The 72,089-nt window shown below is 40.0% G+C and overlaps 1 pseudogene; it reads right to left on the bottom strand.

Annotated features, from left to right (window-relative positions):
- Positions 1-47,818: 47,818 nt before the first annotated feature.
- On the bottom strand, positions 47,819-48,679 carry LOC129688418 (60S ribosomal protein L34-like; annotated as a pseudogene).
- Between the last annotated feature and the right edge of the window lie 23,410 nt (positions 48,680-72,089).

A 72,089-nucleotide genomic window follows, 5' to 3' on the forward strand; every position in this document is an offset into this window, starting at 1 on the left:
GCCAGCCACTGAGTTCATGTCAGAGAACTTCCCTTCTCCCCTTCATAGGGACCCCACTTGGAGACTGAGTCTATGGGCTACACCTGACCTGGGGTTTTAGGTCCTCTCCATGCATTGACTTTGGTTGGGGTATCATTCTCTTCAGAGCCCCCAGGGCTCAGTTTTTATGCCTCTGTTGGTCTCTTTTTGGAGCTCCTATCCCCTCCAGGTCTTTCTATCTCCCCCTTCATTCATAAGATTCCCTGAATTGTGCCCAAAGTTTGGCTATGAATCTCAGCCTATGATTTGATACCTCGATCAGTAGAGTCTTTCACAGGCCCTCTGTGGTAAGCTCCTGTCCTATTCCTTGTCTTCTCCTGCTTCCAATGTCTATCGCATTTGTCCGTCTGAATGAGAATTGAGCATCTTGCTTAGGGTCTTCCTTGTTGTTTAGCTTCTTTGGGCATAAAAAGTAAAACTATAATGTAAGTTCCCTGTCCCTGCTTTTTCTCATCTTAGAGACAACCACTTGAGTGAATTTTTTCCATAATTTTAATTATCTTTTTAATTGTTTTTACAAATTACAGTTTATTCATTTTGTATCTAGTTGTAGCATCCTCCTTCATCCCCTCCCAATCCCACTCTCCCTCCTTCATCTCCTCCTATGTCCCTCTCCAAGTCCACTGATAGGGGAGGACCTCCTCCACTTCCCTCTGATCCCTAGCAGCTTATCAGGTCTCATCAGGACGGGCTGATTGTCTTCCTCTGTGGTCTGGTAAGGCTGCTCACCCATCAGGGGGAAGTGATCAAAGAGCCAGTCACTGAGTTGGTATCAGAGACAGTCCCTGTTCCCATTACCAGGGAACCTACTTGGAGACTGAGCTGCCATGGTCTACATCAGTGGCTATTAGACATATAATATAGGATAAACATACTAAAATCTGTACAACTAAAGAAGCTAAGCAAGAAGAAGGACCTTGGGTAAGATGATTGATCCTCACCCAGAAAAGCAAACAGGAAGGACATTGGAATAGGGAGAAAACAGGCAACAGGACAGAAGCCTATCACAGAGGTCCCTTGAAAGGCTCTACCCAGCATGGTACCAAAGCAGATGCTGAGACTCATAGCCAAACTTTGGGCAGACTGCAGGGAATCTCATGAAAGAAGGGGGAAATAGAAAGACCTGGAAGGGACAGGAGCTCCACAAGGAGAGAAATAGAACCAAAAAATCTGGGCACACAGTATTTTCTGAGATTAATACTCCAACCAAGGACCAGGCATGGAGATAACCTAGTTTTAACTATCTTCACACAAACTAGAGACACTTTGAAAGAGGTAATCTTTTTTAAATTTAAATATTTTGTTTAATTTTTTATTAACAATTATTAATTACAATTTATTCACTTTGTATCTGGCTTTGTATAAATTTGTACAATTTATTCACTTTGTATCCCTCATCTCCTCCCAATCCTACCCACCCTCCCTCTTCTCCCTCTATGCCCCTCTCCTAGTCAACTGATAGGGGAGGTCCTCCTTCCCTTCTATTTGACCCTAGCCTATCAGGTCTCATCAGGATAACTTTTTCTCTAGTTCCATTTGCCAGCAAATATCATGATGTTATTTTTTTTTATTAAGTACAGTTTATATGCTTTGTGTCCCACCTGTAGCTCCCTCCCTCTTCCTTTCCCAATCCCACTCTCCCTCCCTCTTCTCTACCCATGCCCCTCCCCCAGTCCACTGACAGGAGAGGTCCTCCTCACCTTCCTTCTGATCCTCATCTATCAGGTCTCATCAGGAGTGGCAATGCAGCCACTCCTGAAAGAAGAAATCTTAAATGGGGAACTGCCTCCATCAGATTGGCCTGTAGGGATATAGGTGAGGCATATTCTTGACTGATGATTGATGTGGAAGGTCCCAGCCTACTCTGGGCAAGGCCACCCCTGGCAAGATGGTCCTGGGCCATGTAAAAAAGGAGACTGAGCAAGCCATTGAGAGCAAGTCAGAAAACAGCACCGCTGAATGGTCTCTGCTTCAGTTTCTGCCTCAATGTTCATGTATTGAGTTCTTGCCCCGGCTTCAATAGATGATGGGCTTTATTCTTTAAGACAGAGTAAATCCTTTGCTCTCCAAGTTGCTTTTGATTATGGCGTTTATCACAACAACGTAAAGTAAGCTAAAAATTGTGACCAGAGAGTGGTGTATTTCCCTAACAGACCTGACCTGAGAATTGCAGAAGATTTTGGAACTTTGGTCTGGAAAAGTCACTGAATGCTCAGGCTTAATGGGCTGTTCTGTGGGAGCTTGGAACAGAAGAGTATTTAGAGAAATACAGGTGATAGAGGTCTAGCTTATAAAGTTTCAGAGGGAAGCAAAGGCTATCTGGAAATTTTGTATCCTATATGTGAATTAGTAATGTATAGATTCTTATCTGCTGGGACTGAAGCACCAACTGTAATTACTTCACCGCTGAAGAAAACTTTGCTTTACTGAGACAGCTGATACGACTTGGACAATTGATGCTGCTTGTCCATGTCTGAAGAATCAGCTGTAGGAATAAACTAGTATCACTGAGGTGAAATCTCTTGGGAAGTATTTCCTGGGGCCAGCACATTGAAGCTGTGATCCAGAGAGAGAGCCACAGCTGCCTCCTAAAGCTGACCATCAAACTTGGTAAGAACCTCCCGTGTGATACTGATTTTGGTAGAGTGAAAGCCTCAAGATTGCAGGGATCACACAGAGCAACTGAGTCTTGGAACGTCAGAGACGAGGAGAAGCCATTGTTAAAGGTGCATCATTGGTTGCAGTGGAGCCTGCAACATACTAGAAATGCCAGGGCCATGGGAATGCCATCACAGTGGACATCCTGATACATAGCCGCCTGTACAATTGAGTGAAGATCCCTTTCCAGTATGTTCGTAGAGTCTTTGAATACAAGAATCTTTCTCTTCACGTACATTGACAGGCTCTTTGGAACTGTCTAACAATTTTGTATCTGTACCTCCAAACAGATGCATTTCCTTATGTTCTTGACAATATTTTCAATTACCAGACATTATAGTGAGGAAAAGCACTGCTAGGGATGAGAGGATGGTTTCGTAGGTAAAACGTCTGATACACAAACATGTGAGTTCAGATTTCCAGCACCCATATGAGAGAGCCAGGTGTTCTGATACACATGTTTATCCCCAGACTGGGTAAGAACAAGAGAGACCTGGACCACAATCTCCAGAGCCTGTATGACAGCAATTCTAGGCAATAGGCAAGCACAAGTTTTAGTGAGATTCACTGCCTCAAAGGATGGGATGGAGAAGACCCAAGAATATAAATAATATGATTTCTGGAGTTTACACACACACACACACACACACACACACACACACACACCAGGTGGGAGGGGAGAGATGCACAATTGTTTTAATTTAAAAACAGAAAGATTCTAATCGATACAATTATGAAAAAACATATAGAGAAATTTGGATGATTTACAGAACCATCTATCACAAGAACTATGAAACTGGATTCAGGTTTGATTAGCTAACTATAGGATCCAAAAAGCAGTCTTTGAGAAAACAATTACCACGTATCATCCACTCTAAGTACTGATGACTGTGTCTATACCAACTAGCCCTCATTACACTGGCTGAATCATCATGACCAGGGTGGAGCACTCTGTGTTCTCACCACCATGGCTACCTCTTGAAAGAGTTCCTTTGAGCAGAATATAATCTGTAGAGCCCAAGTCATATGTTCAGAGTATAGCTGTAAGGGTACCTAAGGCAAGAATCATCTAGCATTGGAGAGTTCTTATTGCTCTTATTTTTACCTTCATCTCTGTGTGTGTACTCTGTGTGTGTGTGTGTGCTTATGTGTGTGTTTTCATGTGTGTGTGGAGGCCAGAGGACAACCTTAGGTGTTGTGCCTTACGTTCTGCATTGTCTAGTATAGCAGTCTTTTTTTGCTGTTTACCATTGTGAGTAACAGGCTAGCTGGACCACAAATTTCTAAAGCTTCGTTCTGTACCACACATCTCACCTTTTGAGCACTGGGAGTGCAGGTACATGTGACTGCACCTGGCTTTATGTGGGTTCTGGAGATTTGAACCCAGTTCTTCATGTTTGTGTGGGCAATGCTTTGCTCATTGAACCATCTCCCCAGACCCATTTGGTTCTTAGAGGAAGTCAAAGTCTATGGCTCAGAGTTGGATATTCCTTATCATAAAAAACAGATATAGATAACAAATGAATAAGACTGATGAACATCTAGCCAGCTGACACTCTACTGAATATGAGAAAGATAGTTATGCTGGGCTGGTTTACTTTTTCTTATTACTATGAAAGTTAAAACTCTTTTTTAAATTCATATTGCCCTTTTGGGCTTTCTCTTATGGAAAACATTGCTCATTCATTTTGTCCATATTTGTCACTGAGATGATTGCTATTTCCCATGGTTTATATATTTTTATACTCTAGATAATTATCATTTGTCAGTTATATATATGAAAAATATATAAATGTTGTGTTGCATGAATTTTAGTATCTTTGCTATGCAGAAGTTTTAAATTTTAGTGTTCCTGAATTTACTAGTAAATTCACATTTTGATTTGGGGGCATTTTGCTTAAGAGACTTTTGTTTAAGACAGTATCACCCATCTTCTCTCATATTTTCCCTAAAGTTGTACTAACATTCACTTTAAAAATTTAAATCTCTAATTCATCTGGGATTTATCTGTGCACATGTGTAACACCGGGCACTTGAATTAGTATAGATATATATTCTTCCTTTGCACAGCCAACTTTTACTCCCCTCTGACTTATTAGAGCACCTCACCATGATACTGTGGTACCACTGTGTTTGTTTTGTCAAAGTACTGGACCACTATGACACATCTGTGTTGCCAAAAAAAAAAAAAAAAATGGTAGCCATGAATCACAGGTGATGACTTGAAGTTAAATTGATTAAAGTCAGGCTGTAGAGGTAGCTCAGTACTAAAACACTGGCCTAAATTAAAGTACAGGTAACCATCACCTAGGCAGCGTTCCAAGTACTCAGAAGCTGCACATGACCAGTTGTTCCCATGTTAAAAAGCGTAAGAATGAATATTTCCATCACCACAGGACATTCTTTTGGGGGAATCTATGGTATTGGTCAGTTTATTCAACTCTGGCCCTACAATTCACTGAGAAATTTTATTATAGCTTTTTAAGTATTGAGACTGTAAAAGAAAAATCCCTTTAAAATTGTTCCAACTTTTCATACTTCACAATTGCCTTGGCAAATGTTAAACTTAATATAGCTCAAAATGAACTCCAAATCACTTTAATTGTTTCTATGAACAGTCCTATGTGAATTTTGTTTAGAATTTAGCAGAATTTATGAACTACTTAAAGAATTCACAACTGTATGAACTTGTGTCTTTCCATTCATGACCATGGTATATCTCTGAGCTTATATGAGTTTTCAGTGCTATTTAATACAGGTTTATAATTTTCTTTGTATCTCTTTACATATATTTTATTATAATTCTCCTTATTACCTTACAGTTGTGGTAGTTATTCTGATATGCATTATCTACTTGGTGTAGAACCATTTATTATCTGTTGGTATTATAGACTTAGTTTTATACCATAACTTTCACTGCATTCTCACACTTTATATATATATAGGCATTCATACACTTGCAAATAATAAAGTATTAATTTCTTCCTAGTCCTGATATCCTATTTCTTCATACTGTCTTTGATATGTGTCTTAGCATGCATGGGATAATTATCATAGACTTGTCTCTGAGGCTCATCAGTTTATTTCAAAGTTTTAATACGAAAAAATATTTTAGGTTTTAGTTAAGAAACTTTCTTCAATGTTTAAAAAAAATCTCCTTTCTTGGTTTGCTATATTTTATTCACACACACACACATATATGTGTGTGTGAATATATATATATATATATATATATATATATATATATATATATATATATATATATATATTTCTCTCCTCCCCACTTCTCTCTCTCTCTGTGTGTATGTCTGTGTGTGTACCTGTAGGAGTATGAACATGTTTGGGGATTTACAGGAATGCATGGCCATGTGTGTCCTGTGTGGAAGGAAGACATCAATGTCAGCTACTGTTCTTCCTCAGGAGCTGGCCTTCTTGGGTTTTTTGTACAGAATCACCCACAGTGTCCTGGAACTCTCTGGTACGCTACTGGCTGCCCACCATGCATTGGGATCTCCCTGCCTCCACGGAGATTAGAAATGTGCTTGTGCCTGACTTTTTGCCTAGCTTTAGGCGCTGGAACTCAGCTTCTTATGCTTGCAAGGCAAGCACTTGCCATGATGAAAAGATTTTTTTTTTTGGTTTATTTTTGAGATAATAATTTAATTACAACATTTCTCCCTTTCACTTACTTTCTCCAATGCTTTCCATGGCCCTTGCTTCTCTCCTTCAAATATTTTCTTTTGAATTAATTGTTAAGCATAACAAAAGGTCAGTACTAAAAGGTCAGCCCTGAAAGTACACATACAAATAACATCATATGAATTCGACAGGTTATATTTAGGAATACATATTCAATTACATATGGACGAAAAAGAACTTCAACGAACTTTTAGGTTTTAGGGGCTAAGGCACTATTTTGGGCAAATGCCTGCCATGTGCGCAGAGGCCTCATTCTTTTCTCTCCTCTCCAGGGACATAGTGAGTCCCCTCTTCTGGAGGTCTTCACCCTGATGGGGGAATTTGCACAGTGAGGTATATTGTATCTTAGAGTCTCTACATTTTTTTTAACTCTAATGACAAGGCCAGGGATCACTTTTGCTTTAAGGGTTGTTTTGGCTTTGGTTTTGGTTTTTTGCTAACTTGTCTTAGAAAACAAAGCAGGGAAGGAAATAAGGCCCTAAACTCTTCTAAAGTTGATATAAATCTAGACTTTTCATCAACTGTGGTAACCAGTGACCCTGTTCGTATACTGATAGTCACTGTTATTCTAGGGGGAAACCGTCATGCAATGTCTGTTCTCCATTCACAAAGTCTTCTTTCTCGCTGATAGAAACAAAAATGGCATCAGGAAGCAGCTATAGGTATCCAGGGTGCTTAGGATAGGAATGTGCCTTTGAGTCCTCCAACTTGAATCACCAGTTGTCTCTGGCCTTCTACACATTTTGTACATTTTTATATATGTCTGGCACATTAAACATTTTTTTTTTCTTGCCAGCTCTTTCATGGAAGATAGTAAGCCAGCCATATGGAATGAAACTCAAAAAATCATCCAACATTGAAATAAAGGAAGACTGTTGCTGCTCTTGTCTCTAAGCCACATGACTCTGCCCTGTCCCTCTAGCCACTAGGGTTAGAGGGTGCTATCGGGAGGTACCTCATGGAAACACCGAGTAGCTACCTAGTTTCTGAGGAGCTTTACTCAGTCAATCATTAAATCTACAAATTGTTAAACAATGTATGTTTTTGTAACAACTTTTATTCTTGACAAGAAAGTGTTGGAATCTCCAGTGCTGAAGTGTCACCTCTGGGGCTTTGTCACTGTGAGACTGTGACTGTCTGGCTGGAATGTGGGATCCCACCAAAGTGCCTTCCCAGAGAAGTGCAAATTAGAACCAGACATGAGCCTTGGGCTCTTCGCATTTCCAAAGATGGTTTGAGTTTGTCCTTGGACTCCAAATGGCTTTCTGGTTTCAAACTAAACTTGTTTTAGGTCTTCAACTTCGATTCCTCCTGTCTAACACCATTTTCTAGATTATCTTGGTCTGAACCCCAAAGGTCAAGAATGTCTATCATTTGACATATCCACTTGGAAAGTGCTCTCCTGGGCACAGACTGCACACAAACTTAGTCTTTCTCACAGAATAGATGGGTGGAAGGGACAGCTTTGTTCTCCCCAGAGTTAATTTTGAAGGATGCATAAATCACTCAGCTCTGCAGGAAATGTGCTAAGGTTCTAAAAATCCCTCGCTGGCCCTATTATTTTAAGTACTAAAAACAACCTCAACTGCCTCTTGAGAGATGTAGATACTTGACTAAATGGCAATGAATGAAGCAGCCCTTGTGCCTGGTGTCTGGTGAGCTTATCTGGGAAGATATGATCCTCCATTTGGAAAACACCCATCCACAGTGGAGGGAGAAATAAAAATAAAGGGCCTCTTATAAAATTATTACCTTGTCATTTAAGTCAACAGCAGCGATGCCATGATAGAAACCAGCAGTTGTACCGCATTGTTTTATCACTCTAATTACATCAAGAACACAGTAACTGTCTGGCAGAGATAAGATTAAAGGAGGCAGAGCCGTTCTGAAATTTCCAATAGACAGCACCTGGATTTATGGACTGGATTTGTGTTTGGACATTAAGTTCAATTACTTTGCTTCAGCACTGAAGAGTTCTGTCACCAGGAAAATATCACGTAGTTGATCCTTCATCATTGTAGCCCTGTCCCACCTCCCACCCTGCAGGCATCGATCTGTCCACACCAGACAGATCTCACTGTCCAGAGTAGAAACTGTTTTCTTTCCTTCTCTATCCACTCCTCTTTTTTTTTTTTAATCTCCCTCAGAGTCTGAGAGACACAGACCTCTTTGCTGAGTGAGCAGTGTGGGATCAACAAGTAACATAGTCACAGAATGTCCGTGGTAAAAGGGCCATTTAAAGTCGTCTGATTCAGCTCTTTCTCTCTACAGTGGTAGCAAGTGAGGCTGAATAAAGGGTTTACCACTGGAACATAATGCAGACCGGAGAGTTCCAGCCCCCTGGGGAAATACGAAACTCACTTCCATCTCAAGCTAAACCTGGGTCTCCCTTTGCTGAGGTCAGCCAACCGTACACCAGAATGTGTCTGTGGTTAAACAGCAGGTGCATAGAATGTATGGGATTTTAACTTCCTTCTCTTATCCCCTTCAGGATAGCTTTCTTTATTTTCTTTATTTCCCTCTTCACTTCCACGAAGTGCAGAATGGATGGTAATAGAGAGGGGCTACAACTGTTGTTTTCTGCCTCCTTTAGAATGTTGGAAAGAGCAAAATCACCCTGGGGACTTTCCGCATGTCCCTGTGTAGGGTTTACCCAACCTGTGTATACATCTGAATTATCTGGAGGATCGTTTGTTTTCTTATTGTAGATAACTCAGTTGTATCTCAAGCATTTCTTAAAACACAGGTTCTTGGTTCCCCTTTGCCTAATAATCAGAAGCCATACAACAACAGTTAGCATTTAAGTCTAATAGAATTCTTACTGCCCAGCGTAGCAGTGAGTAACAGACCACATATTCGAAACTGGCATTTGAGATAGATAGAAGTTTTCCACAGAAAATAAATATAATTTTAAAAGAATCCAAAGGCTGGGAAGATAGTTCAATTGGTAACATATTTCCTTTGCAAGCCTGAGAACCTGGGATTGATCCCAAGAATCCACATATGAAAACCACGCACAGTGGCATGTGCTTGTAATCCCAGCTCTGATTAGGAAGAGACAGGTAATTCCCTGGGGCTCATGGCTATCCAGACTGTTTGCGGAGCCCAAAGCTAGTAAGAAACACAACCTCAAAAATAAGGGGAATTCTCCTCAGGTAACCACACTTGAGTTTATTTTCTGGGGCTCCATACGTAGGGACATACACATTCACGTGGTCCCTGTCCCATACTCAAGTACTTTAACACACATGAACATACATACACAACGTGCCCATAAACATATACATATGCTTATACATGCACATGAATCCATAAAAAAAAAATGCCCAGACTTAGCTCAAGCACCTCAATGATTTCTACAAAGTTTCTTAGCCTCTCTTGGACTTGGTTACTCTGCACTAAAAGTGTTCTTTTTTATGTACATACAATTATTACATAATGTGTTTATCCTTCATATCTGCGCAAAACCCACATGCAACACATGTTCAACATCTGGCAACAGCATGATTGCAGGGGGCCATAGATCTTAAGCTCACACCACACAGCTGCTCCCCTGATTCCTTTCTGTAAACTTACAGCTCACACCCTTCCGTCACCTTTGTGTGGGCACTGAATAGGAAGAGCCCATCTCTCTAGGGGAGTCTGCTGTTAGCGAAATCATAAACCGAAAGGGTGTTATGATTCTGACCTCAAAAGTGGAATCATCTGGGAGGTACCTGTAATTTCCTGTCCTGTTCTGTAAGCACTTAAGCTACTGTAAACAACCAGGACCCCAGACAGCATGGCTGGATTCTGCTGTGGTCTGGCCTTGGAGCAGAGGTAGTTCAGTTGAGATTTTGTTTATTTGGCAGATTGGGAAAAAAGAAAAGGAAGCTAGAAGTGAAGAGCAAGCGAGCTTTGGTCCCAGCAGGAGAAGCTCTGTGGGAGCCTCTCTGTCTTCTTGGCAATTTAACATCTTCTAACCTCCCAGCTATTCTTTTCCCTACCTACTTTCTATGTAGAATGTGTGAAAGGAGCCTCTAATTACTCACAGTTCTGTCCTTAATTTATTGCAGTTTGCCTCTTGCAATCACTAGGGTCCCCAACAGCCTTCTAATCACAAATCCAATGGCTTTACTATGATTTCCTCAACACAATTGTGTTTCCCAATCCTTGCAAGAAAGGGTACATTCCTTTTCTAAATCAATTTAGATTTAGAAATCATAAACAAACCATTCTATTGGGCTTAATGTGTCAGGCAATATCCCAAGTGGTTTCTAAATGTTAACTTATTTTTTTTTTCCCCACATCGTAGCCCTCTGAGTAATCCCACTTAAATGAGGATGCAAAGAATCCGAGAGATTAAATAACTTCCTCACGGCTACATGCCTTGTGAAGTGGCAGAGCTGAAAGTCAACCCTACATATTAAATAGTGGTGCACTGATCAAGATGGTACAGTCAACTCTGAACTCACATTTGACAGGCTCGGGGAGAGCAGCTGGCTAGCTAACTATTGAATCCTTGTATCATTTTTCCTCTTCCACTGTACCGTGGAAGAATTCCTGAACCTGGGTAGCTAAGGAATGGGACTGACATCAAGCACTTACTTCACAACTTTCACTGTCACTTGTCTGCTTTGTGGCTCTACAATGCCGTTAGCAACCTGCTTATCCAACATAAACAGGGTGCAAGAAATTACTATTTTATTCCAGTTTCAAAAGTGCTCTTTACAACTCTCCGCAGGCTTTAAGGTTCCAGCTTTGTCACAGAGTCATCACAAGCACAATCGAAACATATCGCCTCGCTGGCACCACAGGTAACCAGGCATATGGTCACTGCCACTCACTGACTCCTCCTCCTCCTCTGACCCTTCAATTGCAAAGTACCCAAGAACGCTGAGGAGGATGATGGCCTTTCCGGGTTCTACTAAAGCGTGACAAACACCAAAGGCAACCTGAGACTTGGTTCTCCTTCAAGGAATACAGGTGGCCTCACTAATGCACAGGGTCACTTCCTGCTTGCTAAAATCTATCTATTTGAAGGTGGCACCAGCCATACTGAGCCATACGGAGGCAGACCTTTATTTCAGTGTCAGTCTACCTTATCACTGCCACTAAGCTCCTCCAATTAGGTTCTTGTTCACTTACTACTCAACCTCCAGATCCTCTTCTTCTCCCCACCATGTCGATCTTTCCCTGATTGCCAAATGTAAACAACACACACACACACACACACACACACACACACACACACACGAATGACACATGGTCTCACCATGGAGTCAGACTGGCCTTGAGTTCACAACTCCTTTACCTCAGCTTCCTGAGTTCCGGGATTAGAGGTGTGCACCAACACACCTAGCTTGGTAATTTTCTCAAGCCCTGCTTCCCTCAATGTGTCAAAAGGGCAAGCTTAAGAGGATACTGTGAGAACCGATCAATGTAAAGAACGTGATAATTTTAACAATGCTAACAACAAATCATGGACCATTGTTTTCAAAGAACTGAAAAATAAAACAGAGAGAAAGGCGAGGAGAAAAAAGGGGTGAGTAGAAGGGTTGCAAAGGGGAGCTTTCCATGCTTATCACCTCTCTCAGCTAGAGCATGAAGTAGGTCTTCAGTAAACCTTCTCTCTGCTGTGGGGCTGCGTGTGAGGAGGGCTGACTTGCTGCTGTACTCCCTCAGTCAATCAATACCTGAATTGATGAATACTTGACTTCGAATTAAGTCATTCTATTTCGGGCTGTTTTCTGAGTAAGCAAATCTAAGCTCCTTTTGGTCTCCCACAACTTTTCCTCTAGTTGTTTGTTGACCTTTTGACCTTATTTCATGAAACCAGAAGACTCAAGATTTCCAGTGTTCTCCCTTGAGACCTCCGTGAAAGCTTTGCTTTTTGACACTTTGGGTTAAAGCATTAGTAAGCGATGCTGGTGTCTGTCACTGACAAATACGAGAGGATTCTCTAGACAGCATCTTCCCAAGCTTCAGGGTCACTCCAATGCCATAGGCACAAATATTCAGGAGGAATAACATGATTTAACCAAGTTCTTAGGGGATTAATACTGAAAGAAAAAGGCAACCCATGAAGCTTGACACTTATGATTCTTAAGAATTAAATGGGGAGGTAGAGGTGGCCATTCTGTGCATATGCACCTGAGAGGAGGGATTTCTGCCCAACAGTTGGGCCCTAAAGTCCCCTTTTCACTGTAGATTCAATGCATACTTAGAGGGTCCTCTAGCTGCTTCTACATTAGCAAGCCGTAACTACTGATCACTCCCTGGCCTCAGCACTACACTGCTTCTCACCTCACATCCTTTAAACTTTTTTCTTTTGAGATAACATTTGAATAACAAAATGTTCCTCAACTAATATAGGTAATTTATATAGTCCTGACACAAACTCTCTACATTTTAATTTTTGCTGTATTTATCATAATCTCTCTTTCTATGTATACCTACACACATTCTAAAGCATTTTAATTTGAAAAAAATAAGGTCCTCTATGTCTAAATAGTTCTTTTTGTGGGCCATAAAAGCAAGAGTATTTTCATCTATAACTTCAGTATGATCCTCAAAACAGCAAATGAGCATTAATGGAGTGTTATTATCTAATTTACAGATGTTAGTCAGATCTTACCCATTGTGCAGCTCCTATATTTTGAAGCAAAAGAAAGAATAGAGAATCTAATAGACTCTTTCCCAACCCCCTCACGTAGCTTTTATTGTTATGTGCCCCCTTTTAAATCTGCTTTGATCTGAAATTGTCCCTTAAGGAATATCCTTTTGACTAATACTTCCTTGTGCTTTGGTTGAAGTCCTAAATTTCTGGTGAAATAACTCAGATATGATATAACTCAGTCCAACATATCTGGACACAACTGAAAACTATTTATTCCCAATCTGTGATATTAATTTGGTTTTACTGGACTAAGACAGCATCTGCTACTTTCCCTGATATGAAGGTATTTTTTGTAATATTTAAGCACTTTATGAGTATTATAATTTATAATTGCTTCCTGAAGAGGTACTCTGAGACTATGTTGATATCCTGTTTTTCATCAAAGTTCTCCTCATTAAATTTAGCATTCATTAATGTCCCAGAGTAAGACTTTGACAGTAGTTGTCAAATGATAATTTCCTATTTTAATCACTATCTCTTTATTTAGGTTAGAATTATAACATGGGATTTACAAACATTACAAACATGACATTCTTTGTTCTCTCTCTCTCTCTGTGTGTGTGTGTGTGTGTGTGTGTGTGTGTGTGTGTGCTTGTGTGTGTATTTGTGTATATGGGGTTATGAGTGCATGTATCTGTATTTACAGTCATCTGAATGGCTTTCTTTTCACTGTTATAAAAATTTGCCAAACTTGATGGCTTGAAACAATAGTTGTAGGTGATCTGAAAGTTCTAGAGGTCCAAAGTATACAAGAGGTCTTGGAGAGCTCAAATCAAAAAAGCAGTAGACTATTCCCTCCAGAGACAATGAGGAAAGGATCCATTCATTGCATGTTAAACTCCCAGAGCCTATTGATATTCTTTGGCTGGTGGCTCCTTCCCATCTCTCAAATTGTTCCAGCCTCTGTTTTCATCTTTGACTCTCAAAGTCCTGGTTCCCTCTTTCATTCATAACGGGCCTTATGATAAGACCAAGACCACTCTACAAACCAAGAAAAGCTATCCACTGAGACTCCTCAACTTAATCCACACAAAGCCCTTTGTTATTGGTAACATAATCATAGAGTTTAAGAATTAGGACAATGATAATTGTGGAGAGCCATTTTTTCCTGTAGCAATTTGCAACCTTTTATTTGATTCTATAGATTGTAGTCTGTTTCATGAATGATTTTACCTTTCAAATTGAAAAATATATATATAACTAGTAGGAAATTCCTAAGTTTGGCTTTTGTTTCTATGTCCCTTTTTTAAAAAAATTATACTTTTTTACTTTGTATCCCCCCTCTAGTTCCCTCCTTTCCTCCCCCTTCTCCACACACTCCCCTCCCCAAGTCCACTAGTAGGGGAGGGTTTCTTTTTCTTCCTTCTGATCCTAGTCTGTTAGGTCTCATCAGGAGTGGCTGCGTTGTCTTCCTCTGTGGCCTGGTAAGGCTGCTCCCCCCTCAGGGAGAGGTGATCAAAGAGCAGGCCAACTGTGTCCCTTTTGATCTCTCCTAAAATAGGACATTTCCTGAGAATCTTTGGTTGGGAGTTTGTCAGTCTTTTCTCTTTTCTCTTTTTCTTTCTTTCTTTCTTTTTTTCATCTGTCTCTCTCTCTCTTTCTCTCTCTCTCTTTTGATGCAGAGTCCCAACCTGTAGCCCAAGATGGCTGCAGACTTGAACTGTCGTTCCTCTTGCTTCCAAGCTCTGAGATGAAAGGTTTGCAATGCCATATCATATGGCTGTATTAAATAATATTGCTTAGAGGCTAAATTTATGTCCTTTATTTGTTCAGTGATATACTGTTGTCCTAGATAAAGCTATATATGTAGCTTTATCCATCTATAACTTTATCTATCTATATATATATAGATATATGTATCTTAAAATATATATATATCTTAGCTTTATATATATACATACATACATACTTACATATATGTTAATATATGTACTAACTTTCACTAAACTGCATACTTATCATCTGTCTACCAACTTTCTCAGTGTGTACCTTACATAAGACAGAATCCTTGATATTCAATCAAACAAGTTGGAATTCTAGCCTTCTTCATGGTCTCATAGGTAACTCATTGCTCTGATACTGGGAGCTTTACTTCTCATTGTGATCAGTAGATTCTACATATTTGTAAGTTCCCCAAGCACATTTAAAGTCTTTCTTTTTTTTAATTGTAAGCTCTGTGTAAACAAATCAACTAACTTCATTTCCTGTTTATATTTCTTTTTGTCTTTAGCCTGGGAATATACAGTCAAAATACAGCAACAAAAGTTCCTTCTCCGCTTCTGCGTTCTATGTCCTATGCCTTTTAAATCTTATTTATCCCAATAAAAAATGACCCTTTCATGTCACTAGAAACTGTTGACCAAACACTGAGCATCAGCTGTGAGCACTTCTGCTGAAGTCACTCTGTGTGACAACTCCCTTGCAGCAATTTCCATTTTGCCTCCAGCTGTTTCCTTTTCTCTGGATTTCCCTAGCAGAATGAGAGTAAGGAAGGTGTAAGGTATCTTACCATTCTAATCTTCCATTGAGCCTTCCAGACAAAGAATATAAATCTTTGTGAAATCAATGAAAACAGGCTTCTGTTTAGAAAGGAAAAAAAAGTGTCCTAGGTGATTAAAGGGATGAGGAAAAAGAAGCTGAAGCAATAAAGCCATATTCTTTACAATTCTACCTCTTTTGTTTTCAATAACAGTGATATTTGATTTATGTGTCTATAATGTATAGGGTTTGTATTTACTCTTCACAACATCCATTGAGAAGAAGGGCACTACTGTGCTTATCTTTAGAAAGGAGAAAATTGAGATCCAGAGATATTACATAACAGGCTGGGATAGCCGGCTTACAATGAGAACAGAATAAGAATCTCTTATTTAAAAAAAAAAAAAATCATTTTAATTTAAGACATGCTTATTATAAAAGAACTGAATAATCCAGTGATCCACAAATAATTAATCATCTCCCTTTCACACATACTAACAATGTAAGCAGTACACTGTGTTCCTCTGCCTTCAGAATACCATCACTGCAGAGGGGAAGGGTTTATTCCTACAAAGTCCTCATGGCTCCTCAGGAACTGCGAGAACTTAAAAGCCCGGCTGAGTGGACCACGAGGGTACCTAGTGTGTCTGTGGGGCATATGCAGCTGAGGTCAGCACTGAATCAGTGGACATGGTAAAGCAGATTTCTGTCTTCAGTAGGGATGGGTATCATTCGATCCTCTGAGATCCTGAACAGAATAAAGGAAAAGATGGAAGAAGTCTCAGCCACTCTTGTCTCTCCAGTGCAGATGAGACATTCCATTCTGTCTTTCCTGGCCCTCAGACTAGGTTTTGATTCTTAGCTCTTCTGATTCTAATGTTTTGGATGGACTTAGTTTGAATTATATTGAATTACAGTAACTTTCTTGAGACTCCAGAAAATTGGGACTTGTCAGAACTCATAATTATTTAAAACCCATTCATAATCTTTCTCCTCTCCCACCCCCTCTGTCTAACACAAAATCATCAATAATAGTTTCTCGGTTACTTCTAAGTTTCATTTCTTCTATTGGTAAAATGGAAATCATGGCCCAATCACACTGTAAAATCCCTTTAGCTGGATAAATTGGTGATAAATCACCTACTTTCTTTTTTATCCTCCACAAGCAATATTTACATGCTCAGACTATCCTGATGCAGGAGGTGAGCATAAACAATTGGGTGCAAGAGAAAACAGAAGGATTTTTTATCCTTTCTTTTGGGGAACATTACCTTTATTTGGAGTGGTGAATAGTATTTTCAACATTATGTGATTAATAATTTGTCACTGGGCCTTTGAGTTCCCACCTTCTCCAAGGAAATCTTGGCTGTTAATATTTTCTAGAGGAGAGAGAATCATTTTCTTCAGTGGTATGGCCACTGATAAGTTGTCTTTGCTCCAGTAAATAATCTTTCACCCATGCAAGCAGCTATAATTAAACTCAGTGGGACATATACACAAAAAGAATTCATGGAAATAAGCAAGAGATTTGCTGAGAAGGAGGGTTCCATGGAGGTTCAGAGAGGAGAATGGGGCATGAAAATGACTAAAATTAATTATATGAATATATTCAATTGTTGAACAATACTAAAAGAAAATAACCTGGGAATGACCCAAATAGCCATTGGCAGATTACTAAAGATTAGGTACACATACATACACAATAAAAGAAATTCTTATTTTGATTTCTGATAATTCTAGCAGTCAGAAACGCTTGGGGGGGGGGGAAGAAAGAAAGAACTGGTCACATCTAGTTCTGGTCCAAGATAACTGCTAAGTAGCCATGATAGATAGTTTCATGTCCAAAAAGGTCCAAGTCCAGGTCGTAGAGTTTTGCCTGCTTTGCCTTTGTCTTCCTGAATTTGAAGTCTATAGCTTGAAACAGATTACTTTCATTTTCCCTTGGTCTGCATGCAAACTCAAGGGTCCCAATCTCAGCCCCTAGTTTCTTACCCATTAGTAGTAGCAATAACCAAATCTCCAACCATTTCACTTTGCTCTGATGACTCATTTCCCCCTATACGTGGACAATACCCAAAGACAGAATCTTCACAGACTGTGGTAGATAAATCCCCATTAATTGCAGAAAATGTAAACCTTATAGGAAAAATCCAATACATATTTCTCGGCTGACTCAATTACATCCCAGAGGGCACATAGGTTCTAAAATTAATCCTACCTTTTTATTCTCTCTTATCCCTATTCCTGTTTGACACTGTTACTGACCCTGGAAAGGTAGTCAAAGCTGTAGTTCAGCAGTTCCCCCAATGGGGTCTCTAGCGCTGTCGAGACCCAGAAAGTGAATCACGAAGGACTTTGAGCTTTTTTCAATATTTCCAAAAGCTTGACAGAAATTGTATATTTTCTGAGATAAGGCACATAGGCTAACTAAAGTGTCAAGTTGCTTGTCTTTTTAGCTGTGTCCCATCAGCTCGTCGTGCTGCTTTGTTATCGTGTGTTGATCTAAAAGGTAGTCTGAGGGTCACGAGTACCTTTGATGAATAAGAAGGGGCAAACCACTATTATTAGTTTTACATGCCGGCTACTCATTAAACAACACATGCTAAGGCTTGAGGTCTCTGTGGGAAAAAAAATAATAACGGAATCCATTGGCAGTTAAAGCACTTGGAACCCTGGTCTAGATGTCCATGGGTTTAACCCACACATCTGCTTCACATTGGCATTTTGACTTCACTTTAGGGAGATGCAAAAATGGAGTTGTCAACTGCAGTAATTCCTTTCCTGTGTCATCTTTTGTGCAGCAAAGCCAGGCATCTTTTTAGGCAAACACATTCCAATTCAAAGAACATTTAAAGGAATTAGTGGGGGCATGGCAGTAAGAAATAAGTGTTCTGATGAGGAGAAACTGTGGGCTCATAAAAATGACTTCTATGAGATGGTTTACAACCAAGTGTTTCTGGGTAAATGAATATGTGTATTGTGGGGCAAGTAGGGTACACAGAATCTAACTCTCTCTCTCTCTCTCTCTCTCTCTCTCTCTCTCTGTGTGTGTGTGTGTGTATGTGTTGTATTTTTATGAGTAAAGGTATGGGTATGAATTACATGAGAGAGTAATTAGGGTATTCAGATAGATAATGGAGCTCTGGAGACTCCTTTAAAGCTAAACATTCAGGAAAACTCTTCCCTAGACATCTTGTGAGCACTGTTACAATAGACAGAGTTTTGATTTCATAGATTCTAAATAAATGGAGGGTCAAATTAAGTTTGCCCAAAGCAGAACAGTCTGGTGAAACAGACTTTGGTAGAGGTTGCTGACTTTATCTTCAAAGACCTACCTGCACAGATTGATTGCTTTCTCGTGCCAAACATCAAGAGAAAAAAAAAAAAAGTCCTGGGTAAGTGCTGGTAGAAGGAAAGAAGGAAATCTGACCTGGCCAGTGGCCCACAGAAATAGTAAACAGAGGTGCACATGGAATACGGAGACTTACCTTATAGGGATGTACAATCAAGAGTTGGGAGACCCTCCCTCCCACTGCTCTCCAGAAAAGACAAGGTGGGGTTGATTGCTACTGTACAAAATATCATGTGGCTGGAAGCTTGAGAATATGTGGTTCTGTGAAGGTGGGCCTATGAAGAGGGGAAATGCCAGGCCCCTCTTTTTAGCTGGAAGTCTAAATCTCTCTTAGACTCTTGCACTGTAGAGTTCTCAGATTCCTCAATCCACTCCCACCACTCAACAACGCAGATTCCCCTGAACTGGGGGCTGATGCCCAAAAGGGTCTCAGCTATCAGCTCCGGAAGCTTTGAAGTCTCCTGAAGATTTTGATTTGATTTTTCCCCTATTAAATCCATCCCACATTTAAGGGCTTTCTTTTGCTACTGCCTATTTGCCCAATCAGCAATTTCTCAATGCTGCTTCTCGAACTCAGAAGAGTTAGCTGAAGCAGGAATGTCCAAAGACAGAAAATATGAGTGGTTTGGAATTACTGGTGTGAAACTGTTCTGTTCTTGGTGATTTCATCAGGACAAGCTTGCAATTCCTGGCAGTTGAATGCCTCCTCTTTCAGTTCTCCATTTCCTGTCACTAATCTACTCTCTGAGTCATGTAGCAAATGACAGGTACTATCTGCTTCCAGACCGTGGTCCTTCTAATCTTACCCCTCAAAATGACCAGATAGTTGTGGTTTCAAGCCTGGACATGATCATGATGATCTTTAACTCAAAATATTTTGCCTGCAGCAAAAGCTTGAACATGCCTTCCTTCCCTGACGTGCGAAATTTTAGTTTTGCAGTTGAACTCCCATTTTCTTCCTTGCTAATGTTGATGATTCTAATTGCATTTATAATAGCTCCCTTTGCACTGTCAAAACAAGTTTCTCCCTAAGGTTGTTAAGGATCAGCTAAGGAAAGAGAAATTATACACAGATAATTTTGTTAGGAACATCTCCTTTTAATATTTTAATTGTCCTGTTTAAATTTCATCAGTCTAAAATTTACCTTTATGGATAGTTATTCTTCAAAAATTACAAATCATCTCTATCTAATTGAAGCATTTACCCTTTTCCCATTAATCTGAAAAATGCTAAATCTCTTATGAAAAATAATCTACATAGTCTTTAAGGGGTCTGACTGTCTTACTCTACTTGATATCTATTTTTATGACAGGTAAATTATAGCTACAGTGAAAATCCGTACTAGCACCTGTTTTTGAATAGGCTATGGGGTAAGATTTAAATTTTTAAAAAAGAATCAGAAGAAATATATTTCCTGATATATAAAAATATCTGAAATTTAACTTTTTGTATTTGTTAATAAAGTTTCCTGGAACACAGCCCACCTTCATTGGTTACATGTTATGTATGACAGCTTTGCTTTGGCAGAATGGAATAAACAAAACAGAAACCAGATGACCCACAAAGTTGAAAATATTTACCATCTTTTCAGAAACCAAAAGTCCTTGTGCCTTTTCTATTCCAAAACCAACATCGTAGGTCTTAAGGTGATCTGGCTTTGTAAATTTTTGGATACTTATAAAGTGGGGAAGATTACCGTTTGTGAAACTGAACCTGATGTAAGTAGAAAGGTCTTCTTTTTAAACATAGTTTTTAATTCTTTGAGAATTTTATACATGCCTGAAATGTGTTTTTATTGTATTCAGCCTCAGTCCTCTCCCAACTGACTCCAGAGTTAGTCCCACTCTTCCTGCTTTCCTAACATCATTACGTTATATCCTTTTAGCTTTAACACATATGACACCGAGTCCAAATTGTGATATGAATATATATGAATGTATACATATGGAGCCATCCACAGGAAAATGAATGGCCTATCAGGGACTTAATCCGCAAAGAAAACTGGCTCTCCATCCCATAGCAGCCATCACCTCTCAGTCGATCCGCAGCTAGAAGTGAATGCTTGTGAGACCCTCCCATTCCATGGTGTCATGATGATGGGCTTAATCCTATGCAGGGCTCATGTAGTCAAGCACAGTTGCTGTGAGTTCATGTGGGCTTCAGTCCTATGGTCTTGTCATGTCCAGAAGACTCTGTCTTGCCCTGGTCCTCCCTAACTTCTGGCTCTGGTAATGAGAAAGACTTGTGGAGAAGTGGTATGATATGGTTGTAGCATGTGTGGCTGGACACTTCAGTAGTGAGTTTCCTCATTAACCACCATGATGGATTAGAAGCTTCCTTTATAAGGACTGAGAGCTATACTAACCTATATGTAGAGAAACACATATTCAGAAGTCAGTTTAACGTATCATTTAGCAAGTTGACCATTGCCGGTTCACCTGTGGGGCCTATGAGATTCCTAGTCACAGCTTCTTGACAAGATTTACAATACTAGGTATTAAATCCAGCAAGAGAACAGTTGGTTACTCTCATAGCGTTCATGCCATTATTGCATGCATTATTATTAATGTAGCGCACAGGCTTCACAGCTACATAGACTGTAGATGACCTTTCCCTCAGCGGCCTGTGTAGCGCCTTCAATATTATGAAAGCCAGCCAGTGTTCACGAAGTTTTAAATTCTATACCAGCTTGATCATGTCTTCTGAGAAAAGTATATGGTATGTTCAGCAATACAGACTTACCTTCAGACTCTGGTAGGCAACCCAAGATTCATGACAATAGCTTGCATTGTTTGAAGAACCAATATGATGACTCTGACCAACAACTAAAGAAATGTTATCCCACACCTGGCTTTAGGATTTTTATTTGGCAGACATAGCTTCTGGAATAAGCATAATCTTCTTTGTAGAGTAAAACCAACTAAGCTCATTAAACTCTCACCCATCTTCTGCTCTAGTATTTCTTCACCTACCCCCCTTAAACCTGTTACTTCTCATTTACACTTCTTGTAACCCATGTCTATTATCCCCCACTCTTCTAAGATTTTTCTCTACCCCTTCCAAGATCCTTTCAAAAAAAAATAATTGCTAGGGAAATATATAAAAGTGGAAGAGCAATGTGAATGAGGAACTCACACAACAAATTATACATTTGAAAGAGTTTGCTAATATTAAGAACATCACAAAATTCAGAGAAAATAAGACCCCACCTATATAAATTAACTGATACAGCCCCATGTTTTTTCTCCTCCACACTGGTACCACACATGCTTATCACTGTCTTCACATGACAGCACCTTGCTAATGTTTTCTTTCAGAGAGAAGAAATAAGTTGTTCAGACTTTCCTGCAGCACAGATAATTAAAATTTAGATTTTTCTTATTGATAGCTTTGCAAACCATCTTTCAGCAGCACCATACCTCATTACTGGAAATGTCAAGCAAAGGTCTGAGATTTGGAAAATCCTCTCACCAAGTTCACTCATCCCTGAGCAGTGGGTCTCAAAACCCTTCCAGTTTCCTCATGCCTGTGTAACTCTGTGACCTTTTGAACTGGTAACACCTGTCAATCAGTTAATGTCAATATTCTCATTGTGATGACAAATTTGGAGGTTGTCTTTCTACTGTTACCAGCATATTGTGTCAAATGTGAATAGATACAAGTATTTCCAGTATATTCTTTTGATTTTCTTACGTGCATCATTTGGATTATCCATCTATGAGCTTATTCATAACTTCTGCTTAAAATACATCACTTCCTTTTCATAATTAAAATGTTTGATCTTAAATGTCTAGTAATTTCTAAAATTAATTTAAATTCTGTTTTGATTTTCTTTTCAAGGGCTACACAAACTGAATTATTTTTATTATGTATTTTTTCCTTATTGCTGTCTTTTTTTTTTTTTAACCTTGACATGTCAACTAGTATTGTCATCTTTTAGGTCTCATTTAGGCAACTACATTGTTGAGATCTCGTCGCAGGAAAGCTGCACTGTTTTTATTTTTGCTGAACTTCAACTGACTCCTGGCTTTTCCAGTGTTTTGTGAATGTTCACATTGTTATCTTCATAACTTCTGCTACAGGCTTGCATGGAAATGGTAAACAATTCACCATTTGAAAGTCTTTACAATATTTATTTATTTATTTATTTATTTATTTATTTATTTATTTATTTATTTCTCCTTTCTTTCACAATATATCCCAATTGAAAACCCCTCCCTCAACTCTTCCCAGTCCCAAATTCCCACTCTCTTCCCCTCATCCCCTTCTCCTAGTACACTGAAAGTCGGAGTTCTCTTCTGTCCATAGCAGGACTGCCTGGATCCTTTTCCTCTGTGGCCTAGAAAGACTGCATTGCCATGGGCAAGTGATCAAAGAGCAGGCAATTGAATTCCAGTAAGTAAAAATAAATAAATCCCGTCATTTGGGAAGAGACAAAAGGATCCTAACAAATTCAAGAACAGCTTTCAATACATAGAGAGTACAGGGACAATCTGGATTGATTGTCTCAAAAAAATCTAGATAAATAGATACAAAAAGAAGAAGAAAGAAAAGAAAGAGGATAAGATTAGATAGATAGATAGATAGATAGATAGATAGATAGATAGATAGATAGAGTCAAATGCTATCAAAGAATCTACCTTTTGGAGCCATCCATATCAAGAGCTTATAGTTTCTAATTTTTATTAAATGATTCCCCGAAAACACTTTTCCAAATTATAGCTTTAAGAAAATGGCTTCAAGTTTTATCAACTTAACAAACATATTTTGTATTGCATTTGCCTAGTGGATTCTGTAATTAGTGAATTTTGTGACTAGGACTGGGGAATAAGCCCAGAGAGGGAAGTGCCTCTCAGACACCATAGTTTAAGTGCTGAGTTCACATCCCTTCATTTCCAGTACTCACATGCAAAAGCAAATGCCAGGCTGAGGTGTATATCTGTAAGTCCAACATTATATGTGTTGGGGTTTGTTGAGAAAGGTACTTTGAATCTACAAGGGGATGAGCTCCAGGTTCAATGAGAAATCTTTAAAAAAAATACAGATGAAGAGCCATCCAGAAAAGATGACAATATTGATCTATAACTTCTACACACAGGCAGGTTCACAAAGGTGCATGCATATAGCTCACACCTATGTACACATCCATAAGTATCTACACTACACACAACACAACATTAAGACACACACTCTCTTTCTCACATACACACACACACACACACACACACACACATACACACAGAGAGACAGAGAGAAAGAGAAGGAGAGGATGAATATCCTAGAAATATCAACAGTAGAACTATATGGTAAAACTTTAACAGTGTGCCTTTGTTTTCTAGCTAAGGAAATAGTGGACAAGATGAATGGACTCACAATCATTTCTTTCTAAGATTATGGGGTCTCTCAGCTTCAAGCATTGAACACTGGACCCTCTGTACCCCTATGATCTCTCCAACAACATTGGACAAAAGTCAAAGATAGAACAGAAAGAGACAGCACCTCGGAATTCCAACTTAGATCATTTGCGCAAAGCCGTACGACCATTTCTGTACAGAGTTAGATCAGTTCAGAGCCTGGGAAAGGGAGTGCTGAGATTGGGGCTTCCATGGATTCATAAGCGATCTGAGTCTGCTCAAGGCCCACATTTCTCCTTGACATCAGATTTTATGAAGTGGCCTTGGTTCTTTATTTCCTCTTGCGCCTGTCTTTGAGAATGAGTATGTCAAGTTCCCTTTAGGACTGTTCCCTTAACATCCTGCAGTTCTCACAATGAACCTTTTTTTTTTTTTTTTTAGCTCAGCTATCTGTGTATGCCTGTTGATTTTGAATCATTTTACTAACTGCTCTTAGTTAGTTTAAATATCTGTTAGTAGTCTAGGTAAATTACATAGTTTCCAATGGATAAGATAATCTTGTCTCTGCTTTGCCTGCATTGAAACCCTTCCTTTATTTTCATTGTTTTAAATTACAGTGTTGGTGCTTCCAGCAGGTACCTTCATGTCCTATGAAAATAGCTCTAGGTTTCTGGTTATCTAAGAGGGTTGTGTAGATTAGAAGGATTTTCATTTGTTTGTAATGGATGAGGAATTAGAATAAGTACTATAATTTGTTTGAATTTGGATTGACAAATAATTGTTTTCTTCTGCATAACAGTATAGTGACTTACATAGATAATTTCTTTACATGTTCATTCCATTTTTAGTAAATATAGATTATCCCTTTTTATTGGTCGGAAGATATTCGTTAATGTATTGTTGAGTATGTTTGCATCATTTTCACAAATGAGACTGAACTGCCTTCTCCTGTTACTTTTTTTCCTTTTTCATAGGCTATCCTTATGACATTTTAGTGTTAAAATAAAACTGAATCTTAAATGTGCCATCTGGCTTTTACATTTTTTGAGCCTCTGGGAGAATTTATATACTTTAGAAATTACCTTTCTTTTTAATGTTTTCAATACAATATCTTCAAAGCTGTTTTATGTCCTACATTACTTGTTATGGATAAATATTATCTTTTACCTATATTTGCTGGTCTGTTTATGTTTCATATTTCATAAGACAATTGTGGTAATGTGTATTTACTTGAAAAATCATATATAATATTTGTATTTACAGCACAGTTTTACTCACCTGCAAGTTTTCAGTTTCTTCATAGCTGTAATCCCACAACAAGCATCTAAATACTTATTTCTACCTGATTTCAAAACTTATCTTAAAATTTCCATAACTTTGTTTTGTGGCACAAATAACCAATGTCTTTATAGGCCAAGGACAAAGATATAAAGTACACAAATTGTGTACATACATGCATATTAGCTGCTTTTGGCATATATACTGTCTAAGCAATTCACTAATTAGAAAATCCTTTTAATAAAAAGTGATAGAGTATCTGAGCTTCTATATAAAAAGAAAAAATATGAACATTTTTATACCTTGCAAAGAGAAAAGACTAAAGAGCTCAGCATTGACATTTTACTCAACTGTTACTTGAGAGTTGACAAAGGTATCAGAATAATTTAATGGGAAAGAAAAGTCACTTAAATAAACAATGCCAGGACAACTAGATACCCATGAGGAAAACAATGAACCACGATTTTTAATCCATGTCAAATACAAACATTCATTCAAGATTCATCGTAGACATAAACAAGAAGATAAAATTATTATACTTTTGAAGAAAACTATAAAAGAAAAGACACACAGGTAGAGTTTCTTAGCAGTCAGCAACTGTCATTCACAAAAAAATGATAATAATAATTGGAATTTTATCAAAATTAAAACTTTGCCTTGTTATAGATGACATTTTAGAAGTTCCTAAGCATGATACAGCTTAAAAATGTATATATTTCTAAATCATATGAGAGTCTATAGACTGTCATTCTGAAAACAAAGGCCTCTGCAACAGATAATGAGGTAAACAAGTCATTAGTGTGGGAAAGGGATTTGAATAGATACTTTACAAGATACGATGTATATATAAGAAAAAAAAAGCAAGCTGAAAAAGTCATTGACCATTAGAAAAAAAATGCAAATTTAAAGTAAAATTAGTTTTTTTCTATATACATAAAAATAATTACAGTTAGGATGAGGAACAGACAAACATTGGCAAGACTGTAATTGTAAGTCTCAAGCCATCTTTGTGAAACTATAAGGTGGCTCATGCATGGAGAAGTCTACCAGTTCCATATATATATGTATATTTAGGTGCATGTGTATAAATATATATGTATATATATATATATATATTTACATATATATGACTCAGTGTATTATCCTACTAGGTATTTACCTAAGACTTATGGAGATATTTGTACATAACTGACTTATACAGTAATAGCTTGTACAGTTATTCTAATAACCCTCAAGTAGAAGTAGTCTAAGATTCCATCAACAGAAGAGTAGATAAGCACATGGAGACATGGTCACACAATGGAGGAAAATTCTGCAATCAAAAGGAGCAAATAAGGCTTCCCCTGCCTCAGGGGGAGGTGATCAAAGAGCCAGCCACTGAGTTCATGTCAGAGACAGTCCCTGTTCCCACTACCAGGCTGCAGAGGAAGACAATGCAGACAGTCCTAATGATACCTGATAGGCTAGGGTCAAATGGAAGGGGAGGAGGACCTCTTTTATCAGTGGACTGGAGGAGAGGAATGAGGGGAGAAGAAGGAGGAAGGGAGGGATTGGGATGAGACGAGGAAGGAGGCTACACCTAGAATACAACGTGAATAAATTGTAGTAAATAAAAATAAATAAATTACTTTTCCATATAAAAAGGAGCAGCTAATCCATAGTATCATTAATGAAACTTGAAGGCATTATTCTAAATTATGAAAAATCTTATATAAGTGTTGTTATATGGGGCATCATTTGTTTGTATTCTAAGAATGAGAAAAATTAATGCAGAATGTGAAAATATCTAAAGCCATCTATTTCCATAGAAAATCAAATAAAATTGCTACTTGTGGAGGATAGGAAAGTGGCAGACAGAACAAGAACTTTCTAAGTGATGGCTAAATTCAGTATTGTTATAGGAATTTGTGTTTGACAAGGGCTCTCAATACCAGTGCATTTCATTGTAGGCAAATTTGATTTTAGAGGAGAAAAATACTGAAAACAAATATTGGACTAGAGATCATGACACAAATGCTGAAATATTTATGAGTGTATACTAATATTGCACTTGACTTTGCATTGAACCACAAATGAAATAGATTCATAGACAGAGGGATGGATAAGTAGAAACTTGATAAAGTAAACATCAAACTGTTAGTAGTATAAACTGAATGCAGCGAAGAAGGATATTCTTTCAAAATTGAAATTTAATCAACATTGCTACATGATTGAAACTTTTCGTTATAAAATGGTAGGGGGAAAAATGTCCCTAAATCCTCATACTCCTTACATTTGAATCTTGTAGAGTCCTAACTGCATCAATCTAGCTAGAACCTTCCCTAAAAATGAGGGCATAGATTCCTGCTACCTACCAAAACATAATAAATTCAAACAAAATGGTCTCTTCCTTTCCATGCTTTTTGTAAGGTGAGTTTGAATATACTTGTTTGTTCTATGTTTAAGCATTAACTTATACCTCCAAATTCATACAAAGAATGGTAGTGGAACGCCAAGAATCAGATATATTTGGAACTTGAAAAATGTCTCTCTGTCAACAATAAAAAGGAGAACGTAGAGCTTGGGATATTTCATGCTTTGACAGAACCAGTCAATTATAGTTCTCAGAAGTAATAAACTGTAGTCAGGTTGAAAAAAATCAGCTGTACATGGAGAGCCCGAGTTTACCTCCAATCTATCTGTTAATGCTCCCTGGCTGAGCAATTCGCTCCTGGGAGATAAAAGTCTTTGTAAAAGGGATTCTCTACAGTTAGGATCCAGAGATGCTGAAAGGAAGGCTGCAGGTAGAAACCAGAGTTAGAGAAACGCTGTACTGAATGAGGTGTAGAGAGCCAATGGGATTTAGGTCAAAGATTCTCTATCAAAAATCTTTTGTTGCCATTGCTTTGAGTCCATGTGTCCCAGGTGTCCTTGTTCAGTTTCCAGGGTCAGGCACATGGGTGCTTCGATAAAAAGCAGACAGCTAAGCATATTAAACTAGTGTTTCTCTGAATGAGTTTGCCAAATCTTTCATACTAATAAATTTACAGGTCACAATAAGACAGAATTTTGAGCAAACCCTATGGCATTTTTTTTTTCTTGTGTAAAAAGCAGTCGCTGAAGCCATAACGACCCTGTTAAGAATTTCTGTTTGTAAGGTCCCTACTATGCAGAGCACAGTGTGTCACCTGCTAGAATGGCAAGTCTTGACTGGATTGAGAAATGCCTAAGAGATTAGTAAAGCTCACGTCTGCATGAATCTGTGCGGACAGTTCCGGAGATACTGAGCATGTGGCACAGCTGGGCCCAGATGGAAGAAACTAGAAGCAGGAGGACAAGCAATGTGTATAAACTTGATCCCTCTTGAGTAAGTGTGAATATTGCTACTGCCTTGGACTGAGGCTGCATTATGGGTCCCTCATAGCCTCGGGCAGCCCTCTTCTTAGGCTGAATGGCTATTGAGTCCTCTGATTCTCTAACATGCAGAGAATCACCATTTGGCTATCCAGCCCCCAGCTGTATAAATCAGTGTAATGAAAACCTTTTATGATTATACGTGTATGTTAACATATTATATACATGTATGGACCTATTCTGTTTCAGTTCTTCTAGCAACCCTGATACACTTCCTACATCTGCAATATATGCCTCAAACCATGGTGCAAGTTGGCAACACAGAGAGGCTCCTATTCACAGAGGATCAGCGGGTCACCTTACCCAGCTAGCAGCTAATGGGGTCAATACTTTCAGTGCATCTGCCTATCTTCTAAATCCATATTCTTCTGCTCCATCCTCTCCATGCACTCTGGAGTTTTCTGCCTCCACATGGTACTCCTTGTCCAACCATGTGAAATCTCGGGACTTAATCTCACTGTTTAGCACAATACCACCAGCCAACTATTTCACAGTTGCCATGTAAAAACCCACCCAAATACCAAAATAGACGAGGCTCATTCCCAAAACACAAATGAATTCTCAAAACCCAGCCCAAAACATGGTCACCTAGAGATACAAAACAGCTCCATTGCCTATCCCTAGACAATGCAAGCTATGTTTTCCCTCTTGAAGATCTGAGGAAGTCCTGGCCCAGGAGATTCTAGATTTTTTTAATGACTTATTTATTTTTATTTTATGTGCATCAGTGTTTTGCCTGCATATGTCTGTGTGAGGGTGTTGGAGCCTCTGGAACTGGAGTTACAGACAGTTATGAGCTTTCATGTGTTAGGGTGTTGGAGCCTCCAGATCTGCAGTTACAAACAGTTGTGAGCAGTTGTGTGGTTGCTGGGAATTGAAACCAGGTCCTTGGAAGAGCAGACAGTGCCCTTAACTACTGAGCCATCTTTCTAGCCGTAAATAAAGAATATAATATATATACATATATATTTATATATACATATATACATTATATATATAATATATAAAATCTACATTATATATACATATATACATATATATCTACATTATATATACATATGTATATAATGTAGATTTTATATAAACATATATTTATATGTATATGTATAAATATATATATTCATATATAATTTTTTCTTTCCTTTTTATTATTATCACTTATTACAATTTTTTCAATTTTTATCCCTGCTGTGGCACCCTCCCTCCCTCCTTCTTCTTCCCCTATGCCCTTCCCCTAGTCCATCGATAGGGATGGTCTTCCTCCCCTTCTATTTGACCCTAGCCTATCAGGCCTCATCTGGACAGGTTTCATTGCCTTCCTCTCTAGCCTGGCAAAGCTGCACCCTTCAGGGAAGGTGATCAGAGAGTCTGCCACTGAGTTCATGTCAGAGAATGTCCCTTCTCCCCTTCATAGAGACCCCACTTGGAGACTGAATCTATGGGCTATATCTGAGGCAGGGTTTTAGGTCTTCTCCATGCATTGTCCTAAGTTGGGGTATCATTCTCCTCAGGGGCCCCATGGCTCAGTTTTTTATGACTCTGTTAGTCTTCTTTTGGAGCTCCTGTCTCCTCCAGGTCTTTCTATCTACCCTTACTTTCATAAGATTCCTTGCACTGTGCCAAATGTTTGGCAATGTGTCTCAGCCTCTGATTCAAGATCTCAATCAGTAGAGTCTTTCAGAGACCCTCTGGGGTAGGCTCCTGTCCTGTTTCCTGTCTTCTCCTGCTTCCAATGTCTATTGTGTTTGTCCATCTGAATGAGGATGATCCAGCTATACCACTCCTAGGCATACGTCCAAAATATGCTCAAGTATACAACAAGGACATTTACTTAACCATGTTCATAGAAGCATTATATGTAATAACCAGAAGCTGGAAACAACCTAGTAGATGAGCCTCAGTTGAGGAATAGATACAGAAATCGTGATATATTTACCTAATGGAATACTACTCAGCTGTTAAAAACAGCAGGCATATGGTGGGAACTAGAAAAGATCATCTTGAGTGAGGTAACCCAGAAGCAGAAAGACACACATGGTATATCCTCACTCATAAGTGGTTATTAGCCAAATAATATAGAAAAACCATATGAAAATCCATACTTCTAAAGAAGGTAAACAACAAAGAAGACCCCAGGGAAGATGTTCAATCTTCATTCAATATATATTATTTATATGTACATTATACATAAAGAATGTATATAATAAAAATTCTTTATTTATATTCTTTGTTTAGCACTGGCTGAGAACTAAGTCTGTAGACCAGGCTGGCCTCAAACTCACAGCGATCTGCCTGCCTCTGACTCCAAGAGCTGGAACTGAAGGCATGTGTCATCATCACCCAGCTAACTTCCTGGGTTTAATGGACATATTGCAAATGATTTCCCTCATGATGTAAACGACCTTCACACTACCTTCAGTTTCATTGTTAAAATGTGCAGGTCAAAGCATTGACACTTCCTAGGATTCAATGTTGCATTTGAGTCTGATCATCATTTGTTCACCTTGGGGAGTCTCCTACATCATACAATGTAATTCAATGTAGCCAACTAATTTTTCTGAGCTTCCTTCCATGATTAAAACCCCATGACACTACAATTTTCAAGTCCATTTTAAAACACATTTTTAGAAAAATAATTCAAATTGACCACTTTAGCATTTTTTTTCAAAATCATAGTCTTCACAGAAGGTTCATCTTGCCCAGTACCATAGACAAAGAAGGCAGCAGACAACGCAGTCAAGCGAACCCAGTTCTAAGTGCTTCTCACTCCAGCACTCGCTCTGCATAAGGCTTGATCTTTATCTATACAATTTTCTTTAAGCTTCACAGCAGATCTTCAAAGCCAACGCTATTATATTTTATAGTGAGGGCAGTTGGAACAGAGAGAATTTTGCCTGTCTAATTAATAATACATAGAGTTCAAACCAAAGGCAAGTTTCACTCCAAGTGCAGTGTTCTTTCCAAGGTACCATGATGCTTCAAACTTACACCTGAAAACTCTAGAAATCTGAAGCTTTTGTTTAAAGGGTTTAGGTCTCGGGACTTAAATATGGCACATTACTATGATGGTTGTGGTTCATTTGCTACAGATGATTTTGATTCTCAGGCAGCATTTGGCAATTAATAGAAACACTTGGTTACTGCGAAGATGCTGTAGGTATATAGTGGGTTATACCAAGCACACTACAGCATCCTTCAGTACAAGAAAATCTCCTAACACACACACACACACACACACACACACACACACACATACACACACACACACACACAGTGCCAAAAGTCAGAAATCGTGAAGCTCAGTACAGAAAGATAGAAGATGAGAGAAGGAGGGAATGGGAGTGCATTGGATTGCTGTAGAGTGAGATATGGTCTCTTTTTTTATGTTATTTCTTATCCAAATTCAGAAGAATTAACATTTGATAACAATCATATTCCATCAGTGTTATGATTATTAACAACACAGACAAGTCATTTGATTTGTGGATCCTACAGCCCAAATTCATTAGGGAAGGTAAGAGAGGCAACATTTCCACGCTGAAACCTATGAGGGTATTCTCAACCTTCAGGTTATGCAGTTCCCGAGCAAACAAAGACAGAAGATGACCAGATAAAACTCGTCACCAGGGAGCTTGCTTGCCCAGAGATGTGTGCTGTGGTCTTGCAAAGGTTTGTTGTTGGCATTTTGATGTAAAAGACAAAAATTCACTTCAAACCACCACAGAAAGTATTGAGGTTTTTAAAAATATCTTTTAAATACACAAATTGAAGAATTGAACTATGGTGGAAAAATGGAGGCAGAGGGGTACTTACCTAAGTGTGTTTTGTAGATATGCATAACCAGCAGAGAACCTTGGGATTTCACTCCACCCAGTGTAGAAGCCATTATCATCCTCAACAAACTGTTAGCTATGTCAGTTCCATGAGAGAAAGCACAAAGTTGATTTTAGTTGTTTGAGCAATTTTTCTGTTTTTTTCTTCCACTATTAACTTAGACTTTGGCATGATATGTGGGTCTGGGCATTCTCAGTGGTGCTCCTTCCAGATCCCCAATTGAAATCCAGCAGGCCCAGCCCACTAGGCTCAACCCTAGACTTCCACCAACACACATAATTTCCCCTCCAACACCCCACAGAAAAAAATAACCCTCCTGTCTGTTTCTTGGCAGAGCTGTTTTTTTCATAGAAATTAAACACTCTGCCTTATAACTGTACGAAGCTGAGAATTTAATCAACAGAATAAAGGGGAAAAAAAGGAAACTGGACTGAGAAATAATTCTTTCACCTAAACGTCATAGCAAGATTAATGTGATTTTCCCACAAACACCTGCAACTTAATAACCTCATTTGAAGTGCGTCTGAAGTCAGTGCTAACAACAGTCTGCCAACCATGAACACGGTTTGGAGACTCACCACCATGTGGAAGCTGGCATCCAGGCGATTGCTCAAAATGAATGTCTGCCTGGAGCCCCATTTGTGGGCACAGAAATGCTTCCCCAGTGCCTGAAGAACTTTGTGTAGTAGTGGACAACTCCAGCTTGCAGCCAGCTCGGTCAGAGATAAATCCCAGCTCTGACTCAGCCTCCTCTATGATCCTCTACCCAGTTCAGCGCTATAAACCTCAGGGTTTTTGCCCTTGTAAAATGAGGCGAATAGACCTATTCACAAGATTTTTGTAAGGATAATAAACAGTGTCATCAAGTTCTTCAACATTCAGAAGCTACTATTTTCATTTACACACACACACACACACACACACACACACACACACTAAGTATCCTGAGCCTATCTACCATACAGAAAAGGAAAGTCCAGTGCAATTTCATGGTTCTGAAAGTTCAAGGAGCCAAAGAAACCACCTAAGTTGTGCAATCATCTCTTATACTATGTCTGCATTTCTAATCCTTCTATTTCCTCTGGCTGTGTGGATATCCATAGTTCAAGCTGTGGCTGTTCTCCTCCTCTCACAGAGTAGCCCTGTCTTCTTCCTTCTTTTTATCTTTTATTTTTTTATATTACAGTATAATTAGTTCAGTTTTTCCTTTTCCTCCCTTCAAATATCCTCATATAGCACTCCTTGCTCTCTTTAAAATTCATTGCCTCTTTATTCATTAATTGTTACACACACACACACACACACACACACACACACAACATACACACAAACACACACTAACTTTCTGTATAATATGCTTGACAGGTATAATGTTATTTGTTTGCATGTTTTCAGGGCTGACCATTTGGTATTAGATAACCAATTGGTGATTTCTTCCTTGGGGAAGATTTTTTTTTCCCACTGCCAGCATTTTCTTAGCTGGTGTTTATGTAGGGTTAAGGCTTCATGGGATTTCTTCTACTCCCTTGGGCTAGTCTATTACTGTTATTGTTCAGCTAATGTTTAAGCAGCCATGTTGGGATGACATTGTGGATATAGCTTCTGCCATTACTAGGAGACACAATCTCACAGAAAATTTCCTGATGACTCTTACAGTCTTTCTTCTCCACTTGTCTACAGTCTTTCCTGCCCCCTGATCCCCAGATGTGAGAGTAGATTTGTGGATATATCCACTAGGACTGAACTCAACTCTGTGTTTTGATTGGTTATGGTTTTCTGTAATGGTCTCCATATGCTACAAAGACCAGTTTCCTTGGTAAGGGGTGAGGACTGCATTTATCCATGGAGATAAGGACAAATGTTCAGAATCTAGTGGGGGACTATGCTGTTTTAGTAAAGGGGTGGTTGTAGGTTCTCTTCTAAGATCCAGGAGTTTACAAGCCTTTGGTAGTTGGCTAGATTTTCAGCACCACGCATTACTTTTCTCTTGTTGGTTAAGTCTTTAGGTCCAATTAGAGAGCTGTTGATGACTGTCACCCTTAGAGTAATCATTCCATACTTATCATTGTGATATTTTAGATATGCAGCTTCCCTAAGGTCTATCATGATGTGGAAACATGACTATTACATTGGGGACACTAATATTTCTTTTTCCGGGGGGGGGGGGGCTGTTCTAGACAATGTAGGGCTTTATCCCACTCTGACCTCTACTCACAGACTTAGTAGTACTCCTAACCCTAGTTATGACAACCACAGGTAACTCCAGACACAGTTAGAACATGTCTTACGCAGGACGAGTTGGGTAACTACTTATCCTTGAAAGCCATTGCAGTGGAAGCACCATGGAGGAAGAGGCGTTTGCCCTAAGAACAGCATGAGCAGACATCACAAGGCCTTCCCATCTCTTCTCCATCCCTTCTCTGTGATGGACTCAATGCTTCATGCCATCCCCGTATGTACATCAACAACTTTCTTTACCTCAGCTAGCCAACTCTTACTTAGTTAAACCTTTATTTCATGGCGACCACCTCAGCAAAGAAAAACCCTAAAATAATAATAATAATAACAAATGAGATCTTCTTCTCATAGAATTCTTGCAGTCATGAGAAGTTTAAATATAGCACCTGGCATTCCCATCAACAATGTGCTCTACCAAGGAACTTTCATGGCACACATTTGACAAGCATCAACACTCCACAAATGAAGCAAGTTTTTATCTTATCCACTGTCATAGTCCCCCCACACTGGTAGTGGGGATTCATTAACTTTCTCAGTATCCTACCAGCTGCCTCAAGAAAAGGAATTTAGCCCCCTCCCCCCGATTGAGGAGTAAGCCTGTGACAATTAAAAGTAGATTTTCTTCCACCCATGTACCATGGAGCATTACAGAAAAGGTCAGTTTCCAGTAACATCATTAATAAAAATCATGATTCGCATAATACAGAAACTCACAAATTTAAAAGCTCCTAGGGAGGAATCTGGTATGTATGTGTGAGTGTGTGTGTGTGTAGGAGGAGGAGGAGGAGGAGGAGAAGATAGAGAGGGTGAGCTGAAGATTGAGATGCTAGGAGGTAAGATCAGGAATGCTTGTAAAGCAACTGCACATGAAAGGGTTTAACCCATCTCACTTAAAGAGAAAGCCTGTTTCCTTCCTTGGTTTAAGTTCAGAAAATCCAGGAAAATGCAAACTTGCTGATGCCATGGCTTCATTTTAAGGCCTCATTGCCCTTGCCTTATAGTTTCCAGTTTCACGGGTTTACGTGTCTCCCTTTGCCAATAACATCTCCCCTGGTGCATATGTCCTTTTCCATCTGACTTCTATCAGTTGCTTCTCAGGTCCTTAAGTTGGAAAAAACTATAGTCTAGCCAGTCTAGCCAACAACCGCAATATCAGCCATATGTAAGCATAGCCCACATGGTCCAAGCTTTAGTCATAGGTCATGCATTCCATATGAAGGCCTCTGAACTCACATGTGCCTGGTCACAGATCAGAAAAATGTCAGACCTGGGAGGAGACAATAGAAACATAACATTCAATATACTCATATCAAAGATGGGGCATAAATAGGTGCCCAATGCTACCCAGAGAGTAGGATGAAGAGTGAAGCTCATGCTCATGGGTTTTCATTCTGATTCACATACAAATAGCTTCCCCACTCTTACCACCTTTTATCTCACTTTGGAAGCAAGGCTCTGTCCTTAGCCTGGAATAATCCTGTCTGGAAATGCCAGAGTACCTGCAGACTTCTTGAGAGGTGATTTCATTAGTTATCCTAAGGTCATCAAATGGATTTTCAGGACCTTAACTATTCTGAAAAAAAACTGCAGTATGCCATGGATTCCAGCCAATACTCCTTTAGGAAACACACTTACCAGTGCCAAGGCTCTCAAGATGCCAGTGTTGTTCTTTGCCATTCTCTTGACACTATGCCTTGCTTCCTTTCTGACTTTCTGCCTTTCTGACTAGGCCTGTGTTATTGTATGTGGCATTAGCCTCCTGCTCAATTCTTCATAAGCAACTCCTCTCTGAGGGGTTACTATGGTGAATCTCTGGAGGAAGAGAAGTCAGTGGCCAACGAAGTCTCTTTTTTTCTTTTTATTAGAGTTCACATTTTTCTCACTTACTTCTGCTAAAAACCCCATGAAGCATCATTAATACCTCTTCAGTTCTCACTAGTTCTTAACCAATGGTAGCTTTTAATGCTGTGGCTTTATGTTTTCATTCTCTTTCCCTAGTAAGCAACTTGTGATCTATCAAAGCCTTTTAAGTACCAACGAAGGAAAGCTGTTGGGGAGGGGGCTGTTATCAGATGACTGCCATTTAAACTGAATGCTGTGCACATCTGTGCTAAAGCCAAAGACGTGTTTTGTTTTAAAAAGTAATAATAGCTGCCTTTCAGGTGGCCTGCATGGTAACTGTGGATTATTTCATTTTTCCATCATGTTTGCCAAAGGAAAGGATTGTAAAACACTGACAACAATACATATAGCCAATTCAGTCAACAGAGTTTGATAATCTTTTATTTATTTGCTGGTCATTTACAGAAAACTTCAGAAATTCTTCACACCTCAATCCTCCTCTCAACTATGACAATCAAATGAACATGTCCCTGATAGCCTCTTATCTTTTATTTCACAGGGTCCATAGATCAGGCCAATGGAGCTAAAGGCAATCCGTGAGGGCAAGATGGTTCTGAGAAATCTACATCCTTGTCTACAGTTCAAACTGTTGCCACTACCAAATGAACCACCGTTTGCATGTACAGTCAGCGGCTTCCCCCTCTGGCATGTGAGTGGGTTGTACATTCCCACTGTAGTGCCAAAGAACCAACTGAGCCTCCATGCACAGAAACAGTCTTTAAATCTCAGCTCTTGCATACACTCTCACCATCTAGAGCACCTCCACCCCTTTGCCTGGCGTGTAAACCCTTCAAATGACTTTATTGGGGTAAATGTACAGTAATCCTCACTTACTTATCTCATTGCTTGGAGATAATAACTTGCTAAAGCAACTTAAGGGGGGGAGATTTATTTTGGCTCATTCTTATAGGGAATGCAGTTCGTCATGGAGGGGAAGGGCACTGGTGCAGCTCACAGCTGCAGCAGTGAGAGGCTGCTCAGATCTGAGTGGATGGGGAATCACGGATCGGGAAGCTAATGATGGACAGGAAGCGAGGCTAGCTACAAACCTCAAGGCTTCCTTCCAGCTGCTGACTTCCTCCAGCTAGGTCCCACTTTCTAAAGGTTCTACAATCTCCCAAAACAACCTCCCCTGGAAACCAAGAGTTTAAATACAGATGCCTCAGATAATTGTGTACTCAAATCATAATAAGTCATCTGTACCAACTCTGCCATAAGTGTTCACTCACAGCAGAATTAGGCCCCTCCTCCAAGGCCTATAAGCAAGACTCAATTATTGTACCTGTAAACATCTACAGAGATTTCTTGTGGACAGGTATGTCTCTTCAATTAGTTGGCAGGGTCCTTATGAAGAAGGACTTTGACTTATTCAATTTTTATTCTCACTTAAGTGAACAATACACATATGTGGACCAGTGTGTCTGGTGGTATATGCCTATGACTCCTGTATTCATAAGTATGCAGTGGGAGAACCATGATATTGAGGACAGCCCAGGCTGTATAACATAACCTTTCTCCTCACCCAAATATAAAACTTCAGAGAATTAAAAAAAAAAAAAAGAAAAAAGAATGACTTTTGTTACCCTGGAATAATGATTACCTGATTGAACTGGACAGAATAATATTCACTCAACTCTATTTCAACCCAGAACCCATGACTGTGACATTTGTTAAAAACAACCTTTAGAGACACAGCTAAGTTAAAATGAGACCATATAGACTGAAGGGTTCCCTAGACCAATGACCATTGTTTTACAATTAGAAGGAAATCACCCTAGAGTGCAGAGGAACTCACAAAGTTCCACTCCTCCTTAAGGAGCTATCAGCAATGTATGTTACTGAGGGGAGAGTCGTGTTTTGTTCAGGACTAACAACCACTGGTAAGGTAAGTTTCTGGTGCTCCTGGAAACAACAACTCAGCAGCACCGCTGTAAACAATCCTAATGAGATCCATTAGGTCACCAAAGATGTGAAAGTACAAGGGAGACTAGTGGTGAGGAAGAATGGAATCAGCAACAGTGGGAGGGGACAAGGGAGTGGTGGGGATGGATATAACCAAAATATATTACAGGCATGTACAAACACATAAGAAAATGAGACTCATCATGTGTGGTTGATGGATACTAATAAAAAAAACTGGGCAAAAGAAGAGATAAATTTAAACATAGGGCCACGTGGAAGGGTTAGGCCAACTGAACAACAAGACAAGACACTGCAATAATAAGCCATAAGTTCATTATTATATTATGGCAATAAGCTGCCATAAGCCAAGGAATGACAAGAATTGCTGGTAACCACCAAAGGGCAGCAGAAGGAGGTCAGAGTCTGCCCTAGGAATCAGAGGGAGCATGGCCTGCTGCTGACACCTAAATCTCAAGACTCTTATTCTCCATAATCATCATTAGAAAACCGTTATTTTAAGCCACCTAATTCCTTCCCATTTACTAGCACAGCCCTGGGAACTCAGATAGGAAAGTATGTGGCTAGCTGCTGCAGTAATGAGTAGCAGGTAATTGCCAACAGTTTCTCTGGATTAAATGGGTTGCTAGTCACATCTTTTTTCCTCCCTCTATCATTTCCTCCTTAACATTTATTCCCTAATTTTTCCCCTTCTTTAGCGGTTCACACTACTTTCCCATTCTCCATGTCATCAACACTTTTCTCACGCTCTTGACTACTCAGTCTTTCAATGCCTATTTATGGAACACACATATGTAGTAGGGCCTTTATCTCTTAGATTTCTTATTCTTTTTTTTTTATATGTCTGGGTGAATATATGCCATTCTAGAAGATTCTTGTGAAGGCTAAAAGAGGCCATCAGATCCCTGGAGTTAGAAGTTACAGAGTTGCCTGATGTGGGTGCTGGGACCTGAACTCAGGCTCTCTGGAAGAATAACAACCACTCTTACAAACTGAGCCATCTCTCCAGCCCCTGCAGTAGGGTCTTAACAAAGGCCATGGGGAGACGAATCAGTCCAGTTCCTCTGAGGGAGCTCCTAACAAAGGAATTGTCTCAGCGTCCTCCTGAGGCACGTCTTTGTAGCCTCATTTTTAAATGTTATGTTTCTAATTATCTTTTTTTTTTTTTCCAAAATGAGCAAACGACTTGTATGGGTTGATTTCATTTCCTCAGACAACACAGTCAAAGGCAAGGTAGACTTATCTAAACATATGTCTACCAGTGTCTAAAGGTCTACCCTTGGCAGAATGGGTCCCTGCCTAGACTTTCTTACTAGCCTAGATAGGAAAGAGGCAGGAAGAAGAAGATGGACAATTCTTGAACAATTCTGTCATTTAGAGGTCTTCTTAGGTCTTTCTTTTTTATTTTCTTTTCCTGCAAAAATGTAGGAGGCAGTACAGCCACTGGGACACACTGCCTGGATCAAATTCTAGCTTTCCCACAGGTCATCATGGGCCTGTCCTCTTGTTCCCTCACACCTTGAGGTTCAGTTTAGACAATGAATACCTCTCCCTCTCGAGGATTCCATGAAAAGTACAGCATGCAAAGATCACAAGCAAATGTCTTCCGATGCAACATGGTCGGACTGAGCTTTACTGCCCATACAATGGCCACGAGTTCTGTATCATGATCTTGATTAATTTTCCTGAGTTCCAGCTAAGCTCAGTGTGTGTCATCGCAGCCTCGCAAGCGTATCCTGAGAAGACCCAGCCTAATGGCCGGCTTCAGATAGATGTATTAGTTTGAACTATGTGACACTGCCCACATAAAATCCTTTCTGGCCTACAAAGCTGAGACTTTCCTATAGTTTGATCTAATAGATGTCAACTCTTTTTCTCTTTAAAATGAAGAGACATAAACAAAGGTGTCATGCTAGCCTTCTGGGAGAGAAATTTTAAAACAATTGCAATCCAGTTGGAGAAGGCTTTGAAGAAGTGTGTATCTTTGCCAGTTTCCCTGGTAAAGAAGGAATGAGATATCAGACAACATGGTGTCTGGGAGGAAACTGGCCCCACAGACAATTCTGTGATACTGTGTTACGATGGGCAGGGCCACACATAAGGGCAGGAACCTCTGTAGTCAGACAAAGACTCAGATAATCCAGAACATAGTAGTTTCCACTTTGGCTTTTAAGGAATAAGGAGGAGGATTATGTTTAAAGTCCTGAGATGGAGCAAGAAGGTGTCTTCCCTGAACCTACATGCTGCCTTTGTCAGCTCTCTTAAGAGCTTGATTGACTTAGGGTGGGTGGGGAGAGCTCTCTTCTCAAGCTCCTAACTCAACCCCTTTGAAGCTTGGCTCAGATCAGCTTTTTCCCAGAGAGCCTCTCCTGCCTCCCTCCCCTGTGCTCGCACCTCATTAGCACCCTGCCAGCAAAGGAAATCTATTTAAACAGCTCTTGCTGACACAGCAAGACTCCCTCCTTCCACTGAGGGTTCTCCTTCTGTCCTCTTCTCACCACACAGGTGGAAGGGGCCCAGCTCAGCTCCAGGCCTGCTGCCTGGCTGCCTCCTATGAGAAAGCATGCAGAGGATCTCTCAGAAACAGATTACAAGTAATCCTGGCAAGTTTCCTTTCCTTGGCTTTGGCCTTGCACCTCCTTCTAAACGTGCTACTAAAGAGCCATCAGCAGAGAAGGCTCTGTCAGTGGAGTGCCAGACAGCAAGCATCTGAGTTTAGATCTCTGCCTATAACCCCAGCCTTGGGCTTTGGGGGATGTTACAGAGACAGGTCGATCCCTGAAGCTCAGCTCATTCTCCAGCAAGCCTGGATAAATGGATGCGCTTTGGTTTCAGTGAGATATCTTGTCTCAAAATAATAATAAAATAAAATAAAAAGAATGAAAGAAAAAGTGGACATTGACCAAAGAAAGACACCAGCATCAACCTTGGACCTCCACATGTGCATATAACACACACACATACACCTCCTTTTTGTAAGTTAAGTCTATGAGTATGTGTGTGTATACATGTGCCCACACAGGTCAGAAGAGAAGGCTGGCCCTGTGGAACTGGAATTACAGGTGGTTGTGAGCCATGTTGCTGAGAACTACACCAGGGCCCTCCATAAAAGCAACACATGTTCTTAACCACTGAGCCATCTCTCCAGTCCCACACTGCCCTATCTTTAAGCGACTCAGCTGAAATACAGTAACCAGTCTCACCACAGCATTGCTATCCACTGGCTCCTGGACGTGCTTTGATGCATTTGCACAAAATTTATGCAAAAAAGAATTTTAAATGTCTTCAACAAATATGTATGAGTATCTGTTGTATAGAACAAACAATTGTAAATTGGCGGTGGTCTCACTTTCTTTCATCCTGGGGGATATCAGGATGGTAGGTTGGGATGGGGGCTGACAAGTGACATAGGGAGCTGCGGTGAGTTCTGGAGTCAAAAATCTTAGGGTAACTGAATGGTCTGTAATTGTATGCATCTGCAGGAGCTCTCAAATAAAATGTATGCAAACAGGTGAACTGCTGCTTTCCGAAATGGTTGCGATTTCTGGTCCTATTTGGCATTTCTTTGCAATGACTCTGTGGTACACACTGGAACACACCCAGTCAAAGCCACTTCTAAGTAAAATGTCAAAGCTTGCTCAAGGTTCAAACACAGGCAGCCATGATTTGTGTTATGTGATCCCTCCTCTGACACAGCCAATTTTTCCAGGCTGAGCAGCTAGCACAGTGGCTTCCTCAGACTCAGCTTGAAAAAAAAAAAAAAAAAAAACAAGCTGCAACAAGTTGTCTCAATTTGTTCAGTTGGACCACACAGAATGATGGAGCACATGGCGGCAAAAGGCATGTTGAAATCAAGAAAGGAACTACAATTAGATGTACATGAGCCAAATTCATAAGCAGAGAAGCTCACAGGAAGCAAGGAACAGATGCCCAGAGAAAAGTGAGGAGGGCAGAGAGGAGAGGAAAGGAGAAGGAAGGTGAAGGGATAAAGGAGAGTGGAGAGGAGGAGAGGAGGGAGGGAAGGAAAGCAAGGAGAAGGGAGGAAATGGAAGAGGAGGGGACAGAGAGCTGCCCAATAGGAGGGAAAGAGAAGCAAGAAAACAATCTAAAGCTTTGTTCATCCATGGTTTCTCAGTTCTTCATCCCGTCCCCATGAGCATCCATTTTGACATCACATCTCTTCTGAAATTACTTGAGCATCTTCTGTTCCTTATTACTGGAAACTAGTACCTAAAGGCCACTGACAGAAGGTGAGTGTGTGTTTTCTCAATGCCAATGGGTGAATAAGTAGGTGAACGGGGAACTGAATGGCCAAATAATGTTACAGAGCCCTCTTCTAAAAAATCTCTGGGCCAGCGATGTTGGAGAGATTTGTTTGATTTAGGAAGAAAATGTATGCGCATACTGAACACCATACACCCTCTTTCAAGACTGGACTGCACTAGTAATCATTCCCACAGTGAAACATATGAATATTTGCATTTACCTAAGTAACCTCACACCCGATAAGGTCAAGTTTTGTGGTCAAGTAAGTTCACATCAGGTCAGGTTTTGCTTCCAATTAACTTAGGAACAAGGTTTCCATTTTCTGAGCTCAGTGGGATTTGGATATGCTGGTAAGGCATTGCGAGCATGCTCTTGTGTGCCAGGAAACTATCAAAATTGCTGTCTGTGGCTTTCTTTTAGACCCAAACAAGGAAGTACCAGTGATATTTGTTTGTGCAGTGAGGTGATGCCCACACAGAAAGCACAGAAGGGGAGTTGGGGTAGGGCCAACTCCCCTTCTGGACCCTCTGCATTGTCCTGTAGGCCTGGAGCCACCCCTAACTGGTTACCCTTTTGCAAGACTCAGCATACCCTGGCCCCAAGGCAGCTGGTCAAAGTCACTGGCCTGATGCCAAAGGACCTCATTAGCCCTGATTCCTGTTAAACCTGGGCCCTCAGGATCTGCTTCACCCTCCCTGCCCTCCAAGACAATTGCTTTATTAGGATTACTCACTACTATACACTCCCTAAGGAAAGGACCTCCTGAGAACGTGTTGCTTCCCTCTGAGGGGCATTTCTCAGGGAGGTCTTTGAATTTACCTCAACTCACTAAACTATAGTGAATGCTTCCACACATGAAGCATTGGTCTAGGCAGTTCAGAAAGCCCAGACAATTAAAGCAGAACTGCGCTTCTGAAGGTGGGGAGAGGAAGCAATGCCACTTCTGTGGTGGTTTGCCACGTCCTGGATGACAAATAGCATCTGTGGTAGCTCAATATCCAGAGGAGCTGGTGGGCTCAAGTGGGCTGTCTCTCCTTCAAGCGCTGAGAATCTGAGGGACTGGACATGCGATCTTAAAACCAGAAGCCCCACATGGCACAGTCGTATTATCTTTATATTCCTGCCCATTTCTAATGGCCTTCAACTAAGATCTGAACCATAACACTCCAAATTAAAAGCTACAGAAAAGGCCCCTGACTTTGCTGTTGACAGTGAAACCAAAAACACAAGCAGCAATAAACAAAAACAAATGGGAAAGGGGGGCAGCCTATGTATTGGGGGAAATGCTTGCAAGCTGTATATACAGGAAATCCTCGAATTTAAGTAAAAAGAAATCCTAATAATCCACTTTCTTTAAAATTAGGGTGCAGTGTAGCTCAGCAGTACATTTGCTGAGCATATTTTAGTTTGATCCCCAGAACTGACCAATAAATAGAAACTCTCAATACTCAATGTGGAAATGTACATGCGGAAGTGCTCATACAGCTCTCATATAAGAAATACTACAAGGAAACCTCTCCTCAGAGATGTTGGGAAGGCTACACAGAATTGAGAAGGGATGGAGAGAAAACAATTCTTGTGCACTATTTGGTGAAAAGGATGCAAGCTGACATGACTGCCAAGAAAAACAGTATGGAGGATCCTAAAAGTATTTGAAAATGTGGAACTGGCACATGACTCTGCTGTTCTGTTTCTGACACATGAAATGGAAAACTCATCTCTTAAAAACATGTGCCCTCTCATGTTTATCAGAGCATAACTCACAGGATCTCTGATATAGGCACAACTGGATGCACTATCAACAGATCGATACGTAAGCACATCACAGCGCAAACACAAGGGAATAGTGTTTAGGCTTTAACAAAGAAAACCAGGTCCGTGTAAGCTGAACATGGAGGACACGCTGGTTTCCAAAAGCCAGATATAAAAATGAAAATTGTGGTCTAGCCTCACTTATATACAGTATCTGAAAGATGAAGAAAGAATAGGGGTTACAAAAAGAGCCTCCACGTATCACTTAGGGACTACAGTTAATGACATCTTATCACACATTGGACATTTGCTATGAGGATAGATTTTAGGTGATCTTACAAAAAGGTGTTAAAAAAGGAGGAAAGAAAGATGACTACACGGCATGAAGGCTATGTCACCCTACTAGCTTGTAGTAATCATTTCTCATTGTTTGTCAAAACATTGCTTGAAGTATCTTAAATATATATAATTTTTAAATAAAATCTAAAAATCAGTGAATAAAATGCCCCACCCCTATATTTCTTTGAAGTCTCTTTTTGACCTTATTAAGAAAGTTAGAATCAGAATTTCCATTATATATATACACAAATTAATAATATGTGAACATATTATGATATATATGTAAATGTATATGTTATAAATATTATATATTATATTTTATATAATATTAAAACAACATGTAAAATAAGATACTTATCCAGTATCTACTGGATAACATCACTTCCAATCTTAGCATTTTGAATGAATACGTGTCAGAAGGCTGCTTGGAAATTGGATTAAAGTTGATCTGAGTAGGACTGTGATGAAAAGGATTTGAACTAAATAAGCTATTTAATTTCAGCAAATACACACTGACCCTTTTGTGTGTCCGGTCGTCAGAAATGCAATTACTATTAACATGTGCCTGCTCTCAAGGGCCTGATGTAGAGCAGAGAATAGGATTGTAACATAATCCCTACAGAACACACAGTGTGGTCTTACTGTGATCCTAGTGACTGTATAAAGTCACAAGAAACATTAGCTCAAGCCCAGCACAGAGAAAAGGTGCTCAGGAAGGCTTAGTGGAGTGAAAGACAGATGGATAGACGAGTGGGTGCATTCATGCATGCATGTATGCATGCGTGCATGGATAAATGGGCACATGGATGGATCCATGCATGCACCAGTGGATAGATGGCTGGATAACAAAAGCAGGATTGTATCTTCTCAGTCCTTGGGCCAGGTCTGCATCATTCCCATTTTCTGAGTTCACGCCATCCTCCATAATTGAGCTTTTGACCTATACTCGGTCTCAGCAGCACCCTAAGGGTTAGCTTCAACTTGACCCTACTAACTAGATTTCTCTATTGCTGTGATAAAGGCCGTGACCAAAAGCAACTTGGGGAGGAAAGGGTTCATTTCATTGTATGCTTTTGACTGAGGGTACTCAGGGAAGGTACTCAAGACAGGAGCCTGAAGGCAAGAACTGAAAAAGAAATTATGAAAAATGGTGCTTCCTGGCTTGCACCCCATCATTTGTTTACTTTTCTTTCTTTCTTTCTTTCTTTCTGTTTTTTTATTTTTTAGTTCACTCCAAGCCCAGGAGGCAGCACTCCTCACAGTGGTCTGGGACTTCCTACATCTATTAATTCATTATCGATCAAGAAAATAAATCACAGATTTGTCTACTGGACACTCTGATGAAGGTGATTCCTCAATTCATGTTCCCTGTTCCTAAATGACTCTGTGTCAAGTTGGAAAAAAAACAAAAAACAAAAACAAAACTTAGCTAACCAGCACATTAAAGGGTCTAAAAGAATTCCAGGGCAGTCTGTCCTAATAACAAAAGCTCCACATTTTCTGAACACTTTTTTTTTTTTCTCTGATAGCCCATACTCAAACATTTCACTTCTGCCAGGCAATGGCATCTCCTAGACATAAGCATTAACTGCTCTATTAGACAATCACCCCTGTAGCCAGTGCCTTGTTCTTAACCTCAGCCAAGTCCAGGTGTGTCTGGAGCCCTGGATTCATGGATAGTTTGCATTGCTGAGTAAATGAATTACTTAAAATTCCAAGGGGAAGTAAAATCGATAAGACAGGCAGACTGACTAAGAATAGATTAATTGAGGGAATTGGATCACACAGCTGTGAAGGTTGAGAAGCCTCTGGCCATTTGTTAAGCTAAAGAATGAGAAAAATGACTAGGCTGACTCAGTTTAAATTCTGAAACCTCAGAACCTAGGAAGCCAATGATGTAATCCTCAGTCCAAGGCCAAAGGCTAATAATCCAGATGTGGTAGCACTGTGCACATCCTGGGGCATGGAAGCCATAGAACATGACATCTCATGTAAAACATTCAGAAAAGAATAAAGTCTAAAGCTGGGCATGGCAGTGCATGCCTGTAATCCCAGCACTCTGGGAGGCAGAGGCAGTAAGAGTTCCAGGCCAGCCTGGTCTATAAAGCAAGTCCAGGACAGCGAAGGCTACACAGAGAAACCCTGTCTCGAAAAGGCATCAAAACCAGCCACCCAACCAACAAAACAAACAAAAAGAATGCGGTATGAGATCCAGAAGGGTTCCATTAGCAGCCTCGCCTGCCTGTATGCAGGCTACCCACAGGCTGTGAGAATGGATTTTTAATTTTTTTTTCTTAATAAGCCTTGCTGGTTCAAATGGAAATCTATTTCAGAACCACCCTACCAGACATATCCAGAAACAATGCTTTGCTTACATCCTGGGCACTCCTGGGCCTAGTGGGTTCATTCATAACACGCTCTCGCATTCTGCTGACTCAGCTGGTTGCTGAATGTGTTCCCTGGACCACTTCTTTTCCAAGGTAGCTCTGTCTGGTGGGCTGCCTCTCTGTCAATGCCTGGAGCCACAACAGCCCTTCTTGGTAGCTCATTCTACTTCCAGCTCTCCACATACCTGAGAAGTTGATCTTATGGATACTATCTTGGTTTTTGTTTGTTTGGTTTTCGTTTTTTATACGAAACCTGTTGATTTTTATTACTTAAAAAAAAAAGTTGCATATTAATTTTGCTTTCTGACTCTGTGCTTGTGCCTCCGACACTTTCACAACAATTTTCTGTTCCTAAATAAGGAAAGCCCACTTGATCCTGTCATGGACACACTTGGCACACGTGGAACCACTGTAGGTCCTGCTGACACTCTTCTTTGTCTTAGACAAAGAACATTAAGGACATTAGGTCTCACAGCATGAACCCCTCAAAGCTGGCCAGGGCACACACTGAATTCTCATTTAGGTGCTTTCCCTTCTTTAAATGCTTTAAACTTTCTTGGTATAAAAAGAAACAATCCAATGAAGCCAAACAAAAAACAAAAAACCTGGGCCCTGGAGGCCCTCCAGAGACTGATACCCCAGCCAAGGACCATGGACGGAGAGGACCTAAAACCCCGACTCAGATGTAGCCCATAGACTCAGTCTCCAAGTGGGTTTTCTAGTAAGGGGAGCAGGGGCTGTCTCTGACATGAACTCAGTGGCTGGCTCTCTGATCACCTCCTCCTGGGGGCGTGAGTGCATCCTTGTCAGGCCACAAAGGAAGACAATACAGCCAGTCCTGATGAGACCTGGTAGGCGGCTAGTGTCAGGTAGAAATGGAGGAGGACCTCCCCTATCCGTGGACTAGGGGAGGGGCATAGGAGGGAAAAAGGGAGGGACAGATTGGGAAGAACATGAGGGAGGGGGCCATAGCTGGGATACAAAGTGAATAAATTGTAATAAATAATAAATAAAAAAAAAACAAAGAAAAAAAAAAGAAACAATCCTGTTGCCAGGGGTTCAAAAGAGCCTAGTTGTGCTACAGGCCGTACTGTAGGAGAGCCTATGATGGCATGTCAAATGCTGAACCATGTTGAGTGCCTTTAAGCAGTGTCCCCTGAAGAGCCACAACTATTCTTGTTACTTATGCAACAGCCAGCCTTCCCTTCTATGGGGAGTAGCTTTGGTCTCAGACAGCTTTGAAGGACAGTGTCCCAGAAAGACACAACCCTTGCAATTAGCCAAGTAATTGTCAATAGACCGCAGCAAGTAAATCTACAATAAGGCAGCTAATGTCTATGAAAACCAGAGCAGAAGAGCAGAGTTCGTCTGTTGATCAGCAGGGTCTGGTCATCCCTGGTCAGTCATTCCGTGGAGCACAAGTCTGGAAGTGTTATTCTTTGTGAGCTCTCTCTTGCAGCCACAGTCTAAAAGTGTGTGATGGACTCAGAAAGGGAAGTGATGAAAGCCAAAGGTTGATGGACCATTACATAAGCAGGAGTAACTGCCTTCTACTGGTCCAAGGGATTTCACCCCTGGAATGGTGCAGTGTATAACAACCAGAGACAGGCCTCCGTATCATAGTACACACTGTCTACCATAGCATTGCCACCCCCAACTCTGATAGTATCCCACGTACCACCATTAGACATGGGGTTATAGAAAGCTGCAGTTATCAGTATACAGAAGGCACAAGGCCTAACCCTATAGATATATGAAGAATGGAGTGGCTTTTGGGACTGAGAAATGATCCTGGGGCCAGCATGATGGCCTTAACTGATACTGGATATACCCTACAGTACTCATAAGCCTTTGATTTTAACGGCATTTATTTTGTTAAGAATGTTTCTGAGGACGTTACAGGTGTAGCTCTTTGGTACACAAAGGTCCTGGATATGATTCCTAACACCACACAACAAAATAGTTTCTGGAGAATTGAATTAAGAAACCCCTTGCACACATGGAATGTTCAAATTCAGTATGTATGACTTAGGTAATCAGGTATCCCTGACAATAACCAGTATCTTCATTTCACAAGCAAAACATGTATAGCTCAAAGATTTTAAGGAAATTGCTAAAGTGATCAAGAGAGGCAGGCTCTGGAGACACTGACTGAGCTGTCTGACGCAATGCCTCCACCATACTGTAATTCCTGTGGGTGCTCAAGGGCCTGAAAACTAGATGCGCTATACACAAAAGTGTATCTGATATAAGAGGACATCATCCGACAATAAAGAAAGGAGTGGTGACCCATGCAGCAAAACAGATGAACATCGGAGACGCTGTGTTCAATAAGTCTCGCAAAAGAATGCATTTTGCCCAATTTTGTTTATATGAAATGTCTACAATACACAAAGCTATAGAGTCAGAGACATCGGCAACAACCAAGGGCTGAATCAAGAAGTGGAAATGAATAACAATCAGCATGGGGTTTCTGTCTAGGGTAATAAGAAAGTTCTGGGAATGAATAGTGGTGATAATTTCATAACATTGTAGATGTATATTTCATGTTACCAAATTGTAAGCTTAACCGCTACAATACTGTATGCCACATGTATTTCATCACAAAATCTACAAAAATAAGTACTGCAGTTTGTGCTTGTCTTACTAGATGTCCATTAAGGGTCACTCCATCTGAGGAGATGGGGTTGTTCCAGGCATTCACTGTGTCTCCTCTATCCTTATTCCATCCAGCCTTACTCAAAATCTTCCTCTAAGGTTGGAATAACTCAATCCCAATCAGAAGACAGTGGTAAAAGGTGTCGAATTCAGAAACCCCAAGAACCTCCCCACATACAAACAAATGGCAGCGGGGTATGAAGCTCAGTGGTAGAACGCTTGGCTGGCTGGCAAGCCCTGGGCCCTGTGTCTGATTCCAAGTACCACACAAAATGAATAAATAATAGCTAATATATACACAGAGACATGTGGTTTGCATGCAACTCATTTGAATTAGTGAAAACATATTTGTGTCCATGTGCATGAGTGCATTTGTGTGTGCTTGTGTGTGTGCACAAGTGTGTCCCTTTTCCTCTCTCCTCTCAAGTGCTTTGAGAGGTGAGAGGACACTAGGGAGAGTGCTGCCTACACTCTTTCTGTAATGAACTTCTTTCTAGCTGATGTTTTCTCTATTCCTTTCTAGCCTCTTACTCCAGAGCACATTATATCTAACCTCACCATTATCTACTGTGCTGACATTCAGAATCTTGTGCTAGAAGTTAAATCAGCCTACGTTGCTCTGTGACTCCCAGTCTTGAGAGAGCAACCCTTGAAGCCATGAAGATCCCTCTAGTGCAACAGTTGCCAAGTAGGATGCAAGATAACTCATTTGGTTTTGAAGACACCAAAACATCTATATGTCTTTCTCCAAAATCAATACACACATTGCTTTTAACCAGCTTCGAACAGAAATCTCTTGTAGTCATTGAGTATGTCTCCTAAGGAAATACAAATAGTATCTGTTCAACCTAGTGCACACTGAAAGACAATCCGGAAACTCTTACTGTTGGTGGTTACAAAGAAAGGCTGTGGTCAAACATGGAAATGAGAAGAAAGATAAAAGATATGAATTTCAAGGTTCTATCTGGTTCACATTTTTATGCACACTTCCAATAAAGAGTGAGCATTCTCTTATAGAAGAAATAAAGTGCTGTAACTCATAACACATCCAAGTAGCTACTGAGAGCCACTTTAACAATGTCAGGACACACGGCACACAGGACAATGAGTTCTGTTGGCCTTGCAGCCTACAATGGGAGAGTATGGGAATAAGGTAGAAATTATAAAATTGCTCATCTGACAATTTTGTGACTCCCTTGATTTTTATGCATATCAACCCCCCCCCGTTCCTAATTTTGATGTGAAAGCAATCCCAGATCTGTGACTGTAGATGCACATAAACCAAGGAAGTCTCTCTTACCTAAGGAAGAGAGACACACACCTTAATGGGAGGCGTTGCTATGATTCATGGAATAATGCTAAGTATTATACCTGTAGTTGTTGGGCCTCTGGGCACTGGTAATTGCTGACAATAACTGAGTGATGTGCGTGACCCCAGCTTGAACCTTGACCTCTCATGTGAGTGAGAGTGTGAGTGAGGATAAGTGGGGCAGGAGATGCCTTCCTCCCTCCACCTGAACACTCACCTTCTTCACAATATGACATGGAGGCCCATCATCCAGTGAAAAGGGATACAATTTTCTTATTGTACCAAGTATTTCATGCCTAGCTGTGGGATTAAATTTATTCATTTCTGAAGTGTCACCCATGTGTATAAATCATTCAAGTTTATGTGTTTTCGTTGCTGTGGCAACTGTGTGGTTAATTGAATTCCAAAGTGTCTTTCCTGATTTCAAAGCCATGATAAAGAGCTGGAGTACTTAAAGGTAGGAGTCGGAACATAGGCAGGAGAGGCGGGAGGAGGAAATTAACACACCACATTTTTTTCAACTGGCTTCCATGATCTCAGAGCAATCCTGTCACTGTGACAAGCCAACCAACAGCTGAGGAGCCAGGCAGCAACTGCGAAATTTGCTCTCAGATGATCAGCTAAAGAATGGTTGTGTGGCCTTTTATGCAGAAATCTCTGTACCGCCTGTCCTGAAGCTTTACTGTCTCCCTTTCCCATCCTTCCGGGTTGACTCCATCTGCCTAGCAGGTTCTGTATCTTTTTACACTAAGGTGTTAGTAGCAGTTAGGAGACATTTGCCTTATAAAAAAATATTGGATGGATGAACAGATGGATAGGTGTGTGGATAGATAGGATGGATGGACAGATGAATGGATGGATGGATGAATAGATGGATGAGCAGGCAGGCAAAGATCAATAGTGATATAGTAAATAAATCTGGAATGTGTTAGGCTATCCAATGTTAGGTACTATTCTAGTCATAACATCACAAACTCAAATCAACTTTGGCTGATAGGTGTCATTGTTCTCTTTTTCTAGGTCAAGAAATTACAGATTAGCTTTAGGGGACTTGTCTACCAAGCCTCCTGTTAAGGGGCAGGTACAAGAATATTCCCAAGTCTGTAAAGCAATATAGCTTATACACATCCCACACTTAAAATTGTGTCCTACAATATTTCCAAGTCAGAGTCCAGTGGTGATTAGAGGAATGGATTGAGGAGTGGATGGACGGATAGATAAATACACTCATATATATACATATATATATATACATATACATATACATATGTATACATATATATGTATATATATATATATATGAAGTTTATTCAGTGGATATGGAGAGAGAGAGAGAGAAGGGAGAGCAGGGGGAGCAGGACATGATGGGGGAAAGAAAAAGAGAGAGAGGGAAAGAGAGAGAAGGGGGAAGATAGAGGGGGCTCCCCGATAGAGAGGAAGGACCAAGAGAGGCCATGAGAGAAAGGACCAAGAGAGCAAGAGCGATAAATACATTCTTGTTACTGATTGTTTCAGCATTATTTCTGAATGCTTTGCAATGCTTGAGGCAAAAATGTCACTGCTTCTTAAAATATAGTTTAACCTTTTATCATATAAATTAATTTCTTCCTAAATGTAAGAACTTTTTTCTTTTATTAAATCTTCTAATATTTCTACTCCATTGTTGGTTTCTTTTCTTTGGAGTCATCAGTTCACCTGACATAAATTATCTTTGATCACTATCGAGTGTCTACTTACATACATACACAATGGTTCCTTGTATATACAATGGTTTCCTTGAGAAACTTCTGCATAAGTAATTTAATTTTTAACTATGCTTCATATGTTTCTTATGGTTATTAATTTATTAGTCCTGAAGGGACACTGCTCTGCTCTTTATGTCCTGACCTCCTTGAGGTAATTTTTTTCTCCTTCAGCCTGCTGCTTACCATCTTATTAAAAAGTTCATTGTATTAAATTCTATTATTTCTCTGTTCTATGAATTCATTCACATTTTTTATTAATTTTATTTTTTATATTAATCACAGGTTATTTACTTTGTATCCCAGCCATAGCCCCTCACTCATTCCCTCCCAATCCCACCTTCCCTCTCTCCCTCATCTCCTCCCTGCCCCTTTCCAAGTCCACTGCTAGGGGAGGTTCTCCTCTCCTTCCATCTGACCCTAGCTTATCAGGTATCTTCAGGACTGGCTGCCATGTTATCCTCTGTAGCCTAGCAATGCTATTCCTCCCTTGGGGAAGAGGGGGAGGTAAAGGAGCCAGTCACTGAGTTCATGTCAGAAATAGTTCCTGTTCCCCTTACTAGGAAAACCCACTTGGATACTGAAATATGGGAGAGGACAGGAGCTCCACAAAGACAAAATATATCAGGGCACGGGGTCCTCTATGAAACTGTTTCTCAAACCAAGGACCATGAATGGATATAAGCTAGAACCCCTGCTCAGATGTAGCCCATGGAATTCATTCACATTTAAGGAAATATCTCTGTCTCCTCGAGTTGGTTCTCTAGATATGACTTGACAATTGTATTTTTCCTTTTATTTATTTATATACCCAGCATTTATCCATTTCTCTTTTATTTAATAACCTACATTATATAAATGAACTGTATTATAATAGTATATATTGTATTTATCATATATTACTTATTATTATTGATGGAAGGCTCACAGTTGCATTAATGGACTTACAATAAGAGCAATAGATATCCACATTATCAAGCTTTCTCTGTCCAACTTTGTGATATCCTGTATCACTCTGGAACTCTTCAGAAAGTTTCCAACATGAAAAAAGATCTTACCAGGTACAGATTCCTGATCCTGAACACCAACCTAAAGAACCATGAGAGGAACAAACCTTTGTTCTTTATTAATTACCTAGTCTTCACCATTTGGTTATAGCAACTTAAAATAAATTAATATACATGTATATATTTACATTTACATTGTTTCACTAATTCATTCTTGACATTGACAATTAAATCAAGACCTTCAACATATCCCCATCCGGAGTAAATGACTGCTCTGACATTATTCCCAGCTTAACTGAAACTTTTGTTTCTCAGCAGAAATTTGTTGGTTGAGTTGGCCCATCACTTTTTCTGTACTCTGAGAAAATGAGAAGGTGAAAGAGGACTGCCCACGGGGGACTGGAATTCTGGAGGGTTTGGCTGGGTGCAAATATCCTCTGATGGACTCTTTGGCTGATATCCCAGCCATGAATGAGACATGCCTGAAGTGTGTTTGGATCTGTCCCCAGACAGAAAGGAGCCTTGAGACCAAGGGAAATCTCATGAGCCTTTCTTCCTTTGAGAACCTCAAAAATGAGCTGGGTCTCAACTTTTCTGTGATCTCTTAGGTCACCATCTGCAAACCTTAGTATTTTCTTCAGCTGTCAGTTTTTCTGACATCAATTCAAGGCTTAGAGAGGAATAATAAAACCTACACCAACTCCTCCAGGTTTTACAGTTAATTACCAGCACCCTTTAGAGCTCATAACATAGGGTTATACTCCACACCCCTGTCTGTTTGTTTCTTGCTAGCAAATTGTTTTCATATTCTTTCCCCTTTTAGGGGAGATTTTTGTGCTTGAGCTGAATCTTACAATTCTTATACAGAAAGCATCTCTTGATTTATGACCCCTCTAAGCAGCACGGTGCCCTTGGCTTTCAAATGCCTGTAGTCCTGGGTGTGAAATCCAGCTCCAGCCCTCACAACAGCAGTTCTCAATAGGGGCTAATGCTAGAAGTGTCCAAGCACATTTCTGTCCTCATAACTACAGAGCATTACCTGCACTGGTGTATTAAAGCCAAGAATTGTCTTGCATCTTATACCGTCACATCACATGATAGTGCCAGATCACATGCTCACAGGACAACTTCCACAATGTTGTAGGAGACGATTAATATTTACTATTGGTTTATCTTCTAGTAAAGCTTGCTGTTAATCTTAAACAGCTGTATAACCAAATCACCACACAGAAACCGGGTTTTTAGTTAACCTAGAACACAATGCTGGGCAATATTTACTCCCTCCTAAACCTCCAAGCCCTCAGTTTCCTAACATTTAGATTTTCCACATTATACTTGCTTTTTGTGAAATCTTAGGTCTGGTTCATGCTCCACGTCCTCCAAGATCTCTCCTCCAGCTCTGCTCTCCTAGCTCTCCTCGCCCCTTCTCCTCCCACTCCTTTCCTGCTCTCTAGCTCCTCCCCTCTTTCCTGTCCTCTGGCTCCTCCCATTGCACAACATTGTATCTAGTTGCTTTATTGTGTCCTGTTTACACAAGAGTTGAGACAGTATGCTTATAATGAGTATCACAATGCAATATCTGGATTGAGAGTTGGGGGTGGGGAAATCAGCATTTGAATTAACAAGGGTAAGGCATATACATTTTAAAAGAACACTATACCAACACCACAATGAAGAATCATATATTCCACATTATCAACAGTGCAAAGTTTTGGAAATCCTGCCGTACTAGATGCTTCTGGTGATTTAAAACAAACAAAATCCTCACCTTTCCAAATATAACAATTTGTCACAATGAACATCCTAATACCCGTCAAAGACAGATACTACACAATGGAGCATATATATATGTGTGTATGTGTGTGTGTGTGTGTGTGTGTGTGTGTGTGTATGTGTATGTAGGTAGCATGGTAGCATTGCTTAACATTTTCTTCCTTAATGTATATATAAAGTATCTGTCTCTCATATAATCTATATCTATATACTATAATAATATATAACAATATATTTTATACAATAACACTTATTATCAACATTGTTATTACTATGAGTGTATATATAAGCAATTATTTTACCTACTCCGACCATATTGCTATTGAAGACAAAATTAAATTCAGTTTTTGGGCAGCACTTTTGATGATGACTGTGGTTTCAATGGTCTTCCCTTGCTGCTTCTTTTATCACGTTTACCTTGCGTTCTTCTTTTGCTTTGTTTTGCCTGCTTGTTGTTTTCTTTGAATGCATCCTTGAGCCTTTATGCGAACATTCCCTTGCTTTGTTGTTTTGTTTTTCTTAACTGCAAGTGTATATTTTCCTTGCCTCTTTTTATATAAATGTCCCAAATGAGGAGCATCCTCCAAACTTAATACCTGAATGAAAGTGAAAGAGAAGATCAGCTTTTAAGCATCCTTGCTAGAGGACTGGACCTTTGCATCAAAGGCATCCTAGTGACAATTCTGGATTCTGGACTTTATGTTGTGAAATGAAATATTTGCCTTGTCTTACTGGTAGAGAGTAACCACAGTTCAGATATGCTCATTGTTGCCTGTCTGCCATCCTTTCTGTCTAGTAGACTAGACTATAATGCTGATATGCTCCTAACTTAAGACCAGAGAACTTGAAGACATAGGACACTTACCGATGAGATAAAATGACTTGCCACCCGGAGTCAGTCTCACTTTCCAGACTCTTGTGTTTGTTCTCAGTGTTTCATGGCGATACCACAACACAGCACTTAAGGTACTAGATCTTCTATACCTTGCCAATAAAGACAGCACATGGGAAGGAAGTTAGAGCTCTGACTAGGAACTGATGCCAGCATCTAGTGGGGTGAAACATGGAAAAAAAGTTAATGAGACATATACACCTCAGTGATGGCCCTGGACTTCTCTGTTGTGAAAATCTAATGAACCAGCCCATACCTACCTATCCAGGAAACCCCCAAACTGCACAATATATCTGATGGTAACCAAGATGTGTGTTTCTAAGTCTTTGTCTGTTTATAAAAGCAGCAACCCAAACTTTGGGAAGAGTGTAGGGAATCATATGAAAGAAGGGGGAGTTATTAAGACCTGGAGAGGACAGAGCTCCACAAGAAGAGTAACAGAACCAAAATATCTGGGCCTGGGGGGCTTTTCTGAGACTGACACTCCAACCAAGGACCCATTCATGGATATAACCTAGAACCCATGGCAGCTCAGTATCCAAGTGGGTGCCCTAGTAAGGGGAACAGAGACTGTCTCTGATATTAACTCAGTGGCTGGCTCTTTGACACCCCCAAGAGAGGAACAGCCTTACCAGGCCACAGAGGAGGACACTGCAGCCAGTTCTGATGAGACTTCATAAGCTAGAGTCAGATGGAAGGGAAGGAGGACTTCCCCTATCAGTAGACTTAGAGAGTGGTAGGAAGAAGATGAGGGAGGGAGAGTGGGTTTGGGAGAGAATGAGGGAGGGACAACAACTGGGATACAAAGCAAATAAAATGTAACTAATGTGAAAAAAATAAAAATTTAATATAAATAAATAAATAAATAAATAAATAAATAAATAAATAAATAAATAAATAAATGCAGCAAAACAACTTGGAAATGAAGTGTGCTTCAGAGCCGGATGAACCTAGGCTCATTTTTCACCTCTGCCATTTACCAGTTGGGTGCCATTTGGCAAGTTAATTAACCTCACTGAGATTTCAATGTTCTCATTTGTAAAACAGGAGGAATACAGTTCACCTAAGCACCAGCAAATGAACCTAAAATGGTAGCTTCTACTTTTCTGTGTCCTTTCAGTGACTCAGATTCTGGTAGCACAACAAAATTTTACTATTGTAGAGCCCATCCTACTTTTAAAGCTCTTGGGGGGGTGGATCTTTATGAGTGGCTGCCAGTGACTTTTCCCTTGTATGATAGAGACAAATAGCAGTGATCTGGCTGTAGGAAACGGGAAGAGATAGGTAGAATCGGGCCAAGGCTTTTAAGAATATGGAAGCTAAGGTTTTCTTTTGTGTTCTGTTTAATGAATCTCAAAAGAGCTTGGTCTCATGGGGTACGAATCAATAATATAACATCCATACTGTCTTTGTCCTGAGAGCCAGCCTAACTTCATACAGAGAAAACCTCCCAGAAAGTAGCCAATCTCAGACACAGAACGTTACATTCTTATCAGAGGAACAGGGCATCAGCATCACTTTAGAAATGATGATGATGATGTTGATAATGATGATGTTGGTGATGATGATAACAATGATAAAAATGACACACAAGATAAAAAGTGAGCTACGGCCTTCAATGTAAGACCCTGAATGAAACATTTGGGACATATCTTCACATCATCCTATATTCCTAAGAACAGACAATAGATTGACTAATCTCCTTTCCCATGCAAGAAAAACTGAGATATGGAGGAATTAAATGACTTCTCTAAGGTCCACAGTTTGTTAATGGATAATAAAGACATGGACAGAATAAGAGTTATTCTTTTCCTAGTTGGGGAACAAGGCATTGTGAAAAAAAAAATCTCTTTAAAAAAATTCTCACAGAAAATACCAAGTAAAAATAAATTTTACTCTGCAGTCAGACTGACATAGAGGGATTTTTTTCCCTACTCCAACTTGTTTTGTGTCTTCTGAAAAAGGAACTAATGAGGCTGGACCCCACCCTCTCCAAGCATCGACTTTCTGCCTTGGAAAGGTAAAGACACAGAGGTGTAGCTCACATGAAGTGGTTACAGTGACACAAGGAGGGTCTCCTGAGGAGCCTGGCTAACATGCAGAAGTACAAGTGGAATAATAATGTTACTCTTAGAAATCAGGTGAAGGGACCTAAATGAAATGGAATGCTTAGGAACTCAGGTTGGAATGGGTCCTCATCAGCTCTGCCACACCTGAACTGCTGGGGCCAGACCAAACATGGCTGACTGAGAGTGAGTCTTCAGTCTGAGCAGTGACAGAAGGTGCTAGAAACAGACACTAGAGTGAAGGAAAGTAGTCTTATTTCTCTAGAGAAAATGTGAAATTATACGAGCGATAACAACTCGTGAAAAACACTGCCATTTCTTTCACAATATTTTTCTGAAAGTATTGTCTGAATGGTGGATTACATCTATATGATAAGAAAAAACACCACCATGTCTTTTCCAGAGTCAATTGGCCAACCCTTGACATCTCTTGATTTAGTATGAAAATATTCCGGGACGTTCCAGAGTAGCTTTCTCATCCCCACTTCTCTGTCATTGAATGAGGGAAAGTTCAACTTAGCAATGGTCTCACCTGAAGGTGGCTGCGTCAGCTCCCTTCTCCCTGTCTGAGTTTAAGCGATGATGAAGGGAGGAAGACTAGTGATTTGGTAAAGACTAAAGGAGGAAGAAAGAGGGAGGCATGGGGTCCATGATCCAGTTGAAACTGCCATGTCTTACCCTAACATCTCCAGTCTAGTTTCCAGTGGTCAAGCAATATTTTATCTTACTCTTTTTGTTGCTGCTGTTGTTGTTTTCAATGTTTGTTGTGTGTATGCATGTGTACACATATGCATGCTTATTTGAGGGCACACATGTGTTTGCCAGTGTATACCAATAAGTGGAAATGCCTAAAGAGGACAGAGACCAACCTCAGGGAAAGCTTCGGGAGCTTTCAACTTCTTTGTTGAGAAAGGTTGTCTCTGGAAGCAGCAGAGTACTATTGGGCTAAGTTCTCTGGCCTGAGCTCTAAAGTGTTGCCTATCCTTACCTCCCCAGCATGGAATATGAGCATGTGCCACTATACATGGCTATTTATGGAGCTTCTTACAGTCAAATCCAGTTATTTTTTACTGGTTAAAGCACAGGAAGTGTCAATCATAAGTCACCATATTTTATAAAACAGGAAAATGTCTGCCATAAGGTATGAGGGGTAATATCAAAGTCCCTTCACAATGCAGATGTCCCGGCCTAAACTTCACCCTCACAGATACGACCAAGGGCTCAGAGCCCAGCTCATCCCCCAGAAGGACAGAATCTCAGATGAACATGCCATCAATAAATACCAGGACAGGTGCCATGAAATTCCAATCAGAAGAATTTATAATGTGAAGTCAGATATTATATAGCGAGAAATAAATAAACAGAAATTGTCAGTCAAACTCTTGGCAGCTGAGGCTAGCATAAGAGGCAGTAAATGAACCAACTTCATAAATCATGTTTATGATCAGCCCCATTGCACATAAGTGCCAGTGGGGTTTTCCATTATGGTGCAGGAGACGGTGGTTTGTTGCGTTTTACAGAGGTAGGAAATGAGTAGTTCCAGTGTGTCCCTGTGGCAATGACTTAAGAGTGTCAGACCTGGGTGGATGCAGGCCTTTCTCTCTAGGTCATTGTGTGCATAAGGGCTTAAGAGAAGGCCTCTGGCTTCTCTCTTGGAATAAAATTCATGTGAAAGTCAAGGCTTCCAGAGAATTCTATAAGGTATATTCCAAAACCCTAGTACTTATTATGCACAGCCCAAGGACATAATAAGTGAGAAATAGGCTCTGTTCCAGGGGAAGCCCAGGGGAATCTCTTTATCAAAGACTGTTTGTTCACTCATCATTCACCTCAAGGATAGAAATCCGGTCCTTTTTTCCCCCTCTTTGCACATCAGATTCTCTTGCTCTCAACAGCCCACACTGTCTTCTGTTAACTGTGGTATGTAGATGAAGGCTCTTAGAATTCTTTACATCTTTAGTACTAGCATATCATGCTCCATTCATCTCTAAATCAGTTACATAAATTGGGTGGATGGATGGATGATGGATGGATGGATGGATGGATGGATTGATGGATATCTTAAAACTACACATTCCCCATTGCATGTCCTTTTCATATCTTTTTTTTTCTTCCAGGCTGAACCATCTATTGTGGTTTTGGACGAGAGTTATAGAGTGCTGATTAAGAACATATGTGTTAAGCCCAAACGCTGCCTTCAAACTTTTATTCAGCATTAGCTGAGTAGATTTTGACATATTATCAAAATATCTGTTTAATACATTTATAGAATGACAATACTATCAGTGTCTGACCCTATTAGAAGGAATAACTCACATAGAGAACCTTAACAGAGATCTTGCCAAATAATGACATTTGACTTAAATGTGGGCAATCCTCATTATATGTGCACATCTTGTTCTTTCTGTGGCATCATTCAATTATGTCTTAGTATTTGTCTACAAAGACTGTTTGAACATGAATGTTCAAAGGAAGATGAACGTTTTCAAATTTTTTAGAAAAGAAAAACTGACTATGACTAAGACAATCACACACAAAAGAGCTGGATTCATCCAAAGACTGATTTCTCTGGAATCCTGTGTGTCTGCCCATAGTATAAAGTCAGAAGATGGCCTCATCCAGCAAATTCTCCTTCCACAAGCTACAACATCTGACTTTCCCTAATGAGACTAAGACTCCTTTATAATGTAACAGAGATACTGCCTTTCCCCGCTAAGCTGTTTTAAAATCATTCCATTGCTCTTGCAGATCCTCAGCAAGTAGCAAGCAGGGCAGTAATTAGACCCTCTGCTGAGCCCTGTGCTAGTGATTTGAATAATTCAGAACATTGGTGGTGGAAGGAAAAGAAGCTAAAATAGAACGTCTACCTGGTTAATAGCCAGATAACCTTGAATATCCCAACAGGATCAAAGAACATAGCAGGGTCCGGGGTAAGATGTTCAATACTGTGTGGTAAAATATTAGAGAACTGTCCTGGGAATTCATCCCTATATCATGTCAAGATCTCCACTAACCTCACTTTGGGTATCAGATTCTGTGGGTCTCATGAGCACCTTCCAGGCCCTTCTGCCATCCACATCCTCATAGGCTCCAGGTCAGTCTTGATATTTTTGATGTTCGTTGGGCTCTTACATCTCTGGGTTGTCACTGAGATGCTGATGCTTTAGGACTATGTTGTCTTAACGAAATAGATTTGTTAGCCATGTTCAGCAGCATTGGAAAACGTTTTCATTCTGTAGGTTGTCTGCAGCTTTGCTTACCTGAGAATCCTGCCAATGAGAAGTTAATTGAATAATATTGATCAAGGAACTTCCAGACATAGAAGAACCAGACTTCTTTAGCTTTGTCAGATCCTTGGATTGTAATTCCAGAGTAGATGGCAAATAGAGTCCTGAGGTCATGAAGGAATTCACATGCAAGAAGGACTCATGGATGTCAAGGTTGAGGAACCCACTTGTGGGGTTGGAATAACATTTCTCACTGCACCTCTGTCACATTCCAGGACAATATGTGTTTCCCTCATCCCTCCCATGTAATAAGATTGCTTAGGATTTTGGATATTGAGTGTTTTCATGTATAAGGTTCAAGAGAAACTTAAAGGTAACCCTTTAGGTCTTTTCTGAGACTGATTCTCCAACCAAGGACCATTCATGTATATAACCTAGAACCACTGCTCAGATATAGCCCATGGCAGCTCAGTATCCAAGTGGGTACCCTAGTAAAGGGAACAGGGACTGTCTCTTACATGAACTCAGTGGCGGCTCTTTCACACACACACACACACACACACACACACACACACACACACACACCCGAGGGAGGAGCAGCATTGCTAGGCCACAGAGGAGGACATTGCAGCCAGTTCTGAGGAGACCTGATAAACTAAGGTCAGATGGAAGGGAAGGAGGACCTCCCCTATCAGTGGACTTAGAGTGGGGCAGTGAGGAGGTGAGGGAGGAAGGTGGGATTGGGAGGGTATGAGGGAGGTTGCTACAGCTGGGATACAAAGTAAATAAACTGTAATTAATATAAAAATAAAAATTTAAAAAAGGTAATCCTTTAAATGTAATCCAGATAGTGAAGAATGTAGAATCAAATTCAGCTTCATAAATGTCATTTAAATACACACTATGCTCTCATTATTGTATAGAAAACTTAGTCTTTTCCTGGATGAACTTAATCCAAGTTTGAGTTATCACCAAAAGTAATTTATTTATTGGCAACATATGCCCAAGTGAAAAAGGGGGGGTCTATTTTTGATCCTGTAATGTATGTAATGTGTCAAAAGCCATACCAACGAGCATTTGGCAATCTTTGGAGATACTTTTGATATATATATATATATATATATATATATATATATATATATATATATATCTCAACACACACACACACACACCACTACTCTAAAATATAAGAGAAATCAATATGGAAAAACATTTCTGTGCAATTTTCTTCATCTCTGTTGAACTTTGGCCAATGAAATTGCTTTCTGTGTGTTCAGTGCCTCTTGCTCATACCCTTTCTCTAACAACCTATCAAAACCTTTTAAAGAAGTTACTGAAAATAGGTTCTGACAGACCATTAAGTAATTATATAAGAATTACAAAATCTTTGGGGCAAAGAAGAACCAAGAGAACACATTTTCTCCCACATTGGTAACTTCAGTGACTGATGAAGGTTTTGAAATACTATTCAGAAACACAAAAACAGGACCTTATTATGACCTAGAGCTGATGGGATTCAGTCCTTTCGTTGGTCCTACTCTAAACTCATAAGCATCTGTATGTAGCTCTTAAAAACTCATTTCAACCCAATATTAACATTAGCTCAACAAAGAGGTTTTGTGGCAGCTTTCAAGATGATGCTTATTGCTATGGTATTTGCTCAAATTCAGACTTACCCAAAATTCAGATTACCTTTAAACTCAACACAGTACATTCAAATAAACCAGAGGCATTGTTGTTTTATACTTTATTTGAGAAGAGACCCTACATAAACTATGTCAGGAGGATACAGGTCTACACATGATTTCATCAATCAATAAATGGAGTCGTTAACATAAAGTGAAGATATGATACTATGACGAAGACAGATGCATGACCAAGAAGTATTTACAACTCTCACATATGATATATTTATATTGAGATGGATATATACATATATACATGTACATGTGCATATACATACATACGTCCATACATACACACACATATATACATATATATGTATAAAATGATTTTAAACAAGTACCAAGAAAAGACTTTTTTTCTTGTAATAACTGCCACTTGGAACTGAAGAATAGTTGTTTTTTGTTAGTGTCAAGGTGTTAAGTCTCTACCCCCACATGTAACTCCAACACCCATAGATTTTGATGAAGACACACATATGCCTTGAAATAGAAGTGAGGGTGAAGGATGAGATGAGTATATGGGGTTGAGAGTGAAGGACATGCACAATGACAGAAATGACCTTTGGTGATACCATTAAATCAGCCTTTTGTATTAAACATAAATTATTAATACAGTTTAAAAAAATAAGTTTCTGTTTTCTTCTGAGGTTGAGGAGAAAGGGAGGCTGGGTAGGAATAGAAGAAGGGTGGGTACTTGTCTTTCCATCACAACTCTTCATTTCAACTGAGAACACTTCTTTCTACCCTGGGACCATCTTGCCATCTTATTTAGTTACTCTTGGTTCTGTTCTATTTTGACTTTTCTCTGTCTCATAAAAGATAAGTTTCTGGAAGAGTTTTACTTAGTACTATGAACCTGCTCTCCAAAGTCAAACGCAGTCATCATTTTAACTAGATTGATTCTTTAATACTTACACACATCTAAATTAAATTAGCATGGACAATGGAAAATTTATGGGAAAGGAAAATAATGGAAGTAATGATGTCTCAAGGGAAGGGTACTATGAGTTAATCCTAGTGTATCTAACACCATGGTCTGTTATATTAACAGTTCAGGAATTAAATCATGGGAAGCAAACATTTATGAAGCAGGCACTTCCCAGTAGCTTGTAGAATAAAACAGTGAGTACCATGAAAGAATAGTTTTGGTAAAAATAAAGCTGAATATTGGTCAGTTAGTGTTTATGTATAGAACCTAAGATCTGGGTGAGCACATCCTCACTCTGCTTCATCAAGTTATTTAGCAATTAACAGTGACTTGGCAATATTCTATCCATTGTTGAACATCCCCCAAACCAAGTCATACTGATGCTCAACCCATTTCCCAAACTCAGTGAATACAATTGCTTGGCCCTAAAACTATTGTGCACAGTATCACCTGTGTCCCCCAATGCCACATCCATCATTGTTCAGCAGTTGCCATAAATGAAAATGACCCTTCAGATTGCCACTATAGTTATACAAACATTGGGAAATACACACAAACACTTGGGGTCAAACAAGATATAATCACTTTACAGATATTTAGTACAGAAAGCTTAGGGGTGGGATGGAAATCAGTTGTATCAGCACCCAAACTTCATTTGCAAGATTCCTTGCTGGGAATAGAATGTCCTGCTAGTGTTCTGAAGTAGGTACCAGCTGATTTTCCAAATATCGAAAGTTTGCTGCACAACATCAGCCTAAAGATCAAGGGACATGTAATGTCCAGTAGGAAAGAAATCAGTGTATATCATTTACACGGCAATAAATCCTTCATTTCCCTTGAAATAAGATATGTAAAGTAGCACTTAGTTTAATACAAGTTTTGTTCTGCTTTAGACCTAGCTGTAAAAAGCCATTCATGCAAAAAATTACCTCCAGTTTTAGCTGGATGTTTAAAGGACACTTCTCCTGAAACAAGACCTTTTCACTTAAGGAAGGAAAAAACATCCCACTCAGGACAGCCAGTGCTGACTGAGAGTGGAAAATACAAGACTTTGGTGTTTACAGGGCACTTGCCTTAAGAACCCAGAAGTAGCACTGAGCTCACCTCTAAAGAGGCAGTGCTAGATGTGCCCTTAAAATTTTTAAGTTTTTTTTTTCCAGAAAAAAGTACAAGAACCTTGCTGGGGTTTAGTTCTGGCCTGTTCATCCTGAGGCATCAAAGGTGCCTACTCTCCATCTCATCTTTCTGCTTGCCAGAGAGTCACGAGTTCCAGGAACAATGAATTTGTAGCTCTTTCATGTGTTTTGTAGAAAACATTCTCTTATGAAGCTATTCTATAGCTCATGGTCTTTTATGCACATATCTTTTCTATACTATGACCATTCCTTGATTAAAATAGAAAACAAAGCTCTCCTGTTTCACCAGTAGAAGATATTTTGACCTGCCCACTCTGTCTTCATACATGCTATCCAGAGACATGCATGCCATGTGCTCTTTGTGTGATAAGGGTGAGCATGAATGGGCCCATTTAAGAAGTCAAGGAATGGAGAGAGATGTGTTCTTCCCCAGACCCATCCCAAAGTTAAACAACACAGCTCTGTTAAACTTGATCTTTTGAAACCTGATTCCAGACAGCTTCTTTATCCTTAAAAGGAATGCTACATGGTCTCTCATCATTAAATGTTTTGAGTTATTATAAGAAATAATAAGGGAGAAAGAAGGGTGCATAAGTGACAGAGAGAAGAAAGAGGAGGGCTAGAAAGAATGATGCTTTGATCAGGACTTAGATAATTCAAAATCAATCAAAATGGAGTTTGTGTGCCACCTGTGAAGAGGAGGGCAAGGAAGAGAAGGAGGAAGCAGCCGCTATTTAGTTTGCATCTTGGAGAGGGTCCCAAGGAGGATGCCAAGTAAATAAGAGAAGACTACCCTGCCTCTGAGGTGACGCTTATGCATTTTTGTGCTATAGGGAAACTAGACGATCAAAGCGTAGTGACAATATGTGCTTCTGTTGCTCTCATTCCCAAGAGGAACTCCTTCCAATCCTTCCATGACTGTTTAAGGCAAAAACAGCTGTTGAACATCGCTCAAGGTTAAAAACTGGATGCCAAGATTCAAAGTAGTAGCCTTCTGTAAGTGTCCAGAATGAAAACATTGCTAGGCCCTTCTTTGTCCTCAGAGCTCATAACTGCATATCCACCACTGTGAATTACTTCGTCTGTGTACACACCAATCATGCCTGGCCTTATATATTGTGAACATTATGCATAACTTAAAAAACATGATTGTCAATGAGCAGTATTCCTTATAGGGGTTTGTAAATCAAGGATGCCTTATAAAAAGGGGTTCCTGTTCCAAAGCATTCCCACCACTAATATCCCAGTGTCATTACCATGTCTGTACTGATAAACCTGGCTGTGATAGTCTATACTTCGTTAGCAGGCCAAGGACATGGTAGAAACAGCTAGACCAGGCTTGGGAGAAAATTTTTAAAAATATATATTCCTGGGTGTGAAAACATGCTTCATGAATGAAGCTTTGTGAGGAGAATTCTGACAGCTTGTGAGATAACTTTAAGTAAACAAGATAAAAGTCTCGTATCCTTGTTTCTCCATGCTTCAGATTGCACATTGCTGCTTACTTTTGTTATTCAAAGATGTTTCCAAGTATTGGTTGTCCTTGTGACTGTATGCAGCCTAAACTTGTGTGAACTTTGCTCATGACTTTACCCTCAGAACATAAACTCTCTGATGCCATCTCAGTGTTAGGCTCTACTCCTCCAGCTTCAACCGCCAACTGGATTATGAAAAATTAAATAAATGAGCACCTATATTTAAGAACAAAATCTCCCAAGTTAGCTGGGCATAATGGCACATGCCTTCAATCCCAGCACTCAGGAGGCAGAGGAGAATTGGGTCCCTGTGAGTTCGAGGTCAGCCTGGTCTAAAAAGCAAGCCCAGGACAGCCAAGGCTATGCAAAGAAACAAAACAAAACGAAACAGAAAATCTGCCCTTCCCTGTCTGGAAATCAATTGCAAGAGTAGACCTCAGATAAGGGAAGTGATTGCTGTCCCTGGTGCTGAAAACATACAGCAGGGTCACAGAAGAATTTACACTTCTGGGATAGGCAAAGCCAAAAACTACCTATGAAACTAAGTCGTCGTTTCACAGAGTCTAACAGTAGCTTAAAATGTCTCTGCTTTAAATATCATTTGAAGAAAAAAAAAAAAAAGCTCTGAGACAACCTTAATACCTATGAGAAAGAATTAATGCCTTGCCAAAAATCTACATGGGGTAGTTTACTCTAAACTGTTGAAGCTGCCTCATTATTCAGCCCTGTTGGCCAAGTTCCTGGCATGGTTAAAGATTCCACTCCTTCAGAAAAGAGACCCACAGGCAGGTAAAACCACTAGGGTCTGCAGGTGTTGTAGACTGACTGTTTTTGCACTAGTGTCAGTAACAAATATGGGGTTGCTTTGATTTGGTATGACTGAAGATTTCAGAATGAAATATTTGGGGACTATTTCACCTTGTTCTGAAACGTGGGCCTTTATTTCCTCTGTAACCCTCATTTTATTGCCACATTCCAAGAAACTGAGCAGATCTTTTACTGTGCTTGAGAAAAAGTCTAAATGTGTAAACAACAGCTTCTGACCTGCTTCCCACCTCCAGAGCCACATGCAAGTGCACACATACCACACACACACACACACACACACACACACACACACACACACACCTCACAAAGTAAAACTCACCTTGAAAAGAGAATGTGTTTTGTATTTCCTCACTGAATAGTACAGGGTTGTTGGATGTTAGAACAGAACTGATTTTTTTTTTTCTTTCACATTTACTCAGAATTTTCTTGCCCCAACTTGCTTTCTTTTCTTTTTAATTTGACAAATCTCTTGTGTCAACCCACCAGGGTCCAAACACATAATCAAGAAGACTTCAGTTGTTGTGGCGCCAGTATCAGAAAAATAGCCTGGGCCACTTGCGGTTACCTCCAAACCCAACAGGCTCAAAGAGCCTTTGCTTTAAGACATGAACTATAATCAATCTTTGCTAGCCTTGGGAAGTAAATACCCCAAAGGCCCCCCAAAAGGCTAACCTTTCAAAGAAGGGAATGAAAACAAGTATTAAAGTAAGTTCTTACTGTTTCTGTTAGCATATTAACTCAAACTTTCCATATTCAGCAATTTGCTTCTCAAATCATACCTCTGAGATCTTTAATTTATCAGTTGTGTCTATAGGAAGTCACATCATGAAACTACTTTTTCCAAGCAGGCCTTGGCAATACTTAGAAGAGCCTATGTCCTCAAGAATATCAGAGAATGAGGAAAAATCACCCTGAACCAATCTGCGTTCTTCAATTTCACACCACAATTTACAAGCATATCCCAATTTGGATTCTCATTTCAAAGAAAGCTGGGATGCTTTCTGCCTGGCAGACAACTACAGTGGAAAAGTCACTCAGATGGAGGTCTGGAACAGGGGTGCTGTTTTCCTGTATCAGAAAAAACAAACATTGAGCCCAAGGTCAAAAGAAAAAAGAAGCTGTGATCCTCTGCGCTTGTGTGAAACATTTATGAGTTTCTCAGGATTCTCAGTACTTGGCTTTATTCTGTTTCCCCTCAAGAGTGGCCAGAATCCTTTTGCAACACACAGACAACGTTTTGTCAGATATATCACACCTGATGGCTACTTGGACATAGAAGGGAAATAATATTTGAAAGATAACTTTCCAAGTAGTCTTCATGGCAAAGAACTTAAAATAGTGCTTGGCATCACAAACACCTAGGACATTTTTAGAGACTATAAATGACTTCACTGCTGTAACCTTGGCAATCTGGCCTCGGGGTTTATTGTCTAGGGTTTCATTTTCAGCTAGAGGAGTTCCTCAGCTGGAGTCCCTCTGGAACCACCCTGTTGTGCCATTGAAAATGAGGCCTGGCATTTGTTTTTAGCAGGATAGTTTTCTACATCTTTTGATTATCCCTGTCTTCCCCTTGTATGGACCACAGTCTCTATAAAGCTTCAAGATAATTATCACTTCATGCTCCCTGCAATACTAGTTTTACCGCTCAGTATAAAGAGGAAGCATCATGCAGTCTTACTTTCTCAGGCATTATTCTGAATTCTGCAGATCATCTTCAAAGCAGCAATGAGTGGTAGGGAATTAAAGCAAAGGAGATGCTATTTGGCTTCAAGATGTTCATGGTCTCATGGCAGAAAATACAATTTACCAAGTAGCCCTTCTAAGTGGGTAAAATATACCTTTCTTCTGGAAAAATACGAGGTGTTTTCCATTATTATATATGCAATCATGATTCAAAATGGGGAAATGTTCTTCTTGTGGAGAACAGAACCAAAAAATCTAGGCCTAGGGGTCTTTTCTGAGACTGATATCACAACCAAGGACCATTTATGGAGATAACCTGGACTCCCTGCACAGAGGTAGCCTGTGGCAGCTCAGTCTCCAAATGGGCTCCCTAATAAGGGGAACAGGAGCTGTCTCTGACATGAACTCAGTGGCTGGCTCTTTGATCACCTCCCCCTGAGTGGGGAGCAGCCTGACCAGGTCACAAAGGAAGACTATGAAAGACAGTCCTGATGAGACCTGAGAGGCTAGGGTCAGATGGAAGGGGAAGAGGACCTCCCCTATGAGTGGACTTGGTGGCAGGGCACAGTAGGAGATGAGGGAGGGCGGGGATGGGAGGGGATGAGAGTGGGGCTACAGATGGGATACAAAGTGAAAATTGTAATAAATAAAAAGTTGTATTTAAAAAGTGGGGAAATGTTAATGACTCATTCTAGAAACCACACACAGGAGGGAATGGGGAAAGTGCAGCTCAAACAAAACACAAACTTCTCAACACTGTGAACAGCACTGGCTTCCCAAGGTGTGGGTTTTCCCCACCATGGGACCTTGGAGACACTACCAAGAACTGACTGTATTGCCCATGAGAATTCTCTGTGACAGGCAGAGGCCCTTAGCAGAGCTTTTATGTAGAAAGAGGCTGATCGGAAAGAAATAAAAGCTCACAAGATATCTACCTCTTACTTCCATTGCTCCCTCACTTTCCATCTGCCTTGACAATTCTTCATAGATAGCCCTTAAATTAAAAAGAGCACCAACTCTTTCCTAAGGAAATAACAAACAAACAAATAACTTGGAAATCACAATGAAAACATTAGTAGACCACCAAGAAAAGAAACATTCTTGTGTTGTCTAGGGTTATAAGGGGGAAAGGATTGTTTTGTTTTGTTTTTTTAATGCCTGTGAGTGATTTGCCTGTATGTATGCTTCTATGCCACTTCCATTCAGGAAGAGGGTGTCAGATCTCCTGGAATTGGATTCACAGGTGGTTGTGAGCTTCCGTGTAGGAGCTGGAAATGAAACCCAGCTCATCCGGAACAGCAGCCAGTACTTTTAGTCTCTGAGCCATTTCTCCAGCTCCTGAGAGAAAGGGCGAGTTTTCGGTTTGTTTGTTTGTTTGTTTGTTTGTTCGTTTAAATGAGTGGTTTTGTCAGACATTATGGACTTAATTTGACTAGTGGATGTGTCTATTTGTGGCTATAAGTTCCATTGCTGGTACAGCGAAAGATACGAAATGATTTGTGGAATAGCAGGTTTGACCTCCCAGCTCCTCAGTTGACCCCTCCTCTGTCACCATTCCAGGATGTGTTTCATAAGTTCATTTCTTAAGGTACAAACGTTTCTAGTGCTATCAGAGCAAAGATCACCTTCACCAAATCTGTAAGTCACTCTTCTAACTCTTTCAAGAGTGGGTAAACTTTGGCTGACACACAGAGCTCTCGGTCCATGGAGAGGCATGCTCCTGCTCACAGTAGACTAGAAGAGAAGGAATATTGTACTTTGTCATTTACCAAAATATTCAGCAGCCAGGAAACAGGAGAGAAATGTGAAGGAAAATATGTTTGAAGGAAGACTAGCCTTTCATAACCAAGCCAGAAGGATGAGATGACTTAAAAAAGACAGACCGGGGAAGGAGGACACTTATAATAGGCCTGTTGTACCAGAGTCTCCCATGCACTTGATGGGGCCCTGGTCATTTGCTCCATGGAGCTGGAAGGAGACTGATGGATGGCTGGGAGAGGAGCTTCTTTCTTTCTGCAGAAATCCAGACTAAATCACAACATGCTCAGGCTAGGGAGAGGAGCAACCCAGACTTCCCTCCCCGTTTTAGAGCTTAGAGCCTGGCCTATAAGTGGTAGGATAGGGAGCTGGGG

The sequence above is a fragment of the Psammomys obesus genome, unplaced genomic scaffold (assembly GCF_907164565.1).
Source record: "Psammomys obesus unplaced genomic scaffold, mPsaObe1.curated_primary_1811, whole genome shotgun sequence".
NCBI lineage: Eukaryota > Metazoa > Chordata > Mammalia > Rodentia > Muridae > Psammomys > Psammomys obesus.